General features: G+C 36.4%; 2 protein-coding genes and 1 pseudogene across 2 annotated transcripts in view; 2 read left to right on the top strand and 1 right to left on the bottom strand.

The window, feature by feature from the left end:
* LOC149848711 (rho GTPase-activating protein 4-like) overlaps nt 1-11,706 on the bottom strand; it is a 23,487-nt gene extending 11,781 nt beyond the window's left edge. Inside the window, exon 1 of the mRNA XM_089997046.1 lies at nt 11,183-11,706. Coding sequence (XP_089853172.1) covers nt 11,183-11,580 — 398 coding nt within the window. The 5' untranslated portion in view covers nt 11,581-11,706. The remainder of the gene's footprint in view (nt 1-11,182) is intronic.
* Nucleotides 11,707-34,334: 22,628 nt separating this feature from the next.
* On the top strand, nt 34,335-49,824 carry LOC149848710 (ribonuclease H2 subunit A-like; annotated as a pseudogene).
* A 10,104-nt stretch (nt 49,825-59,928) lies between these two features.
* Nucleotides 59,929-60,312, top strand: LOC149848709 (auxin-induced protein 15A-like). The gene has a single exon (XM_090005045.1). It carries the CDS (start codon nt 59,929-59,931, stop codon nt 60,310-60,312), a length of 384 nt encoding a protein of 127 aa, XP_089861171.1.
* Nucleotides 60,313-72,089: the final 11,777 nt, after the last annotated feature.

The raw sequence follows: 72,089 nt of genomic DNA, 5'->3' as shown, positions 1-72,089 counted from the left end.
CCAACGGTCACATTTGTGACCGTTGGGGGCTCCAACGACTCTAAGGTTGGAGCCCCTTTTAGTCCTCAAAAGAAATAAAAAAGAACTAAAAAAATAAAAAATAAAATTACATTTTATCAAAAAAACGAAAATAGTTGTTTTCTAAAACAACTATGTGAAATTACAAAAATACCCCTATCGGGTATTGATGTAATATATGTATATATATATCAGAGTTACCGGAAGCGCCTAGGCAAAAGGGGAAGCACGCTTCGGAAGCGCGAAACGTCGCGCTTCCGAAGCGTGAGGGGAAGCGTCCCCCTTTTTTGGGAAGCGCGCTTCCCTTTTATGGGAAGCGCTTCCCCCCACGCTTCCCCCACGTTTCCCCCACGCTTCCCCCACGCTTCCCCCTCGCTTCCCCCATTTTTTTCATTTTTTTCGCTTCCCCTCGCTTCCGGTTCGCTTCCTAGGTCGCTTCCGGTTCGCTTCCTAGGTCGTTTCCGAGACGGTTCGGAATTTTCTTCTAAGTGGTCCCACGCTTCCCCGCTTCCTAAATTTTTTAAAGTGCCTCGCTTCCCGCTCCCGCTTCCCGCTCCCGCTTCCCGCTCCCGCTTCCCGCTCCCGCTTCCCGCTTCCCGCTCCCGCTTCCCGCTCCCGCTTCCCGTATCGCTTCCCGCTCCCGCTTCCTCGACTGGTAACTCTGATATATATATATATATATTAGGGGTGGCAATCGGGTCGAGTTGGCGGGTCAGCATACCTCAACACGAACCCGACCCGTTTATTAAACGGGTCGACTGTGGCAAACACGAACCCGACCCATTTATTAAACGGGTAACCCGACACGACCCGCCTAACCCGTTTAATAAACGGGTCGGGTCAACACGACCCGTTTACACGACACGGGGACCCGTTTATTAAACAGGTCGACCCAATAACATAGACACGATAACCGACTCGAGTAACCCGACTGGCTTTCAGATTGATGAGTTAAACTAAAAGTCTAAAACTGCCAATTGATGAAACAGAATGAAAAGAGCTGACAGAGTGAATGCATCAGGGTTCAGCTCTTCAAGCTGCATCTTTCTGAACAATTCAAATGCTCACCATCACCACTTTGTCAAAGACACCATCAGAAAACCCCTGTATAATGTTTCTTCACAAAGTGGTGCTAAAATTCCAACCATACCGAGTACACAAGCAGTACTGCAAGGTAGAATCAGGCAATGTCAAAACAGCCAATACTATTGATCTGTTTCAAATATGGAATATCCTGGCTGGTAAAAAGATGCATTCTCCATATAATCTGAACTATGTACAGGTAAATATGCAAGTATAATACTAAAGACCTGATGTTTGATGTACCAATAAATGGTAACAGCCACAGCAAAGGATCAGCCTGAAACAACATAAATAGTAATTCTTACTCACATTGATGAATGTGAAAAGGGGTGGGATATATAGCTGTGTGCTTCAAATGGTTTTTCCCTTTTATAAAGATGGAAGGCAACAACAAAATATTTAAACCAAAAACATGCCACCAACGATAGGTCTACCACTAAGCCCAAACAGGCTGTAGGTAAAAAACAACTTAATCTGATACATTGAGTAACCAAACTGGATAGGGCAGCAAGCGCAGATTAGCTTGAGAGCATACACTAAAAAACCATAAAAGAAACCCTCAAATTCCAGCCAAAACAACACCAACAAAAGGAAAAATGGAATTTTAGGAGGAAAAACTAAAACCCTACAAAAGCCTCAACCCAATTTGAGAGAAACCACATGGATGTGCATCCTCCACAGTAAAAGATGCAGAGGCACTCGTAGCAGCCTGTTGTTGGTATTCCACTTGCTTGTGGACCTCTAAACGCAACTCAGCAACCCACAACGGAAGGAGGGAGAGCGGTGGATGTTGTCGAGTGAGAAAGGGGTCTCGGGCCTCTCGGCGTCTCGCAGCTCGCTATCGACTGCGGCTAGGTAAGAAGGAGCGAGAACTGGAAAAGTGGAAATGCTAACTTTAGGGTTAGAATCATATATATATAAAGTTATAAACGGGTTGACGGGTTCGGGTAAACGGGTTGACCCGCCCGACTAACCCGTTTATTAAACGGGTCAGCCGGGTTGGCGGGTTGACATACCCCTAACACAAACCCGACCCGTTTAATAAACGGGTTAGGCGGGTCGACCCATTTATTAAACGGGTTCATTTTTTCCAAACCCGAACCCGCCTAAGAGGCGGGTTGGCGGGTCGTGTCAGGTTTTGCCACCCCTAATATATATTAGATACATTTTAACAACCACACCCGCGTCGACGCAATGCGGGTGCGGCACCCAGTGTGGTCAACCCGACCCTGGGTGCGGTCAACGCACCCAAGGTTATATATGTCCAAATTTTGGACTTTAAAAAAAGCAAGAGCCCGGGGAAATGGGCTGAGGAGGATTAGAGCAAAACATTTTTGCCCTCTCCTCTGTCTCCCGACCCCAACGCTGGCGACGCCTACGAGCTGACACCGTCCGGCAACGCCTCCTCTCCATCTCCAAGGTACGCATTCTCTCCTTCAATCTCTCTCTCCACTCGTCTCTCAATCTCTCGGCTACCTCTTTCTATATGTTCTCCTTTTTCATCTGTTACTGCGTGCCTCTCTCTCTCTCAACTCAATCTCTTTCCCCTTACTGTGTACCTCTCTCACTTTCTCAATCTCGACTAAACACCGTTGTTGCCCATTTTTGAAAAAAATATTATACCCATTTTAGGGAAAACTTAGTTCGGCTTGTTAAGAGTTGATTATGAGCTGGCTCGTTTTCTCAAAAATCTATCTTTTAAGAGTTTTTACATGTAATACCTATGTAATATAAACATTATACATAATATATCTGTTGGGACGTTGCAAGTTCGAATCCTAATGGCTTGATTTAATTGTGGTGTTAGCTTTTATGATGTAGAATAGAATTGTAGATTGTTAATTTGATTTATTGTATACATGATGATGAATTGATTTGGTGATATTATTGTTAAAATATGTGTATTATCGACATTTGTAATCTCGTATATATTTATATTCATATATATATATGTATATATATATCTATATATATATATATATATATGAATATAAATATATATACTTTATTTCACCCAAAAGGGTATTTCTGTAAATTCTTGTTTTACGCATATTCCATTTTGGAATAATGCTTGTAATTTTTATTTTTATTTTTATTTTTCTTCTTTATTTTTCTTCTTTTTCCCTTTTTATTTTTTGGCTTTTGCGCCACATAGGGAGGCTCCCCAAAGAGTCGTTGGGGAGCCTCCAACGGTCACATATGTGACCGTTGGGGGCTCCCAACGACTCTTTTGGGAGCCCCCTTTGTGGCTCCTTCTTATGCTTATAAATAGGGGCTCTCCCCTTTGTATTTCGGTATCCTAGAGGGAGCTCATGCTCCATTGTAATGGGGTTTTTACCCCTTCTCCATTATTCTTCAATGATATGCAACTTATGACTTTATGTCATATTTTTCCCTTTTTATGGGTTTTATGTGTTAGCACATTATGTGCTTATGTTGTTTCCCTTTAATGGGTATATTTGCACTTCACGTGCATAAGTATGGGTTCATTATTGAACCCAATGTATTCCAAGTCACTTTCTAACATGGTATTAAAGCGAGGTCACGATGGGGTTGTCCTTTGGTGCAACGGAAAGCGTGTCGCTCAAGAAATGGTGAAGTATTCATTGCTCTTCCTTTTTGCTTTGAAGTTATTCGGTATGTATCCCTTTTCTTAAAATATTATGCATTTGAAAATATGTTTCTTGCATATAGTTTGTTCGTTTAATGGTTATGATAGTTGAATTATGTCTTTTCACATTTCGTGTGCTCGTATATTTTAAAATTATCTCCCTCAAATTTGGTGAACTCGTTTGTTGTTCAAATATATAATTTGTGTTTATCGAACTACTCATCGCATATAATAGCAATTTATGTTTTTTTTTTAAAATTACCTTCAATTATGTGAGATTTATAATTCTTACATAACTATCTCATGATTGACCTATAAGTTAATTTTTTAAGATTATATATATGATTTCTTGCTAAAGTAATGATCTTTGCTTAAAATTTCTTAACTCTCATATGAACCGATATTTGATTTGAGTTCCTCTTTTGATTATAAATTTTAGTGCATTTTTTGAAAAATTTGATATAATCCTTATATGAAAATCTCTCACATCTAAAAATCCTTGTTGAATCCTAAAGTAGTTCTTGTTAATGATAACTTATAAGAACTCCTAAAAGTTTTTCAATGTTTCTTTTTTTGAAAAATTGTTTATGATAAACCATTAGGAAAGATTTTTTAAAAGGAATTTCTCACACTACATAGAGTGCATAGTTCATCTTTTGCATCCTTTTGGTATAAATGATTTCATTTTTCATCTTTATAAACTTGTTGGTTTGTATTTTTCATAAGGTTTCGAAACCTCTTAATAATATCTTTTAAAAATGCCTACATTGACCATAATATGGTTTTCTTTGTCCTCAATTGCAATTGTTAAATTTTGAGAATTTCAAGCATTGCTCTTTTTATAAAGTGCATACTTGCTCACTTTTGTGTATTTTTGTGTTTTGTGCACATTTGTTTCTCAAATATTTGTGCTTGTATGCATTCCCTCTTTTTTATGAAATACATGCCTTAGTGCATGTTTGTTTACACCTTGGTGTGTATTTGTTCAAGTATTGTATGAGTGCCTTCGTGCACATCTTTCATAAAGCCTTTTGTGCTCACATGTGTATTGTCTCTTCGTAGACATTTTTACATTATGGAGCCTTTATGCACATTTATTTTTGTGAAAAATATAATGAATTTAGATATTGAGTCCTTTTTAAATCATTGTAAGTGCTTTTAGCACTTTGAATGTTTCCGCATATCTCATCACAATCAAAGGTTTTTTAAAATTGTTGTATGGGATTTAATCCCAAATTTATAAATTTTCAAGTGTTTTAAATATTCATTCCTTGAGTATTGTGTTAAAGCCTTCTTTGTGAACCATTACGGTTCTTATGATTTCTTTGATTAAAAGCTTGATTGTCTTGATGAATTCTTTATGTTGTTGTGTTTATTGCTTAATAAGTCCTTTTTGGTATAAATGACTTGTTTGAAGATTAAGCATAATTTGTGTTTATGCAAAATTGTTGTTATAAAGCACATTATTGATTATTGGACCTTTTGATTCAATTTTTTAATCGGTCCTCTTTTCTTTATTCCTTAAGTGTTTATTGCCTTTTTGTGGCATTTATATTTGTCCATCACATGTTATTTAATGCATCTTCTATTTGGCCTTATTATTATATTAGAGATGTTTGTTGAGGTGAGTTATGGGCACCTCGTGTTATATCATTTTAGTTTGTCCACCTTCCATATTATAGATGGTTGTTGAGGTGAGTTATGGGCACCTTGGGACTCTAAAATGATTTGTTGTATGATCTCTAATTATGAGTGTGTCACTCATTTTTTCTCTTGTGGCCATTGATATTATGAATGCTTCTATGTAAATGTGATGGACATATGGTGTTTTAAAACCTTAAAAGTTTTAAGGTATATTAAATCAAGGGTTTTGGGATTTTTGCCCAACCTTTTCTTGTTTATGAATCTTATGAGTGCATTTGCACATTTATGATTTTGTGTTATTGTGATTTTGCACAAGTATTCTAAGTGTTCTTGGTGTGTGTATGTTCACACATTTGCTCTCAAGAATTTTATTTTATCGATTATAGTATCTTGTTGAAGATATTTTTTATATGCATGTTATTGTTATGAGAATTCATTTTAAAAGGAGTATTGTTTTATTCGAGGTTTATTTTCATTACAAGTTTATTGCCTCAAAAGTCTTTTCCTTTTATGCCCATTATCTAAGTGTCATCATATGTAGACAAGAATTTTATTACACTTTCGTGTGTTTTTAGCCCTTTGTTGGCGTTTGCTCTCTTGGTCTAGTAGCTGAACACACTTGTCTTGAGTGTTTTTATATGTAGACAAGGCACGTTGATTCACACCATGGTGTGTGATTTTTAGCCTATGTTGGCGTTTGTGTCCTTGTTCTAGTCGCTTAAGATGTATGCCCATGGTTGACTTATTTCACTCATTTCAAGTGCTATCATATGTAGACAAGAGATGTATTATGTTTTAGCCCATGGTTGGCTTATTACTCTTGTTCTAGTAGCTGAACATACTTGGTTTTAAGTGTATTTTTTACGTAGACAAGAGATACTTTTTAGTCCATGATGACATGTATTTTCTTGTTCTTGTCGTAGATGCACTTATTTCAAGTATTATTATATGTAGACAAGAGGTTCTTTTACACACCTTTGTGTGTGTCTTTGGCCTTTAATGGCTTTATATTCTTGATCTAGTAGCTTATACACTTGATTTATGGGTTTTGGAGGACTAATGAGGAAGATGTTTGTAATGGATAAACTATTGAAATTTGCAAAATTTCATTCATGACTTGTGTTTTTCAAGCAAATCATATTTTTGATAAGCATATCAAGTTGATTTCTTAGCATTTAATCTATATATTAAGTGCTTGTGGTTTTTGCCACCCTTATATGTAAAATGTGTATTAAGTATGTCTTTCATAAATGATTTTAAAACCTTGTGAACTCTTGGGTTTATTTTGCCTAAAGTATGCTTGGAGACTTTGTTTCTCTTGCTTGGCACTTCATTACATGTTTGAAGCATGTTCATTAATGAGTTCTTTGAGTATTAATTCATTTCATGATAAGTATATGCATATGCTCTTTATGGCCTTTTTGGGCCCTCATTCAATAATGTTTATGTATATCATGCCTCTTCGTAGGCTTATTGTGGTGTCCCTTAGTGGACCATTTTGTTATTCCCCATTATGGGGTTATATTTGTCCAATATTGGACCTTATGAATGCATTATGCATTTTTGCAATTTATTTCTGCATAATTTGCTTCCGCTCATTTTGTTTTAACATGATGTATGATTTTGAAACTTTGGTGTTATTTCTGCATAATTTGCATAACTTCTAACATGTGTCATCCATAATTATGCTAGTTAGAAATGTTCCATTTGAGTAAAAGTGAAAAGATATGTTTTACTTGTTTCTTTGTTGTTTTTCTACAGGATCGCTAAGATGTGGAACATTAGGTACATCATGGATTCGATCGATGGTGAATTGGATTTGAAGACCTAGCTCAACTGTCATGAAGATGGAGCTTTTTCCTTAAAGATTTTTTTGGACTTTGTTTCAAGACTTCCCTCTGTTTTGAAGAAATGTTTTTCCAAACTTTCGGGTTTTTCCCCGCAAAGTTTGAGGGGGGATGTTAAAATATGTGTATTATCGACATTTGTAATCTCGTATATATTTATATTCATATATATATATGTATATATATATATCTATATATATATATCTATATATATATATGAATATAAATATATATACTTTATTTCACCCAAAAGGGTATTTCTGTAAATTCCTGTTTTACGCATATTCCATTTTGGAATAATGCTTGTAATTTTTATTTTTATTTTTATTTTTCTTCTTTATTTTTCTTCTTTTTCCCTTTTTATTTTTTGGCTTTTGCGCCACATAGGGAGGCTCCCCAAAGAGTCGTTGGGGAGCCTCCAACGGTCACATATGTGACCGTTGGGGGCTCCCAACGACTCTCTTGGGAGCCCCCTTTGTGGCTCCTTCTTATGCTTATAAATAGGGGCTCTCCCCTTTGTATTTCGGTATCCTAGAGGGAGCTCATGCTCCATTGTAATGGGGTTTTTACCCCTTCTCCATTATTCTTCAATGATATGCAACTTATGACTTTATGTCATATTTTTCCCTTTTTATGGGTTTTATGTGTTAGCACATTATGTGCTTATGTTGTTTCCCTTTAATGGGTATATTTGCACTTCACGTGCATAAGTATGGGTTCATTATTGAACCCAATGTATTCCAAGTCACTTTCTAACAATTATGATAATTGTTTTTTATTTCATTAGTGTTAATGTTGTTAACTGTTAAAACTTAAAAATTTTATATATATATACCCTCCCGCACCCCTGCACCGCCGCACCCAAGTTTTTTTAAAGTGCCGCATCGCCGCACCCGCACCCGCACCCGCACCCGCACCCATGTGACATAGACTCTAGATTTAAGGCCTAAATGAAATGCCTAACCACAATGTAGCTACTAGCTATATAACTCAAAGAAATGCTCTAGTCCAACTTAATCACAAACAGTTAATAAAGAAACAAATACATGTTGGAAAGGACTAAAGTCCTAGATGTGACAAGTTCAACTGTTCAAGTAATCAACAAAAATCATTGGGAAAATTTCAAAAATACACCTAATTTATTAATGATAATCAAAAGCACACCTAAGTTTTCAAATTTGTTAAAAACACACCTAAGCTTATGCTCAGTTAGTAAAAATCACAATTCCATCCATTTAACTTGGGTTATAACTAACCCAAGTTGTGTTTGTTGGACAAATTTACTAATTTATCTTCAATCTTTTTTTTCCTTTTGTTGAGATTCTCATCTATCTTCATACATTTGCAACTCTTTCCCAATGACACAACTAAGGACCTCGTTTTAGTTTGTCCCATTCAGAGAGAACTTTATTTTGCTAATACATACCATCGTTTCTCTTGTTGTTTTTGCTTTTGTTCCTTTCTTCTTTTCCTTTCAACTAATATTGCTTGCATGTGTTCTAGTTCTGGTCTTGGATGGTGTCTCTGGCAATGAATGTGAAGAAACATTCATGTTTCTGTTTATGGTGAAACAAAAGTGATGAATATGGAAAAAAGCAGTAGGATTAGTTTGATTGTTGAGGGTTTTATATAGTTTTGAGTGTTGACAAATTAAAGTTATTCTCTAGTTATGGATTATGTGGGGGCATCAGTTTCTTTACCCTTGTTGGGCTGTTGATCAGAAAGATTCGAACCACCAGTTTCTGATTGTTGGATTCAAATCAAGCAATTTGGGCAACAGATAATTATAGAGATTGGAATGGAGATTCAGTTTAGCTATCAGGTTTTAGTTGTGATTGGTAGCAGTCACAATCTCAATCAGAAAGCAAATCAGCTCAAAGGAGATAAGGAATCATCAGGGTGAACCACAAGGATTTGGTAGGGAATCATCACTGTTGAAGTGTTTTTCTAAAACACTTTTTGAGAGCAAATTGGTAATTGTAATGCATATTTAACAGCAACTTTGACGGAAGTAAGCCATGGGTCTTTTTAATTAACCATAAAATAGTTTAGGTGTGTGTTTAAAAATCTTTAAAAGTTAGGTGTGTTTCTTATTACTGCTAATAATTTAGGTGCCTTTTTTAAAATTTCCCAAAATCATTTATGGGAGAAAGTAGCAGCATCACACGAGAAAGTCATGTCAGATTAATTATTTTGGTATCTGAAACTCCAAATCAGAATTATCACCTCTTGATAGGCCAACTAGGGATTGACAGAAATACATGAATATAGTAATGATCACAGAGCAAGCAACACATTTGTTAGCTGTGCCTATCGAAAATACATATATTTCTTACAGATATGGTTCATCCTTAACGCCTATTCTGGTGACAAAAAAATTACCATCGCACTGCAGATTGCTTAAAATATGCTAGAAAAATTATCATAGTGTTGCTTAACATACTAAGTAATTGATCAACAAGTCCAATAAGACATTAATGAAGCTGTAGGTCATCAAAGAAGATTAAAGCTTTAAATAAACAAATCTGCCATAATAAATTTCCTAAACCATGGAGGACTTCACATACACGGGCATGCATATGTATGCATAAAATCATGCTATGATCTAACTGTTTTATGTAAAAATTGATTTTTCCCCTTGTGAAGTTAGGTGCATTATGTGGTATTGATTTTTAGACTTTAAAAAACTGCATACATATCAAAACCTCTTAATCTGATGCATGTTCACCACTGAAAAGTCTATGGAGAACACATATATTGGTCAGATCTGAAAAACATTCACTGAGAACATTAGAAAATCAATGGATCTATCATAAAGTATAGTACTCTCGAGAAAAAAGTTATGCCTTATAAACTTCGGAGTGATGTTCTGTAGATCTGACCATATACATGTGATCTTGATAGTCTTTTGCAGAGACCATGCATCAGATTAAGATGTTTTGATGTGTGTTATAGACAGATAAACACCTAGCAGAATACAATTCCAAACTAAAATAATTTTGGATAAAAAAAGGAAAAGAAACACCAGAAACAGATAGATCCGCAAGGAAATGTCCTACTCCTAACCCATTAAATTAATAAAATAGGTAATAACTCTGAAAATAATAACCACTTAAGTAATTAGGTAAATGCTTGTGAACATAATAATCACTGTATCAAGAATTTCTCCTTAAGAACCTCATCTTTGCTTAATGCATCATCGAATTGTATAGGAAAATCAATTCCAAAGGGTAAAAAGAGAACTCAGAATATTCTATTTTTAGCATTTAAAGACTCCCATGGAAATATCCAACATCATTCACTGCCAGAATTATAGAAATAATGGTCAGACAAATGCCATCATGCCCAATCATTTCTTTCTTAGAAACGAAAAAGGAAACCTAACTTTAAAAAGTGCACATACCAAATCAAAAGCCCTGATCGGACGCTACTTATCAAATCTTACCGACAAGGCATTCACCAACTCGTACAAAATAAAAGCCCGGTTTCATTAATTTCACAAACTATACGACTATAAAAAGTAAAAACTACAAACAAATCCTATGCAGGCTTCAGCAACAGTGTACCCAGCAAATCTTAACCACCAAAAGGACCCAAAAACACCATAAAGAAAACGATACCCATTAATGTCAAGGTTTTATTAGTCACCAAAATGCAAAGCCATTATCACCAACACCTTAAAATTTCATAAGGGAAAACAAAATTCCAATTTCATGGTACAAAACGCCAGCCAATCTCCTCACCAAGAGAGAGAGAGAGAGAGAGACCCAATTAATATCACGGCTATTATTAATCATTAAAATGGAAATATATTATCACCAACAACTCCTTAAAAATTCAAAAGGAATGAGAGAGAGAGGGTTAATGCGACTTTTATTAATCATTAAATAACTCCTTCAGAGAGAGAGAGAGAGAGAGATTTCAAACACCCGAAAGAAAAAGGAAGAAGAAAATCAAGCAACTTAAAGAACCAACCAACCTGGCACTAGGAGCTCTCCTGGGCACCTCGGGCTCAAACTCATCAGGCAACCCCAAGAACCCATTGAACCTATCAAACGTGACATGGGCAACATGCCTCACGTCCGTCGGCCACCCGATCTCCATGGAGCAGAGCTCCTCCCCATCAGTCTTGCAGGCAACCATCGACTTTCTGAAGGCAGCCACCAACAGAGCCAACAAAGAAAGGGTATCCCTCTCCCTCCCACCGACCCCCTCTTCCACCCCCACCCCTCCCTCCAAATCCTCCCTACCCACCAAGAGATTCGACGTAGAGCTCAAGTGGGCATGATGGTTTTGCACCCCACCACCATTCTCTGATGAGTGGAAAGGGGAGCTTGGGGAGGAAGAAAACCGAGGGGCCTGGAGCACCTCTGTCATGGTTGACACCCAAGTAAAGAAAAGAGAACAAAGAATATCAAAAGTTGGAGGATGGGGTCAGATTTGTAGATAGAGAAGGACTATGGTTGAGTTGGGATGAAGGCAGAAATTCTCCTCTCTCTCTCTCTCTCTCTCTCTCTCTCTCTCTCTCTCTCTCTCTCTCTCTCTCTTGTTGAAAAATAATAAGGTGGGACGTGAGAATCATGAAGAGGGGAGTCTTGGGGTTGCTCTGCTGCAAGCTGTGTAGGTGATCTTGAGGAGATGGGGAGTGTGATTGATTTTGAATTTTGAAGCAAAGAGTTTTTTGAGGGAAGCGTAGCAAATGCTTTTTGTTTGTGGGAGAGCGCGGAGGAGGGATGCTTTGCACAGTTACATTCATGAAGGGTGCTATGATGAGGAGGCTCTTTCCTTTAATACCTGCTTCTTTATGGTCTCCCTGCTGGTGGACCATGCCTTTTATTTCATTTTTTTTTCTTTTTTTTGGCATTGGGGCTGGTGTGATAAGTCAAAATTCTCTGGATAATAAGTCTATGGTACGTACGACCAAACGGTATCAACTGGTCAAAACTCATCATAAGTTCGACTTATTTCGGTTCAATCTCACACTGTATATGCTATCGACATGTTTTATTTAGTAGAGTCACTGAATTCTATTGCATAAACAAGTTTTTTAGATAAATTAAAAATTCAAAAGCTGTAATTTTTCAACTGAAAAAAGTAATTTTAAAAAAACAAACAAAAATAATTTAAGGATTGATTTGATTGTTTCAAAATATTTAGGTTCTATCGTTCAAAAGTATAGAGAAATTAAAGGAGATTGTAAATCATAGGATAAAGGTTGAGTGGATAAAATGGAAAAGTGCAACTAGAGTGTTGTGCGATCGTAGAATGACATTGCGGTTGAAGGGAAAGTTTTATAGGACGACTATTAAGCCCGTTTTACTCTATGGTACGGAATGTTTGGCTGCCAAAAGACATCATATTCAAAAAATGAGTGTAGCTGAGATGCGTATGCTTAGATGGATGTGTGAAAATACAATAAAAGATAAGATTCAGAACGAGGAGATACGTAAAAAGGTAGGCGTTGCACCCATTGAAAATAAGATGAGAGATAATCGTTTACAGTGGTTTGAACATATTCGGCGAAGGCCTAATGATGCTCCAGTTAGAAAGATGAAGAAATATAAAAATATATTAGTTAAACGAGGTCGGGTAGGCCTAGGAAGACTTGAATGGAGATGATAGAAAATGATATGAATGCTTTGAACTTCACCGAGGACATGACATTGGATAAAAATGATTGGAGGAGAAGGATTCATGTGGAAGACCCAGAATGATTTCCTTTGTTGGTTCATATCGCCGACCCCAATTGTTTTGGGATGAAGGCGTAGTTGTTGTTGTTGTTGTTGTTATTACTTACTAAATAAAACACGTAGATCACATTTATGGTGCCAAATTGAGTACAAACGAATGCTGTCAGTATTGTCGCCCTGTATCGTTTGGCCAACGCATTCAGGTGAATCGGGGGTGCGCCCAATCGTTTTGAATCAGCCAAAAATAATTAAAAAATATTACATGTTGACACGTGACATGTTAAATCCATTAAAATAATATAAAAATAATTTTAAGTATTTTTGTGCATTTATTAAAAAATAACTGTTTTGGGGGTGAAGCATATCTATTGGCCAACTATATGAACCGTTGTCAGTATGGGTATCAACCCTGAATCGTTTGGCCAACTATTCAGCTGAATCGATCGATACTGATTTTCAAGTGAATCATTCGGAATGGGCTAAAAATTAATTAAAAAATATTTCATGTCAATCAGAATGTGACACGTGTTAAAACCATTCAAATAATATTAAAAAATTAATTGTAATTAAAAATAATCAATTCAGATTAGTATCCTATCGATTTTCTGCTGATAAGTATAGGCAGATACAGACCAATACTGACAACATTGGTACAAACCAATCACTGCTATGAGTTTGGACTCATTGATGTTGTATGAATGTACAAACAAAAGACTTATCCCAACTCACGATATTGGATTTTCTCAGCAAAGAAAAATCTAGCTATTAGGAAAACTTTACTTTTCTCAAGGAAATCATGATAATACATAGTATGTTTAAATATTAAAAATATATATGCAAAAAATAGAACAATATAATAAAATCATTGAAATATCAAATATGAATATTGCATTAATAACGTGATAAAAAGCGTGGTAATTTCAAAATATATGATATTATAAAATTATCATGTTTTTAAAGATTATATCAGTTTTTGAAAATCCCACTTTAAATCGCTACGCAAGATTTGCAGAAAATAGCTGATATCTGCGACTAGGACTGCTGTGTCCTTTCTATACTTTCTGAACCTCGAACTGAACTGAATTGAGCTGACTCGGGGAGATCTTAGTCCTATGTGGGTTTTGGTTGAATCTGGTTTAGTCACCTGTGCCTTTAGGACTGAAGCTAAGGAGAAAGCTACCTAGTGAGCAAGAGTGTGCCCCAAAGGTTTACACTAGAGAATCTTGGGGTCGTTTGTTTCATTCCACCAATTAGAAAAGTCTATGAGAAAGGCATTCATGATGGGAAGGCTATTCCATGTATGAAAAAATACATATGTAAATCCATTGACAGAAGGTGGCGTGTGTATGGATTTACATAGTAAGTGAATGGTTAATGTGAAAAGAAACTCATGATGACTCTAGATTCTACAGGAAAATGAAGTTGGCATGTTTGTTTCACCTGCATAAGAAAATGAAGGGTTTCATATGTAAACTCTAATTTTCATCTGTAAATTGGGTGAAAAAAACAATCCCTTATTAAGGAAAGGGCAAACATGAATTCCTAAGAATGGGGCTCTTAAAGATGAACAGGATATGGACAGTTCTAATTCATCAAAAACCAAAAATATGGATTTGGTCCCAAGCCAGATTGTGTTAGGTTTTCCTAGCCTCTGTCAGACGGCTTGCAAAGTATAGGAAGAAGCAAACATTTGGATTTGGATGTCAACAACTCAATATGAGCCAAACAGATAGATCAAACCCTCGAAAGTACATGTCCTAGTTGATATTTGACTAAGTCCATGTATAGCCTCTATCACACTTCCATGGGATAAAACCAGCTAGAGTTTGAGCCTGTAGTTGTTGGGGTCCATTACCTCAATGGGGTTGGTAGTAGAAGAGCCCCAGTTTCAAAATAATGACAAATAAATGAAAATAAAAGTTAAATTCTTGTGGGGATTCTTAGGGCCTTTTTAAAAAAAAAAAAATCAGACAACCATAAATAACATAAGCCCTAATCAAATAATCCAGAATTGAACTGCAAAAGTCCAAGCATGGTTCTACAATCACAGTAAACACTAAAAACCAGGTCTTCAGCAGTTGAATTCATAATTTCGACATTCGGCAGACTGTACCATGTGCACTCAGAATGCTTAGGTGTGTCCGCAGATCGGGTTTGGTTCCGACCCAGGTGGAACTAGACCCAGACTTGATTTGAGATTCTGGTATGGAGCCCGGATCCAAGTTCAGTAATCCAGAATTGAACTGCAAAAGTCCAAGCATGGTTGTACAATCACAGTAAACACTAAAAATCAGGTCTTCAGCAGTTGAATTCATAATTTCTACATTCGGCAGACTGTGTACCATGTGCACTCAGTTATGGCTAGCATGTTCTTAATGCCTAGGGGTGTCCGCGGATGGGGTTTGGTTCGGACCCAGACTTGATTTGAGAATCTGGTATCGAGCCCGAATCCGAGTCCAATTGGACCCATTATAAGAGAAACCATACCCGAATCCTATAAGGATTACATGAATCAGATTCGGACCATACCCGATAAATTTATATTTTTTTATCCTTTTTACATTGAAAAATTGTAGATCTTAGTTGGAACTTGAGTCGGGCCTGGGTCTGGTATAACCCTGACCCAATAGGGTTTGGTATGGGTTGGGTTCTGGGTCAAACCTGACCCGTTGACAGCCCTACTGATGCCCAACCAATTGGAAAGGATTTTTGTCATTAAACTTCTTTTGGAAAATACACTTAAACAGGAATCTAATATTATCTGATAGGACAAATATATAGAATTCTAAAGCAACCTGTATATGTAGTGCATAGTTTGTACTCAAAGGTGTGTCACCATTACCACCGTGGTGGTATCCCATGTGGTAAGCGGGGTCCTGTGCCAAGCTGAAGGCCCAGGTTCGAATCCCTCTGTCACATGGGGCTTAAGAGATATCTGGTAGGGGTCTGCCTAACCCCAGCTTGCCTTTCAGAAAAAAAAAACAAAAGGTGTGTCACTATTATCAAAAAATCAAACAGCTTATCGTAACGTTGAAGTTTGTGAACTTGGTTACCTTTCAAACGATGCCTTGGCTTGCACTTCAACAGAAAATGGATTAAGGCCCTGTTTGGAATCTAGGCGCTGAGGTAGCAGGAGTGGGAAGTGTGGAATACCCATTGCCAAAGTAGTTTGAGATGGATGGAGTGGTAAGAAATTATGGAACTGGGATGGTATTTGACACCTCCAGTTCCATGTTTCACTTCCCACCTGCCTGAGGTGGTAGTTGCCAAATGCTACACCAGTTCCCATACAGGTGCCTACTCAGACAACCTTCCCAATGCTCTTCCAGTTATATTTTCAACTTTTCAGCTGCATTCCAAACAGCTGCACAAGTGAAAGTGGTAGATCCTTAGTTGAACCGTTCCACTTATGACAAACAACCATGTGGATTTGCTAAAACCACACATTTTGGGGATTCGGTAACTGCATCCTTAGCATGTTCACCACTCTCTGTGTGAGAGTTCACTTCTATATACTAATCTTAGAGAATCAGAGTAATATCTGCTCCCATCGTAGCTAAAGAATTCTTTAGCGATTTTTTTTTTTAGTTTTTTTTTCTTTCTTTTTGTTTTCAATCGTTGGGATGTGATCTACATGTTTGGTTTAGTATAAACGGATCCTTGGATCATGTTTTTCTAATGTGCATGTTGAACTTTCTAGAGGTTTAAAAATCAATGGCATACAATGAACTAAAATTTTCAATCATAAAATTTTGTTTTTTTTTGTTAGATTTTTAATATTTTGATCATAATAAATACATTCACGAAGTAAAATTTGATCAAAACAACCTCCCTCATGAGTTCCAATTAAGGGGTTTCTTTACCACAAGGACAGCAAATATTGTCCATATAGTACAGAGAAATATGTTCTTCAGAGTAGTTGATAATATGCTATAAATTAAATGTTTAAGCATCCCAACCATAACTTAATTATTATCAATAAATGCAACAATCAAAACACTTGAATTTAACGTTAGTCTAAGAAAAAGTATGTTAAAGTTTCAAATTTTGAATAACGTTTCTGCCAAGCTCCTTTTCTTAAAGTTTTGGCGCTCATAAAAGTGAGAAAAAGCAAAAAAGTGTTTGTTCGGACTTGCAAATGTGGAGATCGGTGCTTTAACTAAATGGATGTAACCCCCCATTTGAGACAAGAAATGATCACACCCACTTTGAATCTATGGTGTAGAAGCTAGATGTGGTGCACCTCCAAGGAGGGGATGCCACTGCTTAGGAATTGTTCTAGATGATATTATGCTGATTGACTATTCTAAGGGGGCGTTTGCATGTCATGGAAAATGGGCATTTTTCACAGAAACACGTCGATGGGCATGCATTTTCACAGTGCCCAAAATTTTGAAACAAACGTGGGAGCGTGGATTTACCTTGATGGGTGTGCCAAAATGACCCTCTTTTTTGCTGTTCTCGGGCGGGGGTCTGATTCCATTTCCAAGGTAGTCAAATGACATGCAAACCCCCTTTTAAAAGGACCGATTCAATTGGGTTTTTTTAATATTCTTTTAAGGAGGTCAAAATATATTTATTTTTTTTTAATTTTTAAATTTTCAAATGACGTGTCATTTGAAGTGTGGCAACTCTCTAGGGGTAAGGGGTAAGCCCACCGAGTAAACCCTAAACCCTAAAAGGCGATCATAAGTACATGAGGCAGAGCCAGCACAACTAGAGTCCCTGATCCGAGAGGGTTGTGTATGTTCGCCCCCGATGATTCACTGAATCCCACGTCTGTGTTCGGGGCTTTGAATGAGCACCACGTATACAAGCACATGGGGCTCGTATTCCCGTGTATGTTGACATAACTTTGCATCGGACTCTGGTGTTGTTGCAAAGACTTAAGTACCCTTTATTGCTATTCTTCTCATAAAGTGATGGTTTGAGAAAATGACAAAAATGTCTTTCATTCAAAAAAGAAAAAACAAATAGTTCAAAAAAAGGACAAACATGTCCTCCATCCAGAAAGTCGAGGATGATGTTGACTCTTCAAAGTCTTCTTCTTTTTCTGTTCAAAAAAAGGACAAACATGTTTTCTTCTTCTTTCTCTGTAAAACACTGTAAAACCCTTTCTCTCTCTAGAGAAGAAACATGTTCATCTCGTTCCGGTGACGGGTGTTCTACGAAATGTAAATCCCCCCTTCTGTAAGGGCAAAAGGCCATGAACACGTTGGGAGGAGCCCTCAGACCCCCCTTCTGTAAGGGTAAAAGCTCTGAATCAAACTCCATAACTCTTCAAGTTGAATGATGCTACCCACACTGGGAGGAGCTCTCAGACCCCCCCTTTCTGTAAGGGTAAAAACTCTAAATCAGACTCCACAACTCTTCAACTCCAGGGAACGAGATGAACACCCGTCACCGGAACGACGGCTCCGCTGAGACCTCCTCGCTAGGGAGAAGAAGACGACGTGGTGGAGCTTCTGCTGGCCATCCTCAGCGCGACTGCACCGACTGGGTTGCTGTCGAGGAGGAGGGCGAGAACGGTGACTCTTAGCTTGGGCAATCTTTCTTTTGATGATTGTGGTTGTAATGTATCGTTGAAGTTAAAATGGGAAATGAAATGACAATAGAAATTGCTGAAAATTTACAGAAATAAACTAGACTCAATAACGAAGACACCACTTTTTACGGATTTGGAATATGACCTCCGGTTAGGGAGATATGACTCTGACAAGTTGGTCCTAATTTGCGGAAGACACTACAAATCACTATAAAACGGAATATGACCTCCGTTTTTATTTATGAATATTACCGGCATCTCCTTTTCAATGCATGCATTTGCGTCAACTTGGTCTGTAAATAAGAGTTATGTTTAGATAGTTAATTATTGTATTTATGGGCATAGTGACAAAAGTTTAAAAACGTCAAAACATCGGCTGCTAAAAACTTGGAGAGAATTTGATTTTTTTTTAAATCTCATTTTTTTTGTCGAAAATTGACAATAAAAAAAATTAATAAAAAATATTTTTTTACAAGAACAATATAAATAAAAATATTCATAAATAAAAACCACACAATTTTTCATGAGAAATAGCTGATAAAAACATAAATATCACGTTTTGATGAAAAAAATCCCGAGAAATTACCATTTTTAACTTTCGGATAAGTTCTCACGATATTTTTGCGAGAATTGTCACTATGGTTGTGGGGAGGGGGATATACCGACAGCGTGAAGGTTTGTCTATAAATAGGTGGTTATTGCATCCTGCAGAATGTAACATCTGTCTCTTGGTCCTGAGTGCAAGTCGGATATGGGTCATGATATTATATCTGAACTTGCAAAGTTACGAGTTCAAACCTGACATACCTAGATCTCAACTGAGTCCCTACTGTGCTGGATCCGCTGAATATGGGTAAAAATAAAAATTAATTTATTTTTTATGATTTCATTTAAAAGATGCAATAGCACCATGTGGGTAGGATTGTAACAAGTCAAGTATCCAACCCGTTTGACCCGAACTCGACCATATATCATATAGTGGGCTTTGGATTATGTCAGGTCGAGAAAATGAGATCCCCAAACCCACTACTAATTATAATATAAAGAAACACTTTAAAATAGGTAATTCAATTGAGTGCACTTGGGCCAGGTTGGATATCCGACAAAAATCCCAGTTCAAACCAACCTGAAGAATGTTTGGGTCGTCGCAATCTGACCTTGATATAGTTAGAACTACATTTATACCATTATCCTAGAATTTGGATATGGGCTGATCTGGTATCTGATGCATTGGTAGTTCCACACGCAGGTCATTTTTGGATCAGATCAAGACCAACCTTGGTTGGATCTAGACAAGATCCAAATGGATCGTCCCTTTTTACAGCCATGCATAAGACGACTACCGTTCCACGGTTCAAGATATCTCTGTTGCCACTGTATCTCTGAGTTGGTATATTCCCAACCTTTTTTTTTTGGGATAATTTAAAGGAAAAGAACCCCATCACCGACTGCACATTAGTTGGACTTTGGTTGGTAAAATCCTTAAGGTCTCCTTTTGGGAAAAATCGTGTGGGCTTACATATATATGCAATTACACGTTATAGGTTGTTTATAGATCAGGCCCAGTTTACGTGATTTGATCAGGTTGGGCCATATGATGTCTCCTATGGTATGGTCTTATTATGTGAAAAAACCTCTTACACTACAAGAAAAATGTGTAATGGCGACGGATGCTATCTGTCGCTAATCCGTCATTGTACATGTTTACGATGAATTTTGCGATGGACTAGCAACGAATATCATCCGTCGCATAACCCTAGTCACTAAATTACGACAGAATTTATCTGCCGCCAATCCGTCGCTATGTTGCGACGACTTAGCGACAAATTATGTACGTCGCAAATTCATCGTTAAACAATGATTGATTTGGTTAAGCGACATAATTTAAGCTATCATTATTTCCATCGCTATCATTCATCGACGGATGAATAACCGTCGCTAATTAGCAATGGAGTAGCGATGACTTAAATTCTGTCGCAAACCGACGACTACCTCAAATTGGCGACGACGCAACGATAGATATTATCCGTCGCTACTCCATCGCTAATTTGTTATAAAAAAATAATTTTTTTAAAAAAATATTTTGAAAAACGAGAAAAAATTCCCGTACAATTCATATATCCTGCTTATATAAAAACAGTACAAATAAAAAATGCATACAAATTAAACAAAAATGCTAAGTTAAGCAAACTTTAACTACCAAGTACAGTCCTTGCAAAGTTATAATTAGTTACAAGTTTGTCAAACAAATTAAACAAAAAATCTAATCATCACCAAGATTTTGGGCATCATCCTCCATGCCTCCATTAGTTCCTCTACGCTGATTATCTCCATCATCCTACAAAAGAGAACCAAAATGTTAATATTTATAAACAAAATATAATGAAATAAATTATATGCAATCCATCTAATCTAATGCAACAAAGTAAATGGTTGAATGACAAATAGACTAGTAATAAACTGAAGAACATTAACAAAATTATAAGAACAAATTTATAGCAACTCAATCATGAATACCTGACGGGTACCTGAGCTCATGTTGAATGCAGATGAAGTTCTATTGTCCCGAAAAAAGTTGCACAACTCATTACAGACAAGGTTGGGAATGACTTTATTTAAAAAGTGTTGCATTTTTTTCTCAAGACGCTGATAAACACCATCCCAAGACACAACATGGTCAATAGGACGTTGGGAGTTGATGCTGGCGGGAGAACTCTGTGAGCCCGAGCTGCAGGAGGCAATGACTGGTGTGGTGTTTATATTACTCCCAAACCTGAATACACGACCCTTTTTTAGTTCACCTGTAGCAGTCACCCATGCTGTAGGATCAAAAGACGGATGCTGAGTGGAGTCATCGTCATATCATTGTACCATTTGTTGCCCGTATGACTCCTATAAAGTAATAATTAGAATATGAATTAATAATTAAGAATTATAATGTTTATGATAACATAATTCAAAGTAATTTATATATTACAATGTTTATTAATACAATAAATATGTACCATTGTCTCTCTCACCTTCTCTGATACAAAATCTCTTGTACTCTTACGTTTATGTGTTTCAACAAACACATCCTTATAAGGCACAATGTTTCTTTTTTCTGCTTCCTGCAATGTGACATGATATAAAAAATTGATTAATAAGTATGCGGAAATACTCACAAATTTGACCATATATATATATATATATATATATATATTGATGACTTACCATTTTCTTCTGGTGGCTCCCAAAAGTTCTAGATCTATCTGTGTGTAGATGCGCATCAGGCATCGCTGCTCGGTTTTGTGCAGCCTTTGCTGAGCGGTTTCGAGAATCATTGCTCGCTCACCTGTCGCACATGCCCTCCCAATAATCTCTCTTGACAGTAGCCGACCCATGGCCCTTCCACTGCAGTGGATCATCTATCCCACCAGCTATTTTTTTTGCTGCAGTCTTCATATTATACAGCATGTCGACAAATCGATTGGCAGCCACCTTCTGCCACACTAGCCTCACGTCATTCTCCTCGTTTGCACTTGTGAAGCGATGGAAGTCCTATAAATACTTTCAGAACGTTAGCACATATTTCAATAAAACACTATTTGTTATAATAAATGATTGCATACCATGAATGAGAAAATTAAGTTGTCCAACACCTCTCTCGGGTACTCTTTCCATTGCGCTACTGGTCCTGGAAGATGATGCAGTAATAACTTCATAATTCCTCGTATTACTTCTTGCTGCTCAAACCTTGCACTGCACATGAAAAGATACACATTAACAATCGACCGTCAATATATATTTTTTATAAATTAAATATTGAACAAGTGACAATGAAATACTTACGATCGACCATCGATATACACTATTTGAATTACTTGTCGTGGGTCACACGGAGAAGACCTTGCATCCGGTGTATGTGGGTCATGTGTAGGCGAAATAGCACTTACAGAACAATGAGTTAGAAATTCATATAATGTAAATTTTAACTAATCAAATATATAATTATTTAAATGATATACCTATCGAAGGAGCCCGTGAAGATGAAGGCTCAAACTGGCTACCACTGGGTGCTCGACGACTGTGTCCTCCACGAACCATATTCTAACAAATTATAATGTACTGACAATACATTCAAACATTGTATTACATTTCAATATATTCAAATCATTCAGATCAAATTGAAAAAACCTTCATGCAAGACATTCAAACATTGCAACACATTTCAACATATTCAAATCAATACAATATATTTCAACACATTCAAATCATTCATATCAAATTGAAAAAAACTTCATGCAAGACATTTAAATCATTCATACACATTTCAATATATTCAAATGAATATAATACATTTCAATACATTCAAATCATTCTAATCATTTAGATCAAATTAAAAAAACCTTCATGCAAGACATTCAAACATTGCAATACATTTTAATATATTCAAATCATTCTAATCATTCATATCAAATTGAAAAAAACTTCATGCAAGACATTCAAACATTGCAATACATTTCAATATATTCAAATCATTCAGATCATTCATATCAAATTATGATATAAGACAATCGTTAAACATCAAAAATTGTTTTGAAATAAGTTAGACAATTCTAAGCGAGTTACAGAAAGGAAACACAAAAGAAGATTACATCCATTTTCTTTTTAGGACCTGGATCGAGGCCCATAGTACATGAGATTCCCTTGAAAAAGCTGACCTCTCATACATAAAAAAGTTTAAAATGATACATATATCCAACTATAAGTGTCAATTAAATTAAGAAGTTATATGATCAAGGTATAATTCAACAAGTTTCAATATAGATTCAAAAGATTTTAGTCTAACTGAAATCTCAAAATTCCTAGGATCACAAAAATGTGGTCATAGTTCACCGGCCTCACCACTACGTTGCGCCATCTCACCATCCGTTAATCATCATCTGGATCTCCATAAGACGGAGTTAGTCTCTTTCGAGCAGGTAAGGTAAAACTATAAACATAAAGATCTCACAAGCTAGAACAATCATCTCATTCATGATGTTGTACTTTAACAAAGAGCATTAATATCATAGTTCAACAAATTCATATACAATCATGATTCATCAAAGAACACAACAGTAACATGATTTACATATGATGAATATCAATGCTTAAGAATAATTTCAAAGTTGTGACAATGAATTTTTAGTTTTTCTTTAGTTAAAAGGTGTCCCCAGGTACTTGGGGTATCACCAAATTAGCGAAGATCACTCTAACTTGAATTATTCCAAGTATTTTAATCAACCAAAGTGTCCACCAAACTGGTGAGTTCCAAACGGGTGGTTCATGTAAAACACGAGATTTTTTCTTGATAATTAAAATGAATAAATGATAAATTATTGGTGTATTCATGACTATAATCATGAATTCTTAATTTTCTTGATTTTGATTAATTATGAACCTTTGTCTCAAGTTATAAACATTATTTCAAGAATAATTGAAAAAAACTAAAATATGTGGACTAAACAAGAAAGTAAATGATTTCAGACTATGGATTTTGGATTTGGATCTAATCACATTGGATTGGACCAATAGTATCAGATGCCATTATTGTTTTGACAAGAATTTTGGCCAATCAGTGGCTCATCTATTAAATCATAGTTGACTTTGATGTTCCTCATTTTGATGGCATCAAAAATGACTATTTACATGCTCAAATTGGTATTAATTTGAAAGTTTTATCAGTGACCAAAGTTTATGCCTAATTATAGGTCAAAAATTAATATTTTTCGATATCAACTAAATTTTATTGCCAATCCATATGCGTATAATTAAATCTAAGACTACCACGATGACCTACATTTTGAGGGCTATCAAATCAACTATTTAAACATTCAATTTTGATGAGTCTTTGGGTATGTAAGCCTCTCAAAATGTTACCATGTTACTAAAGTCCAAGCCAAGGTAACAAGTTTCTACTTTTCTTTTACAACTTAAGTATTTTCAAAATTTAATTAATTAGGTCTCATAATTTATTTTTTATTTTATTAATAAAATAAATTAATAAATATTAACTTCTTATATTAGAGATGAGACTCTTGTCTAAGTCCATCTATAAATAAAGGCCCTTATGAGGAGGATTAACAAGGTTAGTTCCCTTTTTCACTCCTCTTTTTTCCGCATCCTTTAGAGCCTTTCTTTCTCTTTCTTGGATTCAAGAAAGACCTTCACGTGATTCTAAGAAGTGTATAAGATCCTTCTCAGGCTAGTAGAAGGTGTGGATTGTCTGGATTGTGCAAAAAGACATGCCAAAATCTTCGAAAAATATTTTTCAAACAAGAGGTAGGTGATTTATGCTTTTTATGCCAGAATGAAATTCTTGGCATGGATTCCAATGGTTTTCATGAGTTTAGGCCATGATCAAACCTTCATAACCGTGGGTTTGACCCAGATCTAAAGATCCATGGAAAAAGAATGTTTTTCTCAAAAGAAAACCCTCTTGGAAATCAGGTTTTTTCATAAAAAAAAATGGTTTATCAGAAAAGAAATTTATAAATTTTATAAATACTTGTATTATGCTATAATTTTCTTGAAAGTAATGATTTATATTGGTAAAATAAGTTATTGTAGACATTCAATAATTTTTTTTATAAATTTTTATGGTAGAAAATTGGAGATATTGCGATTTTAGCAATATCAGTTTTTTTAGAAAATAAATTGGTAAATATTGAAAAGATGGGATATCGTAGCTAAATTTATAAAACATTCAATGATCGTTGATAGATTATATTAAAGTAAATATTCTATTATTTTTTTAGATTTTTTTGAATTTTTATTTCATACATATTCCATGATTTTGTTAATTTATTATGTATTTTATTGAATTAAGTTATGAGAAAATAAAGCATGTGCGAGATGGGCATATTTTTCTGGCTAAACGGTTGAGAGAAGGTATAATTTGTCTTTATCAAGATATATCAGACCTAACTATATATTTTATTCTTTTTTATTTAATTTATGCAAGAAAAATCACGGGCGTACGGATTCGGGTGACCCGGTTTGGTCCAACCCGAATGCATAGACCCAAAATTATAACTTTTTTGGTCAAACATCCGACCAGTAAAATGTTTCAATCTCCTTCATCCAAAGGAGTTTTGATGAACAATTTATTGCGTTGGAAAGCTAACAAAATTTTATATATACTATAAAATTTTGAACTCTGTTCATGGACTGAGCACGTCCCTGTGACAGTCGAAACAAAATATGTTGTGTCTATAGTAAAATGTTCATAACTCTCTCATGTTGAGGAATTTCATGAATGGTTTATGGCTACAAAAATGTGACAAAATTTTCTACATGCTATAGAGATATCAGCTTTATTCATTTAGCTCTATAATAGTCAAACAGAGTTGATTATTTTGCTTATTGAGACTGATCTTTCGACCAAGGGTCAAATTTTGCATAGTTTGCACATATGTTGTATAAATTTCTTCATATCGAATAGCATACATCATACAAATGAGTATGCAAGTCTGATTTTTTGCAGAAGTTTATATGTCTAGCTTAAAACATGAATTGCCTTAAGAAAGCCTACACATAAAGATAAATGATCAAAGGGTTCAATGAATGCAAGTTCATGGTTTAATTTCAAATATTGTATTGGTTGCATGTATGCCTATGTTGTAATGATGATGATGATAATATTGATGTTGCAACGATATGAATGCTCTAATTCATGTTCTTTATTGTATTGGCCATGTATATGCATATGTGCTAACTAAAGCATGAATGTGAATAAAATTTTTATTTTCGCATATACTCAAGTTTATGTTAAAAGCATGATTGAATAAATATTTCAATGCTTTATAAGAATGCATCCATTGCCCGTAAAGTAGCCAAAGGTTTTGATGTTGCATGAAAAAATATAAATATAATCATGTAAACATGTGACATTAAAATCAATATACTTGCTAGGAGAGTGACAGGTGGTACAAAACTTTGTGGGGCAAGTATGTTTCGGGCATGGAAGGTTGCTCCTCTCCTCCTATGATTTTATGGAAAAATATTTGCATTAGACTGCAGCGTAGAGGTCAAGGCACTCATGAGAAAATCTGATGCATCAAGTTGAAAGGTGTTGGGACTCTCTCTCATATTATCGTCCCTCATCCCATCCTGGTAAAAGGGCTCAGCCAAGCCAAAGTCACCCCTATATGTAAAACACTGCCTAAGCCATGGTCCTGACTTGCGAATCAAGCTTGTGTGGTATCAACAGGGCTAAGAAGTGATAACTTAAGATGTATATGCATTAGTTGGGCATTGCATGCATCATTTAAGAAATAAAATATAATTAATTAAAGACAAGAATATATGCACACATCGAAGGGTTTCTGCATATGGTAAGTCATGCATATTAACTGCTCATGCATTTTACTTCTTGAATGTATGAATTTATGCTCTCTTATTTAATTTGGTAGATTGAATATGCATGACTAGTTATATAATTATTTCAGTAAATTTTAAATACTAAACTCTGAAACTGTTGTTGAAACTCTTGCTTTGTATTTCTGTCTTATGAGTTTAATATATCTCATTTTACTGGGACATGTGTTGTCTGACCCTATACAGATTAATATTTTTCAGGTGATGAGAAGTAGCTTACATGTGAAGGCGGGAGGTTGCGACAGGGACTGAGCCTACCTTTCATTTGCATATACAAGATTTTTGGACTCTAATTTATTATTTGATTATTATGTCAATGGGCTAAAGTAGTTAATTTTTCTGAATAATTATGGACATTGATATAATTTATGCAAGTTGAAATCTATTTCTTTTGAAGCCCCACAATCGTATGGTTATGCATGGATAAGAGAAGTAGTAATCCAACTTTTAGACCCGATGAATTTTTCATTGTATTTTCTAAAGTATTTTTAAAAGGATTTAAAAAAAAGCCACCATTTTTCAGGTTATAAAAAAATTGGGGTATTATAGTTCATGACTGAAAGAATCCCGAGTGGTGACCAAACAACGATGATGACATCCAAGACAATTGCAATAGATGGGGTATATCACCTAGGACTCATGTATAACCCCCGTCCCTCCTAACTTCGAGTGACTAGAGACTAAAAAGAGATGCTTAGCTCATATAACAATAAAATATAATTAAAATAGCAAAAAAAAAAAGAGGAGAAGAAAGTTTTCTTTTAAAAGGCTCCATTTTGAGCTCTCCTCAAAAGAGAACCCACATGGGTCATACGACTACCCCTCTTGGGCTCTTAAATCATAAGAGGAGATGGGGTGAAGTGGATCCCACTCCATCTTCTAAAAATTTGAATTTCCCCTTGGCCTTTGGATTTTGAACCGGGTTTGTCCCACTTTGGTTGGGTCCAAATCAAAACCGATGTGGATCCAAACCCACAAGAATATTCATTTTTTTATATGTTTATCAATGATAACTTAGGTCAAATTTCAAAAATAATTATATTTATAAATCAAAAGTTAGCAATTCACTTAATACCTTAAGCATGATTTACATCATATGCTTGTTAATTAGTAATTGATCACTAATTAATTATAATTAGTGAATAAATTCTCACACCAATATTGTCATTTAGACATCAATTTAATTTTTCTATCAAGAATAATTAATTTTTTTATTTCATACTTAGCTAAAATTTTCTACTGACTATGGTTTTATTAACTAGCATAGTTAGTTATGATTTATCAGGGTAATTAGCCACCAAATTAATTAATTCAATCAAATAAATTAATAGCTTAATTTAGTTGTTAATTAATCAACTTTCTTAATTTATTTATTAGTTAGCTCCCTAATTGTCACTATATCAAAGTTAAGCCGAAAACATAGTAGTTTACCGCAATCAATAACATAGGAAATAGAAATTTTTTTCACACTATTTACAAACATTCCCATTAAAATTATTGAAATTTTTTTGGTTTTATAGTTATACTCTGTAAAATAATATTTGTCATCATTTTTACATTGAAAATTTATGGGTCTTAATCGAAACTTAGGCTGGGCTCGTGTCTAGTATAAAAATCACAAACTATACCCGGATCCATGTATTAATCGGACCTTTGGGTCTGCACCCAGTTTTTAATTGGATCTTCTTATTTATCACCATACCCAGACCCTATAGGGTTTAGTATGGGTCAGGTATGAGTAAGACGGACTCATTGACACCCCTAGTTGTAATTATGTAATATACATTCTAAATGAACTCGATATATAGGATAAATGTTTGTCGTTGTCTACAATATGTATAATCTAGTTGGAAAATTATAACTACAAATAGTACTCATTCAGTCTAACCCCATAGATGTATTCAACATGTTTTGTTTACTAGGCATCATACTTTGGATCATGTCTTTTCGATGCAAAAATATGATTTTTTGATTGATGAAATTTTGGCACATGGTGGGTGTTCACAAAAAAAAATGCAAAAATGAAAATGTTTACCTCAACATTGCAAAATCTTTGTTTTAAAATCAATTTAGAATATACCAAACCCTATTTCAAGATTCAATTGTCCTCAAGAGAAGGTGAAGCAACAACAAGTTCGACCTTCATAGTTTGAGACCCACAATTTGGAATAACTGGATCAGCAAGCTACCATTCTCAGAATGTAATATTTCATGCAAATCAAGTAAAAAATGTATAAGTAAACAAGCAATAATAATGAAAACCAAAGAGAAACCAATTTTAAAACAAGAATTATAAAGTGGATATAGAGTAAAGTAAATATCGATTGTAGATTTTTCAGACTTAGAGTTTGTTTAGTCATTGGTGCTAAAAAATGTAGGCATTCTTCGATAGGACCCTCTCCTGGGACATGTAGGGTGATTTAGGAGTTCACTCCTACAAAATCTGGTAGTGTTTCTACATAGATAAGATGACTTGAAAAACAAATTTGGCAACACCTCTGCATAATGGATCTGAATTAAAGTAGAGAAGAAATAGAGTGAGGGTAAGATTATGTTACTTTCTATAGTGCTAGCACTTAGGTAAGGATCTCTTAGATAGTTAGGTTCTAGGGGTCACACCCTATTTATACAATTTTGAAATGAGTTATGTATTTTAGATGTTTTGGATTTGGATTTGCAAAAAATAGATCTAAGTTTATCCATTTAAGGTTATCTGGAAGCTTCCTAAACATGAATTCGCTTTCAAAATGCACGAGAGAGGTTAGGATAAGGGATAGAGATCAAGCCTTGGGGCTATCCTGACATTCGGGATGGCAGAAGGAAACAGTCTCTGTCATCTAGTAGCCGACAATAAAAACTTTTGTTGTCCAAACCAAAAAGGGGCAAGATGAATGACAAAAGTTTTTGTTGTTCATGGCAAACGACAAAAATATTTTGCCATCAAGGGTTGGATGGTAAAAAAAAGTATCGTTTGAGGAGCAAGACAACAAAACTTTTGACGTCCAAGGAAAAAACAACAAAAAGTTTTTGCCATATGTGAAGAAAATTGAAAAAAAAACAAGGAATTTCTATTATTTTGAGTGTTTTTGAAAATTTTGATGGGCTTCTCTTAAAATTATATGGGTTATGCCTAAACTTTAGGATTTTTCTATGCTAGGGTAAGAAATGAGCTAAGCATTTTTGGGACTTTTGCCAAAGAACCTAAGAAAACACTTTTTAAAACATTAGCACTTGGGCATCGTCAAGAATTGGGTGTCTACAAATGTCTTTCTTTGTTATTAATCGAATATTAATTGATTTATGACAAAAATATATACACGCACAAATGAAGGATTGATATGAATGACTGAGTCTCAAGATTGTGCAAAATCTTGTCAAGCGAGGTTGGATTAGTTTTGAAAAGAGAAAACTAGATTTTGGAGACCATTTGGGTCTCATCGAATGATGTCGAGCCAGTTTTGAAAAGCAAAAACTTGGTTGTGGAGGTTATTTAGGTCTCACTAAACAATGTCCAACCAATTTTAAAAAGGGAAAATTAGGTTGTAGAGGTTGTTTGGGTCTCACCGAACAAGGTTTGACTAATTTTGAAAAGAAAAAAACTATGTTATAGATAATGTTTAGATCTCGTCAAATGAAGTCGGGTCAATTTTGAAAAGGTAAAACTGGGTTTTGAAGACCGTTTGGGTCTCGCCAAATGATATCAAGCCAATTTTAAAAAAGAAAAATTGGGTTGTGTAGACCGTTTGGATTTTGCCAAATGAGGTATAGTGATAATGTCAACAACTTCTATTTTTTTTAATATGTCAATTTTAGATCAGATTTGGGCAACATCAAACTCAAATCAGATCTGATCCGATTAGGCGATTAAACAAAGAGAAATAGGCGAGACTATTTGAAATAATGATCCATAAATGAGAATAAAGAAGTAAAAGAAAAGAGGAAAAATAAAGAATGTGTAAAATAGTTTGGTATATAAAGGAGACCATTTAGATTTAGAGAGAAGAAAGACTAAGAACAAAGTTGAGGAATGAAATTAGGGCAGATTTAGAAAAAGAGAAAGAACATATTTGAGAAAGATTGAAGAAAGTTTTGAAAGAAGAATTAGTAATTAGGATTTCAAGGGACTTACCTCATGTCCTGCTCTGATACCATGTGAATGTGAGCCCCGAGATTCATATGCGTAGTTGTAGAAGACAAAGAAAGGAGAAAGAGTTTGTTGGCAAAGGACGTCCAACAGTGAGACTTAGGGTTGGAGTCTTCTATTTTATAATAAAGAATTAGTAGAATTACAAATATAACATTATACAAGAGGGATATAACTTGAAAGATTAAATGCCCTCACTAGGTAATAAAAGTATATTTAAATACAATACATAACAGTACTCTATTCATCAACAAACTCATCAATGTCGATGGGTTGATCTATCATATTTGATCAATTTATCACATTTGAAAAAAATATTATTCTTGGTCGGGCTTTTTAAAAAAAAATATCAAAATTGTTTTTTCTCAAAAGTATCCATGCAAGCGAGAGTTTACTGCCCATGAAACCCAACTCTTAAGGAGAAAATAAGGTAAGGATACAGTGAGGCCAAAGTATTTTAATCTAATAATTCTAACACACAGGTCTATAAAGATGAATTATAGAGGCATAAGATTATCATCAACGTATAAATGTAGATCTCTTAGAAACTCACCTAGGTAACCAACTCTCCAAGAAAAGAGTTAGGTATTAAATACTTTTAATGGGAATATGATTCTTAAGTAGGATACCAAGAGCTTTTTTCATCTTAATATGAAAAATATAGAAAATTGTGTGTGAAAAAAAAAATAAGAAGAAACACAAAATGCACAAAGCACCAAAAGAAGGAAAGGCATGAAATAGGCACTTAGGCCAATGCTCAGCCCTAGTAAGTTCTGATTATATGGCTATGGTAATGGTAAAGGTTAAAGTAGAATAGTGTGTATTAGGAGAAAGACATGTATTGAATAAAATTGAGAATATATTAAATTTGTATATATTTTTATTATTAAAATAATACAATGTATTGGATAAAATTGAGAATTTTAAAATTTAATGTAACTACATTATTTCTTTCATCTATATCAATCTATGTTGCATTTAAATACTTTATTTATGATATTAATATTTTATTAAAAGTAAGCTAACTAGTTATAGTTAATGTAATTATATATTTTATAAAAAATATTAATTCTTATTATTTATCAAAATATTAGTAAAAAAAGTAAAAGATGATGTAAACTTATCATATTTTTCATGCATATTTTTAACACTTACAGTTTTACTCTACACACATATTTATCATGTTTCCAGTTTCACATGAACTTTAAGGGGGGCATTTGAATGCATAGGATGTGTCGCATAGGGCCCATTCACCCATGCAAATGCAGTGTATAAGAGAGTTTCACCCTCCTCTCTGGAATATGGGAGGACAAGACATCCTGGTCACCTTGAAAAAAGTGTTTATGGGTGTCCTTGTTCTGGGCTTTCCACAGATATGGCAAGACAGAACATGGTGTCCTTGCCCATGACGGATTGCAAATCAAACACCCCTTAAAAGGTCATGTTTCCTGTTTCTATTTTCCAACACGTTTCTCATTTTTGTTTCCCTTTAGGGCAACCTTGGTGCAAACCTTACACCAAAATTCCAGGTACTCAAACACCTTATATAAGATCTCAAGGTTTTTAGGATCTCAACTCAAGTACGTAGCTATAAGGAGGAAACGAGGTTATTAGTAGGGTTGTCAATAGGTCAGACTCTTGCTAAAATAGATAGGCACAAACTCAGATCTGATTAAGATGTACTGACATCGAATCACAATTCGGATCTCGAACTTTCAAAAACAAAATCATACCCAAATCTGATAAGTATTACATAAATCAGAGCACGTCCATACTTAATAAAATAATATATTTTAGGTTTTTACATTGAACAATTATAAATTTTGATCCAAATTCGGGTAGGATCTAAGTTCGATATGAAATTTCATAAATCATACTCGGCCCATTTAATAATCAGACCTCTGACGGTAATAGTTAATCGGACTCCTTCCTTTGTTACCAAAGCCTAACCCTACCGTGTCCTATACAAGTCAAGATGGGGTCATACCCGCCCCGTTGACACCCCTACTCTCAGGCTTGACCTAAGGTGGTCGGTCCAGAGATCGGATCTCAAAACTGAAGATCTCGAAGCACGTTGCTCGGTTTTGATAGTTAGAGGTGTCAAACAAACCCTTAACAACACCACAATTTGTTTTTAAGACAAAACATTTAGAGCACAAGACATTAACAATGTTAAAAAAAAAATTCTAATATGAACCCTCTTTTTATCTTTTTATTTATTTATTTATTTACAAAGAGAGGTCACCCCCCAAGATCAGAGACATAGTCACGCTGGCTTGCCTGACCTACTTACGACCATTGTCCTGGCAACGTAAAACTCAGTGAGCTTACCCCTTGCCTCAAGAGAGTCACCACGGTTCGGCTTGCGCAAGAAATGACACTCATGAGATTTGAACTTAGACCGCCTGCCTAGTGGCCTGGGCTCCATCCTACTATGCCCAACCCCTTTGGTGCAAACCCTTTTCATCTTATCTCGTTATTTTGCCAATTGGAACTCTTATATCTTATTCACCAAAAAGAAAAGAAACTCTTCTATATATAATAATGTCATTTTTTGAGCATTACAATCTGCAGCTTAAATAATCCCTTATTTACTCGTTCACTTATTAATGATTTTTTTGCAGTTTTGCATATTGGTAACTGCAATTGTATATGGATTTGCTTAACCCGAATTCGTCTATCTCAAAAAAAAAAACCCATGATTGCGTGTACCGTTTTTTTGATATATTTTGACATTGTGGAAGAGCAAACAGTTTAACTTTAAACCAATTTAAATACGTTCGTTGAATTCAGAACCAGATACAAATATATCATACTATGCACACACCGTTTTTATACGAGTATGTTTGAATCGCAGTCACAGCTTTCCCCGCACCCATGTGAAAGAGAAAAAGGTGCAGCTTTTCCAACTGTTTTTAATAAGAAAATATTCTTCATGTGAAAATCTTTTTAAAAGTCTATTTTTTTTCATATGAAAAGCTTGTCGATTTTTTTAAGGGAAATTTTTATATATGATAATCTCTCTCTCTGTCTCTCTCTCTTCCAATTTGGCTTTTACATCAGACAAATAAAAAAAAATCATATGTAAAACTTCACATGAGAACTTATCATGTGTAAGAAAAATTCTTTTCACATGAGATATTTTTTCACTTCCAAACGTAGAATGAATAAAGAAAAGCCCACAAACGCATAAGCCTCTCTCTCTCTCTCTCTCTCTCAACGAAGCACCAAATTTGGCGGGAGAGACCTTAACTTGCTCCTCTTTTCACCACCCGCCTCAATATCCTTTTTTCTCCTTCATCTGATCGTCGGACCGACTCGGACGCGTGATCCCTCTGCGAAAACGTCGATGGGGTCGGCGACTCTTCCAGATTGTGCCTCCAAACCCTGCATCATGGGCATCGACGAAGCTGGCAGGGGGGGCGTTCTTTGTATAATCAACCCTACCCTACCCTGCCCTCTCTCTCTCTCTCTCCATATTTCGTCTATAGTCATATGACACATTCTTCAATGAAGGTCCCATGGTGTATGGATGCCTCTACTGCCCTCTCTCTTATCAGGACACCCTTGCCTCCTTAAATTTTGCAGGTAACCTTGATTCTTTACCTTGGATTTTGTCTCATATTGCTTTCTGTAGGAACCATATGGAATGGGTACTTGGTGAATCATGATGGGGCCACTTGCATACAGTGCAGTTCTGCTTTTGGTGATTGTGGGGGTTTTGCTTGCTTGAATTTGGCATTGTTTATAATGATAGAATCCACGGATATTGGGTTTCATGGTTGAAGTTTGCAATGGGTTTTTCATGCTAGTCATGCTTTTTTTCAATGGTGTTTGTGTTGGATCATTTTTTGGATCACACAGTGTAAATAGCATGATTAACCGACGACCGAAACAGTAACAGGGAGCAAGCATGGCATTTTCCGTATCAGACCAAAATCCAGACGTCTGCATATAAACAAACATATGCAAAGAACATAAAGAAAACAACAGGAAAATGTTTAGTTTATGTAATAGGCTAAGGCGTACGAAAGTACTCCCCTTAGAGAAGATTCGCCCCCACATACTGTGCAGATCAGGGTCCGGCGTCCTTTCCCCAGGATACAATAGTCACGACGAACCGAACGGTGCAATCCGACGGATCGTCCTTCGAAAACAGCCTCTTCGAACCAAAGTTGCAGAACAACCCCTTTCGGGATAACTCAGGAAAAAGAGAGAGAGAGCAACAGAGGAGATGAGAAATCGCAGAGCCAGAAATTCGTCTGTCTCAGTCTGTGCGTAACCCCAGCCCTCACCACGCTTTATAACCCACGAACGGTTATGAAACGTGGAAGGACCCGTTACGGATTCTGAGGAGACGTGATCCGTTAACGGTCTTCGAAAGATCGAGACCCGTTACGGAATCCGAAGCGTCATAACGGACACAGAATCCGAGGAATCGTGACCCGTTATCCATTCCCATAACCCGTTACCGAATCCAAATAACCGAAGAAACTTTGGGTAAAAAAATACTTTGTCTTGATTGGATATGGCCCTAAAGGGCCAATTACCCGAACCCGAGCCCGGCCCGGCACGGCACGGCACGGCGCAGCGGGCGGGCGCACGCGCGCGCGTGTGTGTGTGGTGGTCATCCCACTCCCTTGTTCTCAGGAACAAGTGTATGAGTTCACTAGTTGCTTATAAAGCCCTCAGAAAACTCAAGCAAAAGCAATATGGGACTATTCCACCTCATCAAGACCACTATCTCTAAACAACCCATTTTCTTCTTTGAATTTTCTCTCCCTTCCTTCTTACACCTAACATTCCCCCACAAATTCAAAGAATGAAAAGGGAGGAAACCAAGGTGCAAAATGAGACAACCTGCAACAGGACATATCATGCTTTCAGCAATGGTACCTTTCGGTTTGAACCACTACCTTAGTTGACTAACTTTACCCCCACAGGAACGAAGTGAACTGAAGTCTTGAACTTGAACCTTTGGTGTAGGAGTGTCCATCAGCAACAACATGATAAAGGTTCTGGTTGTAATCTTTAGGGGCGGCGCGTTAACGGCCATGCGCCCGAATCCTGTTTCATGAGTGACTTCAGGAATAACCCAATTCCTTAAACTGCGGCCACACAGTCACACTCACATAGGTGGGCTTCTCCAAAGATGCACTGCTAACATCTTACCTTGAAGGTTTTGAACCCATTCAGAGTTTTAACTCTTCCTTAACTTGCAGCTACAGCACCTTTCCAGAGTAAACAGGGGAACAAACACAGATACATAGTATCATATAAATAAGGTGCTATCCAGTTCACCCTACAGCTTGTTATTACCACATTGAACCTACTTTGTGGGATCTCCACTCAGATAGGTTGGGTTGCTACTGTAGATGAACTACTGATGGGTTTCAGTCCCATCTCCTGTCTGGATTTTAGGACTAAAGACTTATCTAGTCCTTTCGTTAATGGATCAGCTGTGTTCTCTTTAGATCCAACATAGTCCACAACAACCACTAACTGAGACACCAGTTCCCTTACAGATTTTATTCTGACTTGGATGTGTCTCCTTTGCTTTTGGTTATATTTTGTGCTTTTAATCTTTGCAATTGTGGTCATATTGTCACAATACATAGATATCGCAGGAATTGGCTTGCACATTAAAGGAAGTTCCTCAAGAAGTCCCTTTAACCATTCAGCTTCCAATCCTGTGACATCTAAAGCACAGAGTTCAGCCTCAAAAGTAGACCGAGACAAGATGGTCTGCTTTACTGATCTCCAGGCGACTGCGCCGCCACCCAAGGTAAATACATACCCTGTCACGCCATAACTGCCAGAGTTCATGGCTATCCAGCTCGCATCACTATATCCTTCAAGAACTGCAGGGAATCTCTTGTAATGCAAACTCAAGGAAATGGTTCCTTTCAGGTACCTAAGTACCCTGTCCAATGCCTTCCAATGAGTGCGATTTGGACAACTTGTGTATCTACTTAATTTTGTCACGGAGAACGAAATATCCGGTCTCGTGCAATTTGCAAGATACATCAAACTTCCAATAATCTGAGAATACCTCAATTGAGACACAGGGACACCAGTCGTATACTTATGAAGAGGGATAGAAGGGTCATATGGAGTTGCTACAGATCTCCCTTGGTTATAGCCAAATTTCACAAGTACTTTCTCAACAAAGTGAGATTGAGAAATGGTTAACCCTTCAGCTGAACGAGTCAGCTTTAAGCCTAAGATCACGTTTGCAACACCCATATCCTTCATATCAAAATTACTACTAAGAAACGACTTTGTCTCATTTACAATTCCCATATTGGAACCAAACAATAGAATGTCATCTACATACAGGCATAAAATAATACAACCATCACTTTTAACTTTACAATAAACACACTTATCAGATTCATTGACAACAAAGCCAAAAGATAAAATAATATTATCAAACTTTTCATGCCATTGTTTAGGGGCTTGTTTTAGTCCATATAATGACTTAACAAGTCTACAAACTTTATGTTCATTACCAGGAGCCGCATAACCCTCAGGTTGATCCATATAGATCTCTTCTTCAAGATCGCCATGCAAGAAAGCTGTCTTCACGTCCATTTGATGGACCGAGAGATCATAAATGGAAGCCGGTGCAATAAGCACTCTAATAGTGGTCATCCGGGTAACTGGAGAATAGGTATCAAAGTAATCTATTCCCTCATTTTGTTTGAACCCCTTGGCAACCAGTCTCGCCTTATACTTGTCAATGGATCCATCTGGTTTCAACTTCTTCTTAAAGATCCATTTGCACCCAATTATGGAACTACCACGAGGGAGGTCAACCAGTTCCCAAGTACCATTAGAGATAATGGAGTCCATTTCACTCTTGATGGCATCTTTCCAATGCTTTGCTTCAGGTGAAGCCATTGCATCTCGGAAAGTGGGAGGATCATCTTCGATAAGGTAAATGATAAAGTCACTTCCCAAATCCTTGGTAATCCTTGGTCTCTTGCTCCTTCTAGGTTCAACCACTTCCTCAGACTCATCGGGTCTAGGATGGGAACAAGATGGTTCTACCCCCACATCTGTCATCCTTTCCACATGTTTGGGAATGGAACCAGAAGTTGAAGGTATATCTAAAGAAGACAGATTCTGAGGTACACTAACTTTCATGGGAAATACATCCTCAAAGAATGTAGCTTCTCGAAGCTCTACAATAGAGTTAACATATATGCCAGATATCTCAGACTTAATTACCAAGAACTTGTAGGCATAGTTGTTCTCTACATAACCCAAAAAGACAACATCTACTATTTTAGGACCCAGCTTCTTCCTATTGTGCTCTGGGACTAGTACCTTAGCAAGACACCCCCACACTTTAAGGTATTTTAAGCTAGCTTTCCTATTTCTCCAGAGTTCGAAAGGGCTACTATCCTTATGCTTCTAAGGTACTTTATTCAGAATATGGCAAGCCGTATTTAGAGCATCCCCCCACATATAGGTAGGTAATCCAGAACTCCCAAGTAGAGTATTTATCATGTCAGTTAGGGTTCTATTCTTTCTTTCTGTAATCCCATTGGATTGAGGAGAATATGGAGCAGTAAACTCATGAACTATTCCAACAGACTTGCAATATTCATCGAGTTTATTAGAGGTATATTCTCCTCCTCTATCAGACCTCAATCTTTTAAGTTTTCTACCAGTTTGTGTTTCTGCTTCATTCTTAAAATTAAGAAACTTATCAAAAGCTTCATCTTTTGATTTTAGCAGATACACATAACAGTATTTAGTGCCATCATCTATAAAAGTGATAAAATACTTTTTATGATTTCTGGTTAATACTCCATTAAACTCACAGATATCTGTATGCACCAGATCCAATATTTCAGAATCTCTAACAATTGTATGGAATGGTTTCCTACATTGTTTTGCTTGCACACAAAATTCACATTTTTTAGTTTTATCAATGGAATGCTCATGAATCATTTTCAAGTTCATCATGCGTTTCACAGAGTTGAAATTCACATGACCTAATCTATTATGCCATAAGTCAGATGATTCTATGTTATATGCAACATTAGACAATGAATCAAAAGAAACATCATTTTCTAATTTATCACTGCAAACATGTTCAACACGAAGTTTAAATAAACCATCATCTAAATACCCCTTGCCAATAAAGGTTCCAGAATGTAAAATAACAACTTTATTACATTTAAAGTTAAATTCATAACCCTCTCTAACAAGACATGAACCATTTAGAATGTTCCTTCTAACTACAGACATATGGTGCACTCTGTGTAAAGATAGAACTCGTCCTGAAGGAAACTTCAGATCCACGCGTCCAATCCCTAACACCTTTGCAGCCGTTGAATTGCCCATAGTCACGGATCTGCCTGCAGCAGCCTGTTATGAGATAAAGACAGACTTATCAGCACAAACGTGCACATTAGCCCCAGTGTCAACCAGCCACTCTGTTGGCTCATAGACGTGATAGATTTGCGGGTTAACAGAAACATACCCAGTACTGGTCCCAACGACCTCAGTCACCATGTTGACTTGAGGCTTTCCGTCTGTGGTTCCATGAGCTTTGGCCTTCTTGGAAGGACATTCCTTAGCCCAGTGCCCAACCTGCCCACAGTTCCAGCAAGGTTTGTTCTTTGCCTTTTTCTGGATTTTGGCCTTAGGTTTAAACTGGTTTTTCATTGCAGATTTCGATTTTTGTCCTTTGCCCTTAAAAGCTCCGGTCATCATGTTCACCTTAGGCGGTTCAGTTGGCATCACGATCTGTTTCTAGCTCCTATGCTCCTCTTCAATGGCAATGGCTACCATAAGATCATCTAGGAAAATTTTCCCTCTACGGTATTTGAGAGACATACCGAAGTCTACCCAAGACTTAGGAAATTTCTCTACGATGGTCATAACTTGAAACTTCTCAGGAAGTTTCATTTCAGCCTCAGCCAGACTATGGAGCAGTAGCAGAAACTCGTGTGCCTGCTCAGTGACCGACTTGCCTTCTACCATCTGATATTTCAGAAACTTGGCAACGGAATACTTTTCAAGACCTTGGTCTTCGGTATTGTACTTCTTGTCAAGTTGATCCCATAAACCCTTAGCAGTGGTAGACGAAGAACAATATACATCGAATAATGTGTTGGACAGAGCCAACAGTATGCAACCACGGCATATACTGTCCTTTTCTTTCCACTCTACAGCCGCAGTGACTGCCGAAGGGTCAGGATTAGTATCAGACACCGAAGGACAGTCGATTTCCAGAACATTCAACAGCCCTATCGTAGTGAACCAGATCTTCATGCGTTGCTGCCAACGCTTGAAGTTCTGACCGGCAAACTTTTCCGGCATACCGGACATGTCCACTTTTGATACAAACGCAGAAGAAGACGACATGCTTAGAATCTTCTCTAAGACTGTTGGATCATTTTTTGGATCACACAGTTTCACAATCGTCATCATGATATAAAACACGAAATAAATCAAGAAATACAACAGTGTAAATAGCATGATTAACCGACGACCGAAACAGTAACAGGGAGCAAGCATGGCATTTTCCGCATCAGACCAAAATCCAGACGTCAGCATATAAACAAACATATGCACAAAACATAAAGAAAACAACAGGAAAATGTTTAGTTTATGTAATAGGCTAAGGCGTACGAAAGTACTCCCCTTAGAGAAGATTCGCCCCCACATACTGTGCAGATCAGGGTCCGGCGTCCTTCCCCCAGGATACAATAGCCACGACGAACCGAACGGTGCACTCCGGCGGATCGTCCTTCGAAAACAGCCTCTTCGAACCAAAGTTGCAGAACAACCCCTTTCGGGATAACTCAGGAAAGAGAGAGAGAGAGAGAGCAACAAAGGAGATGGGAAATTGCAGAGCCACAAATTCGTCTGTCTCAGTCTGTGCGTAACCCCAGCCCTCACCACGCTTTATAACACACGAACGGTTATGAAACGTGGAAGGACCCGTTACGGATTCTGAGGAGACGTGATCCGTTAACGGTCTTCGAAAGATCGAGACCCGTTACGGAATCCGAAGCGTCATAACGGGCACGAAATCCGAGGAATCGTGACCCGTTATCCATTCTCATAACCCGTTACCGAATCCAAATAACCGAAGAAACTTTGGGTAAAAATATACTTTGTCTTGATTGGATATGGCTCTAAAGGGCCAATTACCCGAACCCGAACCCGAACCCGAACCCGAACCCGAGCCCGGCTCGGCTCGGCACGGCACGGCACGGCGCGGCGGGCGTGCGCGCGTGCGCGTGTGGTGGTCATCCCACTCCCTTGTTCTCAGGAACAAGTGTATGAGTTCAGTAGTTGCTTATAAAGCCCTCAGAAAACTCAAGCAAAAGCAATATGGGACTATTCCACCTCATCAAGACCACTATCTCTAAACAACCCATTTTCTTCTTTGAATTTTCTCTCCCTTCCTTCTTACACCTAACAGTTTGTTGTTCATAATGGACGAGTTCATAATATAGCCGGTTTTGGGAATTTTAGATATATTGAGATAGTCATGCTTTCATTTTCTTGTATATTTCTATAGTCGACTCTCTGCTCCACAAGTAAATGAAATGTTGAGGAAATTTTGCACCTTTGGTAATGTTTTTGGGTTCACCCATCTATCCAGAAAAGTGGAATAAGGTGGGCATGTTGCATTATGGAAGACGATGCGACTATGTCACTAGGAGTCTCCAACTTATCCCCTTGTCGCGTCTGCTCTATAGTATTTTTAATGGGAAATTACACAAGAATGACATATCCCATGTCCTTTTTGTCATGTCCTTGTGACATAGCGATGCGATATCCCAGCCGATCCAGCTTTTCTGGTTAAGGGAGTGTATTTTGATTCACCCTTGTGGAACTCCATGTCTTTGATTGCTGAGGTGAAATTTTTCATTGTGAAACTGCGTACATTCCATTGCGTGGGAACCTATGTCACATGGGTGCGGGTGCGGGTGCGGGTGCGACACGGGTGCGGCGCAATTCCAAAAAATTTGGACACAGGGACTCGGCTATATATATATATATTAAAAAATATATATTATAAATATATATATTTTAAATATTATAATTATATATATATATATAACAATAAATTAACACATAAAGATTGTAAATTTTAAAGCAAAAAAAAAAGAGGGGCTCGGCCGAGCCCCTCCCCTGCGAGCAGAGGGTGCAGGGAGGGGGGCCGAGCCCCTCTTCTGCGTGCAGAGGGTGCAGGGAGGGGGGCCGAGCCCCTCTTCTGCGAGCCGAGGGTGCAGGGAGGGGGGCCGAGCCCCTCCCCTGCGAGTAGAGGGTGCAGGGAGGGGGGCCGAGCCCCTCTTCTGCGTGCAGAGGGTGCAGGGAGGGTCGACATACCTGACGGAGGGGGAGACAGTGGCTGCCTGTCGCCGGAGTTCGGATCGCCGGTGTGGGTGCAGGGGCTGAGGGGGAGAGGCAAAATCGAGAGGGTAAGCCCCTCTCCCTGTCGATAAACCCCTTTTAGGGTTCGGCTGCCAAAAAAAATTGGATCTGGGTCGGGTTTGGACCCGACCCGACCCGGATCCAAAACATAATTTAAAACTTGAAATGGACAATTTTGGACTCGGTCAATGTTGACTGAGTCCAAAATGTGGACGGACTCAGCCCGGACTCGTTGACCGAGTCTGACTCGGCGTTGACCGAGTCCGGGCCGAGTCCTAAGCCGCACCCGAGTCCGTGCGTGTCGATGCGGGTGCGGCAACCCTTTAGCCGAGTCCGTGTGACATAGGTGGGAACTGAATTTGGGCAAATAAATGCTTGCTGTTCTTCTATCTTTCCGTAGGAAATCCTGCTGTTACTCTAGAGGCTGGGCAGGAATATATTACATATGACAGCATTTCTTATCCTCTTGGTTGATGAACATGACACCGGGACAAAGAGTGCAGAATAAAAAAAGTTAATTCTCCATTCATGACTTTGTATATAAACACCTATTCCCACTTAATGCCCAACCAGCACTGTATAACGTAACGTATATATAATCTCAATCAGAAAATAGTGATGTTGAAGTTTAAATAAGATATAAGATTTTAATGGTAACAAATGAACATTGAGATGCCAAATATTAAAATTGCTATAAAGGAACATTTCAACTGTGATTGTGCACAATGAGATATATAGTAAAATGAATATAATGAGTACCCTACATATTTCATTTCACGTTAAAGCCATTCAATATGGATGGCATGAGTATCACATTGATATGATATATGGATACAGGATATGGCCAGGAATAGCATATACACCATGGAAGTTCTTGTGTACATGTAGCATGGGAAAAGCTGAGGAATTTACCTAGGTTTAGTGGAGATGGTAACAACTAATAAACTCAAGGGATGGTCAGTCATTTTATTCATGCACACGTGTATGTTTACATGTGTGTGTGTGTGCATGTGTGTGTGTTACAGTCACCAATATGAGTCACAATAACATTTGCAAGGGTTTTTCTTGGGTGTGTTTGTTTGTGTGTGTCATGGTTAGTCTTGCAACAATATACTACCTTTCCATGGTGGTGCTGTTTCAGGGGATCATGTAATATGCCTAAACCATCATAATTGATGTCCCTTGATCTTCTATCTTACAATATGCCTAAACTGTCACTGATCTTCTCCTTTATTGCCACTACACCTAAGCTTCTTCTACCATATCAATTTTTTAGCCTGGCCTTGTTAATTTAGATATTTGCTTTAATATACATATTTTTATTACAAGATATCTGTATCTTTTGCTTTATTGATGCCAATAAGTAACATATGGGAGTGAAGATCTCATTGGAATGTTAGAAAAACACTCCTTTGATCGGAGAGAGGATGAAAGCTTCCTACCTCCAGTCCTGTCTTTGGAAAGAATGGAATGTGACATCCTAGTTTATTTCAAACAGAACCAGATTGATAAATTCACATCTTATTATTCATAATTATGCTTGGTAATGCAATTTCCTACTTATCATGCCTCAAGCATATTTACATATCTTCCTGCTGCTTAATGATATGATCATAAGCACATCTGAGCCATGGTTAAATCATTGTCTAAACCATAACCATGCTGAAATCTGTAAACTGAGCTTGTTTTGATATATCAGTGTGAAATTAAGATGTGGAGAATTGTTTAATGCAGTACATGGCTTTTGTATTCTCCATGTGAAGATCATCTCATAGTAAAGCAATCTTTCAAACCTTTCCTATAACAGTTTCAATAAATAATAGTGTTGCTATGTCTTCTCATGTTCCATCTTCTGTAATTTATCTAATAAATTAGCATCAAAAGAAAAACTTTAGAATGTGTGCTGATTCTTAGGTCCATCTATTCCCAGTTAGATTCATAAGCCCATAAATAGTGGGTGTATGAATTTTATTGGACAAACACTCATAAACAAATTCATACCTGGATATTTGGAAGAATCAACAACAACAAAACAACTACGCCTTCATCCCAAAACAATTGGGGTCGGCGATATGAACCAAAAAAAAAAATCATTCTGGGTCTTCCACATGAATCCTTCTCCTCCAATCATTTCTATCCAATGTCATGTCCTCGGTAAGGTTCAAATCCTTCATATCCTTTCCTATCATCTCCATCCAAGTCTTCTTAGGCCTACCCCGACCTCTTTTAACTAATATATTTTCCCATTTCTCCATCCTTCTAACTTGTGCATCATTAGGCCTTCGTCGAATATGTCCAAACCACCGTAAACGATTCTCTCTCATCTTATTTTCAATGGATGCAACGCTTACCTTCTTACGTATCTCGTTTTGAATCTTATCTTTTATTGTATTTCCACACATCCATCTAAGCATACGCATCTCAGCTACACTCATTTTTTGAATATGATGTCTCTTGGCAGCCCAACATTCCGTACCATATAGTAAAGCGAGTCTAATTGTCATCCTATAAAACTTTCTCTTCAACCGTAATGGCATTCTACGATCGCACAACACTCCAGTTGCACTTTTCCATTTCATCCACCCAACCTTTATCCTATGATTTACATCTCCATCAATTTCTCCATACTTTTGAATGATAGATCCCAAATATTTGAAACAGTCATCCACTGGTATTTCTTGCTCACTAAGCTTCACTACACTCCCATCACTACTTTGTTGCTTACTAAACCGACATTCCATATATTTTGTCTTACTCTTACTCAACTTAAAACCTCTTGCTTCCAATGTCTGTCTCCATACTTCTAACTTAGCATTAACCCCAACTCTAGACTCATTAATCAAAACAATATCATCAGCAAACGACATACACCATGACACATTTTCTTGAATTGATCTCGTAAGCGCATCCATCACTATAGCAAATAGGAAAGGGCTTAATGCAGATCCTTGATGTAACCCAACCATTATAGGAAAATTGGTTGTCACCCCTCCACAAGTGCGAACATTGGTTACTACTCCTTCGTACATATCTTTAATTATACTAATGTACTTGAGAGAAACACCTTTCTTCATCATTGTCCACCAACAAACATCCCTAGGTACTCTATCGTATGCCTTCTCCAAATCAATAAAAACCATATGCAAATCTTTGTTTCTCTCTCTATATCTCTCAATAAGTTATCTAAGAAGATGTATAGCTTCCATAGCTGATCTTTCAGGCATAAAACCAAATTGATTCCCTGATATCATGACAACCTTCCTCAACCTATACTCAATCACCCTCTCCCAAAGTTTCATAGTATGACTCATGAGTTTTATACCACAATAGTTTGTGCAATCTTGTATATCACCCTTATTCTTATATAGAGGCACCAAAGTACTCTTCCTCCACTCATTAGGCATCTTATTTGTCCGTCAAATCTTGTTAAAAAGATCTGTCAACCATTCTAAACCTTTCTCATCCAAGCATTTCCAAGCCTCAATAGGTATACCATCTGGGCCAACTGCCCTTCTTGATTTCATTTTCTTCAAAGCCTCTGCAATTTCTTTCTTTTGAATCTTGCGCATGAAGTTATGATTCATCTCATGAAAAGGAATGGAGAAGTCTCCAAGTTCCTGAGCATGACTTCCATTAAATAGCTTATCAAAATAATCTTTCCATCTCTCCTTAATCTCCTCATCTTTGACTAAAACCCTTTGTGTTTCATCTTTGATACATCTAACCATACCCAGATCCCTCGATTTCCTATCTCTCATCTTTGCAAGCCTATAAATATCCTTCTTGCCCTCTTTGGTATCCAACTTGTCATAAACCTCCTTATCCCTCGCGTTTTGAACTACTTTTTTAGCTTTCTTCTTTGCTATCATATACTTCTCCAAATTCTCATTATCACGACTCTTACTTAGATTTCTATAACACTCTCTTTTAACCTTAATAGCTAATTTGACATCCTCGTTCTACCATGATGTATCCTTACCTAGCGGTGCACCGCCTTTAGACTCACCCAATACCTCCTTAGCCACCTTTCTCATGCCACCCGCTATCTTATTCCACATTGATTTTGAATCCTCCTCGAGACACCAATCAGCTTTCTTAACTACCTGCTCTACAAGCATTCCTTGTTTAGCTCCTTTCAGTGCCCACCACTTAATTCTAGGATCTATCCTATGTCTATCCCTTTTGCAGCATTTTCTAATTCTAAGATTTAAAGTTAAGACTCTATGTTGTTTAGCTAAACTTTCTCCCGATATAACCTTACAATCGATGCAACAACCCCTATCTCTCTTTCTAAGTAGGAAAAAATCTATCTGACTTGTATTAACCCCACTTTTAAATGTTACTCGGTAAGACTCCCTCTTCCTAAACCAAGTGTTTGCTAAGATCATATCATAGGACAAACCAAAATCTAAAATCCTTTCTCCACTTTCGTTTCTTTCTCCTATACCATAGCCTCCATGGATACTCTCAAATCCATCTCTACTAATGCCTACATCTCCATTAAGGTCACCGTCGATGAAAAGCTTTTCTCCATAAGATATCCCCTGTACTACTCCATCTAAATCTTCCCAAAATTGATGCTTAATGGAATCATCTAAACCTACTTGAGGTGCATAAACACTAATAATATCAATAATATCCATACCTAAAACTAATTTAATAAGTAAAATCCTATCACCCTTCCTACGGACCTCAACTACATTATCTATAAACTCACGACTAATAGCAATCCCTACTCCATTCCTATTCCTATTTATTCTTGTATACCAAATCTTATATCCCAAGGTTCTATCACTTTTGCTTTTTCACCTACCCATTTGGTCTCTTGTAGACATAAAATATCCATCTTTCTCCTACACATAACATCTACTAACTCTACCAACTTACCAGTTAAAGACCCTATGTTTCAAGTGGCTAACCTAATTTTATGGTCTTGAATTATCTTCTTTACCCCCACCCGTCCAACAAAGTGAGGGAACCCTTGCCTATTTGACACCACACCCGGGCGTCGGGTTGACGCGTCGCTTCTTGGCGGCGACCTAGCAACCCTTGCCCATTTATCACTGCCTTCGGGCCTATAGAGTACAACGCGTCGCTCAGTCGGGAACGCCCCAACGAAATTCTCATATTGGTTCATATTCATAGGGTGTGACTAAGTTTTTATGTTGGCTGTCATTGGCCTACCGCAACCCTCCTCCTTTATCCGGGCTTGGGACCGGCAATGTATAACTAAACAGTTATACACAGGCAGAGTTAAATTTCAACTTAGATACTTAAAAAGCAACTTTTTCCCAAATGTGATAAAGTTGTGTGTGACACAATAAGCAGCTGCAACAGTCCTATTTTCTCAAGTTATATCTGAAAACTGTTAATAGCTTTTGCATCTTGCAGGATCTGGTGTCTTCACCCAGAGAAAAAGCACCAAAGGAAGGACCTCCATATCCCACACCTGCAAAACAATGTGTGGGCTAATTTTGGCAATCATGGAGGACCTGTAAGCTTCCAGGCCTCATTGCTAGAAAAACATGCCATCAGACAACTTTATATACAAGTAAATGTTGACCAATGCTTGTGAGATCCTTAATGCACACAGAAACAATGGGGAAAATAAGCAATGAGACAGCAAAGATGGAGAAAATAAGCCATGAGACACAAACAACATCACCATTGCAAATGTATACAGTTTGCCTATATGTAACCACATAGACACAAAAAGACAAGCATAGCACATGCATATGGAGATGAATGACTTTAAATAATATTTATAATTTTATATATAGCAGAATGTCCTAAAATGTCCTTCATGACCAAGTACGCCAAATGGGTGAAGTATCCCAACTAACAGGTAATTACTAATAACATATTTAGAAATTGAGGCAGGTTCCATACATATACATGTAATCACATATTGAAGACATACAAACACAAACACATGCATATGATTAGACATGGAGTCATTCTTTCTAATCCTATAGAATCACTGAAGAGACTGGAGTTGGGCTGGAAAAAATATTCATGTGTATAGAAGTTTTTCTTATGTCTTTAGATTCATGCAGATTCAAAGACCCTGAAAGCAGAAAAAAGAGAAGAGCTATTTGAGAATCTGAAAGCTGATGATTCAATTGGATGGGCTGTGGATGTCATAGACCCAAGGATTCTGTCAGCAAAGATGCTTAAGAAGTGAGTATGAAACATTTGTTTGTTCTTCTGCAATGTATTTGATGATCAATGTAAGCATGCAACGTCTTCATGAAGCAATTTTTTTTTGGATACAGAACAAAGATCACTTTGAATGAAATATCACATGAGTCTGCTATGGGCCTTGTCTCCCGGGTGCTTGGCTTGGGAGTTCTACTAACAGAAGTATATATATGCATGCACACACACACACATGATTCCTTGTGCTATGCACATTAGGTAATGCTCCCGTTATATCTATCAGTAATTTTTTTTTCTTTAGCCCTTTCATATTTTACTTGCTATATGTTGCTTGTGCAAGCGGCACAGGTCTATGTCGACACTGTTGGAGATGCTGAGAAGTACAAAATCAAATTATCTGAGAAGTTTCCAGGTATCAGATTTGTTGTGGAGAAAAAAGCTGATAGTCTTTTTCCAGTTGTTAGTGGTGCAACGTGCAAGCATTGTTGCAAAGGTTAGAGATCTTCCTTGTCAATGTTGTCATTCATATTCTTATTTCCAAGGTAACAACTCTCTCTCTTTCAGGTAACCAGAGACAGAGTTGTTACAAAACTGCGGAAAACATGAATAAGGACTTTGGTCCTGGATACCCTGGAGGTTATTGTGGATTCGTGGTTATGTACCTGTATGCTGTATTTTGTTAATTGATTCCTGACCACATCGGCATTGTCATGCAGACCCTGAAACTAAAGCTTGGCTGAACCATCACAAGCACTTAGTTTTTGGTTTCCCTATTCTAGTGCGCTTCAGTTGGGGTACATGTAATCCATACCTCAAGGATTTTGTTGAAGTGACATGGTGAGGATGATTCAGTATCAGAAGTATGAACTTTGTAGAATCCATATCTAATATTTGAAGCAGTATTGTAGTTGGAGGTTGTTTTTAGAAAAAAAATCTGTTATATCTTCTTCCTGTAATTATCAGGGACCTCTCTCTCTTGCTGATGTTTGCTTATTTGCCTCCTCTTTGGGATGGTTGGTTGGTGGGCATACTGCTGTATTTCAGCTATGCAGTTTGTTTACTATGATTAATTGGTAACATGTTGCACATGCAGGGAGTCTGATGCACAATAAGAAGATGAGTGCACTAATGGGAATAGAAAGCGCCTATTGAAATTGACTGGCATTGGCTTTACTGGTTCGAAGCAAAAATCTGAAGAAATTGAATCAAGTGCTAATGGGCACTGCAAGTTCTTCCAAGCTCGCAAGCTTCAGCGAGTTTCTCATTTCTAGTGAAAGCATTTGACTTTGATTCAAGGCCTGTTGTTATCTATTCCTGTATCAATGTCTAGACAAGTTGTGTCTGATGATAATATTGCTCGGAAATTTTTAATCCAGTTGAAAGGAATCAAATGCTTTACTAAAAACTGGTTTCACCCACTTATGGCTACGATTGTGGATGTGTTGATAATTGTCCTAGTAAACCATAGAGCCTGTGATGACATCTGAAGGTTTCTAATCGATTGGTCCTTTTGAGAATTCTTCAATCATGATTCCCCTTCCCCATCATCCCCACTCAATAGGTGCAACTGAAGGAACAGGTTTTCCAATCAAGATACGTTTGCAACATATAAATGCCTCTTTAGATGCTTAACCATGGATTCCTCTGGTAGGTAGTTCTCAGTTGATCATGTATTGGCATTCTTGATGTTCATATGGCAATGGGACATTTCCAGGAATTCTGGATCTTCCCTTACATTTCAAGATGTTCACAACCAGGGCATATTTGTGTTTAGCAGCCTGCAACAACTTGAAGTGCAGAATGGATAACGTAGTTATGTCCATCTGGAAAGCTGACTACCACTGAGACTGTCTCAAGGCATCCGGGGAGGTGATCTGGGATTGCCATGAGCCAAGCAATGCATTCAACAGCACGAGACACCAGAGGCCATTTGCATAGAGTAAATCAGAGGACCTGACAAAAGTTGGTATTTTCAGCATTCAGAGTAGTTTTCTGAGGCCGTTTTGCTCTTAATGTTCATCAGTCCATTTGAGCCAATGCAACCTTGACCATTTAATGTAGAACTGGTAGCTTTGGCATCATCCCTTCGCTTTTTCAATATGGTGTGTTTTTTCAATGCTGCCTGACATTCTCATGCACTTCTTAGTTGAAAAATCCTGGAACTAGTTAGCTGTTAGCATCTGTAATGAGGGTTGTCCTGTTCAGTGTGTATGTTGTAGATCTAGGAATTTTCTGTACACTGTACAGGAACCACTGACAAAAACTTTTGAGGTTCTAAAGTTCTATCAGAAACTAAATCAAATTTGAAGTTTTCTAGCCTAACAGGATGCCTGCGGCCACTAAATCTGCGTGTCCACATGCATATAGAACTTGGTGAATGGTTCACTTCTTCGTGTCAGCAACATTCTATAAATTCACAAAACATGGGCATGGTTAGTTAGACACGCAAATGCATTGTTTACAAATCCATAATGCTCTACCAGAACTGTAAAACCTGTGGTGAAGAGTATTTTAAAGACATCCGAATGCAGCATGGCAGCCTTAAACAGTTAGTGTGGCTTTGAGTTTCAGATATTTTCACTATCAATGCACATTTTCATCAGTTGCATAAGTACAGTTGGTTATCTTGGTGAATGAATTGAAAAGAGCAAGTGCTTAATATGAAGGTTTGATCTCGTTTCCAAAATAGGTGAAAATTGAAAATGCCCCAGTTACATAGCTTCTGTTCTTTTGAAGTTGCCCAGAACATATGGTATAAAGCAAATTCATCGCAACGCACACATGCAATTTTTCAGTTTGCAATTACTTCTTAATCTCAACCCTTAATTTTCCAGTTTTCAGTTTGCAGTTATTATGATCAGGATTTTATATTATTAAAAGCAGGACTGGTAATGCTGGACTCCGCTTATGCAAGAAGAGAACCTTGTTTAGATGAGAAATGATCAGCACTTGGATGTATGAATGATGTACTCATAGTGCCAAATAAAAAAATGGTAAGTAAACGGTCATTAGTTTCTCGAGAGAAATTATCATCTTTCATGCTTATCATGTTCTTATCAGCAAAATATTGGTCAAATAAATACATTTGAAAAAGTAAAAAAATGTGTAAACAAAGATAAAAATTAAAATATGCAATAAATATGAATGCCTTTTTATCTTGAGATATTGCTGATAAAAATATATCATGATAAAATCACAACGTTTAAAATAATGAAAATATCATGATATGTAAAAAATAGCGCAATACTTTGGCCGTTTGAAATGGCTGACAAAATATTGCAATATTTTCAAAAATATCATTATGTGTCACAGTGATGATACTCTGAGGAGAGCAAGTAGAAACAAACTAATAAGAAACAAAGGAAATGTAAATGCAGATGGATTAGTGTTCATGTGGAGCTTGTGAGGAAAAAAAGGTAAAGGTGGAAACACGAATCTAGTTCTTAATTATATGGTCCATCATAACTTCTAAAAGGGAAAAGAAAATATGAGAAATTTCAAAAATATCATGATATTTGTCATAGTGATGATGTTTGGGGAGCGTAATGGAAAGAAACTCATCAGAAACAAATAGGTTACAGTTCATGTGGGGATTGTGAGGAAGAAGAGGTAAAGGTGGAAAGATGAATCTACGTATTAATTATGTGTAACTTCTAAGGTACCGTTTGGATGACACCCAAAACCAACTTGAAAACCTGGTTTTGGAGAGTAATGGAAAGAAATTGATCAGAAACAAATAGGTTACAGTTCATGTGGGGGCTAGTGAGGAAGAAAAGGTAAAAGGTGCAAAGATGAATCTGGGTATTAATTATGTGGGCCTCTCATCATAACTTCTAAAGTACCGTTTGGATGACACCCAAAACCAAGCTGAAATATGGGATGCGCGACCACCAAAAGGATTTCTTGAAAGGGAATGTAGCTAAATTGAAGTTATGTTGTGCAAGAAGATTACGCGTGGGAAAACACGTGTTGTGAGGCTGATTAGGCTGCAAGGCCTAGTGCCGCACGAATGTTCCTTGGTTTGAAAGGCCAAAAAATTGGCCTTGTAATTTAGCCCCACACGTTTTTTTCAACTTCCACCCTTACATGAGTCCGGCCATTTTGGGCTGATCACTTCCTGTCGCTGACCGGCCAGAAAATGGGTGAAAACTGTTTTTTTTTTCTCAACATAAAATGAATGGCTGGTCATTTTCAGAACAGCCACCAGCCGAAAAATGGCCAGAGACTATGATTTTTTTTTCAAAAACTGGCTGGCGGGCCATTTTTCGACCAGACACCTGTCGATAAATGGCTGGCCAAGCTTTCTTATTTTTTAACTTTTTTTGTTTTTGATATGGCTGGCCATTTTCCTGCCAGCCACAAGCCGGAAAATGGCCGTCCTCTTTTTTGTTTCTTTTTAAATTTTTTGAGACCAAAAAACAATTTTTGGACATCCAAACACTTCCTAACCCAGGTTTGCCAAAAACCTGGTTTTTTTTGCCTCATGTCATCCAAACAGGGCCTAAAGGCAAAGAAAATAGGAGGAAAAACGTCTGTCTTGGCCTACAATTCGCTCACCATTTTCAGTTTTAACAAATAGAGAAAGCTAGGGACTCATTGGTCACTTAAATCCCATGTCTAGGGGCATGCCATTTTGGCCCCGTGTCCCTGGTGACACAACTGGTATGGATATTATTTTGAAATTTGTAATATTAAAAATGCCAAAATAATAGTTTTATTTATTAGAAATTAAAAAAAACTATCCTTGTCTCCTATTTTTCTATAAAACTTCAAACTTGCATGTCAAACCCATGTCTTTATGAAATAACTTAAATCCTTGAGAGTTAGTGCCCTATTAAGTCAGCCTAGAGCTGACATCCTAAAATAGGACTTCCGTTATAGTTTCTCCAACAAGGGCTCAAGCTTGTCTGAGTCAACACTCGGCAACCAACCTGACCAGAGGTTTGATCTGGGCTGCATTGACTCGGTAATCTTGCAAGGGTCATGGTATGAGTGACAAATGCTCAATCAATTCTCACAAGGCAGCATACTACATGAACCTGTTTAAATGCTTGGGAGGGCTTTTGCAAGCCAAACTGTTAAGAGTTTGCATGCCTTATGTTTTCATAGGGCAAGCACCCACTGGATCAAGTTGGACAAGAAAAAATTATCGACCAACTAGCGCCGCTGAACCATCTGGGTTGTAGCCCTTCAGCGAGTCTATTGTCGGTCCGATTCACCAAGTTCACGAAATGAACAAAATTTGACTGTTATAGCAGGCTTCAAGTTGGGACAGACTCTTCAAAGCGTGTTCAAATCTACTGGATCAGTATGACTCCCCAGGTCCAATGGACCTCAAGCGGGTCCTGCTGGAATCCAATTTCATTCCGGAGTTGAGTTCAAAGCTAATTTCTTTTTTGTGATATTTTCAAAATATCGCCAATACTTGTCAGATAGGGTGGTGGTGGTTGACTCACAAACACTTGATGAATGATCTCAAAATGTGGATCTAGCTAATGGTTAATGCATGGCTACATTTGTAGTATAGGGAGGCTCTTACATCAGCACAATGAGTACAATAAATGGAAGGAATTCCTATAAAATGGTGATTATGAAATGATTAGTATGTAGTTTGATACTAATCTCTATGTGATTATGGAAGGGTTAGTGTGCAGTTTGATACTAATCTTTACTTGAGCACTTGGTCATCTGTGATGAACTCGCTCCAACTCTGTAGAGAAATAGAACCTCACCATTCATATGAAGTTACGCAGTTCCTTAGTCTCTAAATCCTGATTTTCCCCTTTCGTGCAATGCATGTAAGTAGGGATGTCAATGAATTGGATTTTATCCATAACCGACCAAGTTTGATTCCATTTGGTTGCATTTGATAAGTCAAAATCATATCCGTTTATAATCAGATGTAGATATGGTTTTGATGTTTTGCTATAGAATCCGAAAAATATCCGAATTTGACAGATATTTGAATTTGTTTACATGCAAAAAATGGATCTGGATTGATTTTTTTATCATCTGAATCCGAATTTGAATCCATTTAGCCAATATCCGATTAGTCGGATATGATATTTGATCACATCTGATCCAAATCGGAACCGTTTACATCCCTATAGAAAACTGAATTATGCATTGGTTGTTGGGAAAACGATAGACACACAACCGACGAATCGATAAACAAATAAATGGGAAGAAGCAAAAGAATAGATCAAACCGCACAATGAACAAAGATTTACGTGGTTCAGCAAAAAATTGACAATGTCCACAGCCACACTGAAACCTTGTTATTCGATTCTGAGATGCCTTATAAAGGGCGAATGACCCTCTTTAAATAGGAAAAGCCAAAGAGTGTTACAAAAAACTCTTCAAGTGTAGTTCAAATATTACAAGGAGTTTGTGTGACTTTTGTAGTATGGTCCTATAAAAAATTTAGGGTAAAATTACAAAACTATTCACCGAAAAAAATCGTTCTTTGGATTGGTAGAAGTATAGGATTCATATTCAGGTAGGGAACATGATTCACACTCTTCCAACAATCTTCAACTTGAAGACTGATTTCCTTCCAACAAACTCATTTTGTAACTTCTTCCTCAAGCAGTTCAAAGTCTCAGTGTGATGCCTCCAACTCCTATTCGTGAAGGCCTAGAGAAGTTGAGCATACCTTCAACTTCTCAACTGTAACTTCCTTGGTTAGCATACCTGCAAAATTTTTGCTGTATGGATTTTCTCAAAGATAAACTGCCTATTTTTAAGAAGATAGCAGATAAAATGATACCTTATGTCTATATGTTTCGTTCTATAATCGAACGTTGAATTCTTTACAAGATAAATTGCACTTTAACTATCATTGTGCAATTTAATTTTTCCTTGATGCTTGCTCCAATTCAGACAAAAGGTTCATAAGCCATATCATCTTCTTACATGCTTCCACTGCTGCAACATATGCGACTTCTATAGTGAATAGTGCAACAATCTTCTGAAGCTTTGAAGCCCAAATGACTACTGCATTACCCAAGGTGAATACATAACATGTAGTGTTTTTTCTGATATCAAGATCATCAACAAAATCTGAATCCACGAATCCCTGAAGTCTAATCTCTAACCCTCCATATCAGAGTCCCACATCTATAGTACCTCTAAAATATTTGGCAATTCATTTTACAGTTTTCCAATGTGTCTTGCCTAGATTGTTCATAAATTGGGTGACAACTCCCACTGCATGTGTAATATTCGGCCTTTTATACACCATAGCATACATAGACTTCCAACAACTGAAGCATATAGAACTTTCTTCATATAAGCCTTCTCATCTGAAATCTTTGCACACTGGTTTTTGCTAAGCCTGAAGTGAGCAACCAATGGATTGTTGAAAGGCTTTGCCTTTTCCATGTTGAACCTCTGGGCATGTGACAACTTCAACTTCCTAATTACTATGTCCATGCTGATTCTCATACTAAGGATTTGTTTAGCTAGACCCAAATCCTTCATTGCAAACTCCTTTGACAACTCTCTTTTGAGGTTCTTTATTTCTTCCATGCTTGATCATGCAATAAGCATATCGTCTACATACATTAGCAATATGATGGAAGAGTTGTCAAGTTTCTTAAAATAGCAACAGTGGTCAGCATTGCATCTACTATAATGATGCACAGAGATAATTTTGTCAAATTTAATATATCACTGCCTGGGAGTTTGCTTCAAACCATATAGATTCTTCTTAAGTCTACACACTAATTTCTTATATTCTGGAACTGTAAAACAACGTGGATGATGCATATATTTTTTCCTCTAAATCATCATAGAGAAATGCAGTTTTTACATCTAGCTGCTCAAGATGCAAATCTTTTATAGCCACCATACTCAAGATAGATCTTATAGTAGTTAGCTTTACAACAAGAGAAAATATCGCAGTGTAGCTTGTACCTACTTTCTATTAAAACCCTTTTTACTACCAATCTAGCCTTATACCTCTTGGTATCATCATGTTCTTCTTTCAGCTCGTAGACCCACTTGTTGTGAAGAGATTTCTTTCCTTCAGGCAATTAGACCAAATCTCAGGTCTGATTTGATAACAAGGAGTTTATCCCCTCATCCATAGATTTCTGCCAATTTGCACTGCTATCTACTTGTAAAGCTTTTTGTAACACTCTAGTTCACCATTATCAGTCAATAGTAAATAATGTAGAGATGGTGAATAATGACTAGAAGCTTTAATTGTTCTAGCAGATCTCCTAGTAGCAGTAGGGGTCACCGGTTCTGTAGGTACCACCCCACTAGAGTTCTTTGGTTTTACAGGTGTCACCATGTTCTCTTTAACTTTTAATACATTTATCTTATTTATCTCTTCTAATTCTACATATTTTTTCCTTTTCTGTCGTTTTTTAGATCTGTCTTTATACATAATGTTTTTATTGAATATGACATCCTTGCTTCTAATGACTTTTCGATTTTCTTTATCCCAAAATCGATACCCAAAGTCATTTTGTCCATACCCAATGAAAATACACTTCCTAGACTTGGCATCCAATTTGTTTTTGCTTTTATAATCATTATGAACATACGACGTGCAGTCAAAAGTCTTTAGGTGTGATGGTTTTACCTCATTCTCAGTTCATACTTCCTCTGGCAGTGCTCAATTTAGTGAAACTGAAGGCCTCCTGTTTATCAAATATGCAATCATGTTCATTGCTTCTGCCCAAAATTGTTTAGGCAACCAACCATGCAGCCTCATGCTCCTAGCATGTTCCATAATAGTGTGGTTCATGCACTCAGATACACCATTCTGTTGTCATATCCTTGGAATAGTCTTATGTCGTTTGATTCCATCAGTAGTGCAATATTCTTCAAACTCTTTGCTGCACTACTCTCTTCCATTGTCTGATCTCAGACACTTTACTGTTAAATCAGATCCATTCTCAACCAAAGCTTTTCACTTTTTGAAGACATCAAGTACATCAGATTTGTTTTTTAAACAATAAACCCACAACTTTCTTGTAGCATGATCTATGAAGGTTACAAAGTAAGATAAACCATCAAGGGAGCATACCTAGGTTGGTCCAAAGACATCAATATGGACTAACTCTAACCTCTGTGGACGTCGTGGTTGTCTTGCCTTTGAGAAGCTTACTCTCTTCTACTTTCCAAATATGCAGTCTTCACAAAACTCCAAATTCATGGATTTGAGCCCTAAGAGCTTTCTCTTGGAATGCATGATTTTTATTCTCTTCTTGCCCATATGTCCAAGTCTATTTTGCCATAAAACTGAATCAATGGCTAACTCTACAACTAATATGGAATTTGTGGTTCCTTCTATCACATAAAGTGTGCTTTCTTTCTTACTATAGACTAGTACCATAGCCCATCTAGTGACCTTCCATGATTCACTAGCAAATGCAATAACATAGCCTGAGATATGAGACTTCTTTTGAGATTGGGCACATGTCTTACATCTGTTAACTTCAGAATAGAACCATTGAACATGTTTATTTGAACTTTACCTTTACCAACAATATTGTAAGGCTCTTCATCTCTAAGATAAATACGCCTAAAGTTTCCTTGTACATAATTTATGAGGATATCTTTCTATGCAGTGGCATGAAAAGAAGCACCGAAGTCTACAACCCAAGATTCAGACAGTCCATCTAGAGACAGAATTAAGTTCTTTTAATAGATGAAAAAAATTTACAATATGAAGGAAGTTCAATTTTATAGACGAGTAAAAGATCTCCCTTTTCACAAAACAAAATTTTCATAAAGTTTCAAAGGGGACGTTTGTTACAACCTCACCCAAGGGGACATTTGTTTTATGCCCTTTTCTATGAGAGAGACTCTATTTTATAGGAAATAGAGTCTCTTTCATAGAAAGGGTGAAACAAACATGTCTATGAGAAATATGTAGTGAGACCCCACATGATAAATGAAAAAAACAACTTTCCTCTCAAAATGGGTTCATACCAGAGTTGCCAGTTGAGGAAGCGGGAGCGGAAAGCGATACAGGAAGCGGAAGCGGGAAGCGAGGCACTTTCAAAAATGTAGGAAGCGGGAAAGCGTGGGACCACTTAGAAGAAAATTACAAACCATCTCAGAAGCGAACAAGAAGCAACCTAGGAAGCGAACCGGAAGCGAAGGGGAAGCGAAAAAAATGAAAAAAATGGGGAAGCAAGAGGGAAGCGTGGGGGAAGCACGCTTCCCATAAAAGGGAAGTGTGCTTCTCAAAAAAGGGGGACGCTTCCCCACACATTTCGGAAGCGTGATGTTTTGTGCTTTCAAAGCGCGCTTCCCCATTACCCTAGGCGCTTCCGTAACTCTGGTTCATACCTCCCTCTATGGGAAAGCACTTTGCCTCCAAAGTAGCCTTTCAAAGGAAAGAGGCTTTCTTTGGGTGGAAGTGTGACAAACGCCCTTAAGGGAAGACACTTTGCTTTGAAAATGTGACTCAGAAAGGAAAGTGTTGTCTCTTTGGGAAAGTGTGTATCCATTTTGACAAGATAGATGCTTTTCAACATTTATCATGTGAGTCTCACCATGCGTGTATTTTTCATGGAGAAGTTTGTTTTACCACTCCTAAAAAAATATTCTTTCATATGAAAGAGGGCTTCTTTTATAGGAAAGGGCACGAGAGAAACGCCCCTTGTGCTTTTGAAGTGCGTTTCTTGGATAGCAAAGTTCTGAGGTTTTAAAAAGCTTCCAGTAACTGTTGGGCAGACACACCATGGTTGCTTGTTCACTATGATTGTGATAGCAGGTGGTGGCGGTGGTTGATGTTGATGATGATTCATCCACGTCTACTTAATTTCCGTGATAATAGTGCAGAATCAAGATCTAGAAGAAAAACTTTGGTATAGCTATTAGCAGAAGGTAGCAACAGACAGACCCATCTCCATCATTGAACTGGACCTATGCTTTTTAATGATCCAGCTGATAGATCTAGAGGTACCAATAGTTGCATGTGAACAAGTTTTGGTTGATACACATAACCCATGTGAATCATCTCTAGGTACCTAGAGATTGAGATTAAATCAACATAAAAATCAAGGGTATAGAATAGCTAGATGTGAGCCCAGATTGAATCAAATTCCAAAGTTAAGCATGCTTCGACAAGTGTAATATCACAGAAAAATGGCACCATGCTGTGCCATACATTTCACCTAAAAAAATGTGTAGGATATAGGGGCTAGAATGAATAGTGTGCAACTGTAATCAAGTCCATCATGCCAGCAAGAAGGAAAAAGATTGATCATGACATCTCTTAACTCACACCCTAAGTCTCTAAAGTTTGAGCAAAACTCTCCTAGCATAGCTCAGACCAGAACTCCCTCTTCATATATGCCTTCCCTCTTTGATCCATGCAATTACATTCTAAACCCACATTGCCTGTGGAGATGAAGAACCTTGTGAGTGTGCTAGCCAGGAAGTTTAAGGACCTCTTTGCTTCTCTAAAATCTGAATACGCCCATCTAGATACTGGCACCATAAGTTCGCCTGACCAGACTCCTGCCGGGTTCTTGGCACTTTACATCGGAGAAGAACGGCAGAGGTTCATCGTGCCGACGGGGTTCTTGTCCCACCCTCTGTTCAGGATGTTGCTGGAGAAGGCACACCAGGAGTATGGGTTTGATCAAAAGCATGGGCTGGTTGTGCCGTGCAGGGTTGGTGTCTTCCAAGAGGTTGTTAGTGTTGTTGAGTGTTATCATGGGCAATTTGACATTGAGAAACTGATCAATGAAGAGCTCATTGTGGTACCAAAACATGGTGCCCTTCCTTAGTGTTGCTTTAGCCTGAACATACTGGTCGGCGTCATAGAACTATTGTAATCTAAGAAATGCTTATGTAAAATTTCTGGGATTAATATCACCAACTTTTTAATTATTGCATTAGCTGAACTAATTATGTCACAGGGACACGACATTTTTTGGCTGTCCAGACCTCACGAGGACATGGCACGTGTAAGCCCATGACATGCACGAATGATATTTATTAATGATAAAAACATGTTTTGTATATTAGAATATCAGAAAACAAAATTGGAACAATTAAATAATGAAAAAACAAAAACGTGTCATTGTGTTATTTCTCAAAAAATTGGAAGACAACTTTAATTGTTCGAAATTTTTTGTATATTAGGAAAACAGGCCAACTTTAAAGTTTTGCTACCAAAGGGAGCTCCCCTTGTCTGGTAGGTGCAGCTAGTGGACGTCACCTTGTGTTGGGACGTTGCAGGTTCAAAACCCAATGGTATAGTTAACTGGTATGGGTCTGCCTAACCCCAACTTGCCTTAACAAAAAAAAAGGAATTTAAAGTTTTGCTGGTTGATATTTTTGTACAGATATATGGATGATAGGTCAGAAGGCCCGTTTGACCTGCACCATTTCTTTCTCGGATTTATAAACCGAAGAAACCGCACCGGGCACAAAGACCTGGTCATACTGGCTCAGTCTGAAGCTCTTCAAATAAGTAACAGACTTGGCCATGTTTTTCTTTTTGCTTGAGCACATAAAAAGTGAACTCAGGTAGCGGTCAGCTCCATTGCTGCTGATGACCATCCATCTTCACATTTCTCGAGATGAACACCACATATACATCTTCAAGATGGTTGGTACATGCCTACCATGCAGCTACGCTGCATATAATGTGAATACAAAAGAAATACCAACTATATCTACAATGAAGGCCACAAGGTACGGATCCTCAAAACAGGAGAGACCCATTATAGGTTTGTGATTTTGCGTTCCTATGACTGTGCTCATATGGTAAGATCTTGGTTTATCAAATCATCAAACTTCTAAAGATACAAATTGTTTATAAACGGATAATGGAAGGTTTGTTATTCAACAATGTCAACTAGACTAATTAATATATCCAGCTTTTTATTTCTATATCCTTTTAATTGTAAAGATCCATCTGGGCACAAAAGAAGTGGGATAGGATACATATTATATTAGCATATGGTAGATAATTGAATGTAATTGAACTAAACAAAATTTGGTATTTACCATACGATAGTACGTTGCTTGCTATGTCACACAGACACAACAAGAAGGACATGGACACGCCATTTCTTGATTGATTTCCCATTAAAAGTGTCATATAAGAGGACATGACACGAGGGTAAATTGGAGTACTATCTCTATGACGTAGTTGCTCATGAGCCATCTGATGCTATCAACAATATTATGTTATCTACTAGAAAGTTGTAGGGGAAGCTTTATCTGCTCAATCTGATCCAATAGATGCATTTAGCATGGTTTATTTATTAGAAGATGCAATTTGAATAGTGTTATTATAAAGTAAAAATTAAAAATTTATGTTAACATTTTGATGCATTGTGGACAATTTGCTTTTAAAGTTTTCGAAAAACTTGCTTACACATCACAATCGCATGATCTAAACTGCATCTTTTATTAAGTAAACTTTGTAGATTTTATCCCTCGGTGATTTTACACCACTTTTTACTATTACCATGTAGTTTTTTTTGTTCGTTACTGCATTCATTTACTATACATTTCCTTTTTGCGTCTCATATACTTCGTAAATCACTTCCAAAATGTGTGTTTTTTTTTTTCGACAGAGAAAGCTGGGGTTAGGCAGACCCCTACTGGTTTATTAACTGAAAATCAAACAAACTACATATTTACAAGGGAGACGACCTTGCGCATATTGTGGCCAAAATGCGTTCTTGTTTCACTCTACTTTTACTACAAAGCGCCAGTAAAAACCTGCCGTGAGTCAGTAAAGATTTTTACTGGCTTGCGCAAAGCGCCAGTGCCAGTATAACTTTTACTGGCGCTAATGCATAGCGGCAGTAATTTTTTTTTTACTGTCGCTATGTTGTGCGTCAGTAAATATTTTTACTGGCATGCACAAAGCGTCAGTAATTTTGTCAGTATAGATTGTGCCGGTAAAACTTTTACTGCCGCTAACGCATAGCGCCGGTAAATGTTATTTTTACTGGCGTTATTGTTTTTTTTAAAGGCAAGTTAGGGTTAGATAGACCCTTGCCAGTTATTATTCAATAGTACCACTGGAGTTTTGAACCTCCAACATCCCACCATAGGGAGACATGCACTGACAGCTCCTACAAGCCACGCAGGGCCTCCGTGGGTGTTACTGGCGCTATTTAGCAACAGTAAACATTCTTTTGCTGGCACACTATTAGCATGAGTAAAAAACATATTTATTGTGGCACTATTAGCGCCAATAAAAATCACATTTATTGGCACACTTTTAGCGCCAGTAAAAGTTACATTTACTAGCACACTTTTAGCACAAGTAAGGACTTTTAATATATTTTTAATAATTATTATATTATTAAAAATAAATTTTCTTGTATAAGCATACATTATTCCTTGTATAAGAATAATATTCATCTTTGTATAAGCATTCATGCATCTATGTATAAACATACATTCATATACATTATTTAACCCTACATAAGCATAACATTTGCATACATTCATATATACTAATCATTGCCTACATTCAACGATACATAAACGCAACATTCACATAATACAATCCTCTAACATTCACATATTCAACCCTACAAAAAATATAATATTTACACATGCATTCACATACATTTATCTTCCTTCAACCCTTCAAAATTTCAACCCTCCATAACTTCAACATTCACATATTCGACTATGCAAAAAATACAACATTTATACATACATTTATCTTCCTTCAACCTTCTATAACTCCAACACTCTATAACTCTACCATTTACATATTTGACCTTGCAAAAAATACAACATTTACACATGCATTAATCTTCCTTCAATCCTCCATAACTCCAACATTAACATTTGCAACCCTAAAAAAATACAACAATTTCACATACATTTATCTTTCTTTAATGCTTAATAACTCCAACATTCACATATTCGATCCTCCAAAAAATATAATATTTACATATACATTTATCTTCCTTCAACCTTTTATAACTCCAACATTCACATATTTGACCCTGCAAAAAATATAACATTTATCCAGGATTTTATCTTCCTTAAACCTTTCTTAACTCCAACATTTACATTTTTAACTTTGTATTTACATACATTCAATTCTGAATGTTGACAAAATTCAAATACAATCACAACATAAGCACAACAATTATATTGATTAACGTAGGAGTAGAGATTTAAACTTAAAAACTTATAAGATTAAAGAAAAATCATGTATATAAACATTACTAAGTAAAAAATAAGTATTTTTTCAAATATATACAAATACTTATGTAGTTTATGAATTACAAAAATGATGACATCTCATAACCGGGAGGTGCACCACACTTTTATACAAGGTTTGTGAATAAAATAAATAAAAGAATTACACACACATTCATACAAATATATATATGAGAGTGAATATATTATGCCATGTTTGAAGTGTTTTATGATAGATTTGAACCATTGGATTTGTTTAGCATGATCGATTTAATGGGAATCGACTCTTGTATCATTTTTTTATGAAAAAATGTATTTTTATGAGCCAAAAAATTGTGTTGCCTTCATAGCCATTAATTTTGAATCACCAAAAAAACCTTTATAAAGGTCAGATTCTAGTGATTCAAAAGTTGTTTTCCACTAAACAAAACCTATAGATCACATCTATGGTGTTAGATATGAGAAAAATACCAAAAATTATGAGTTGTGAAGGGGCTTAACAGGGTATAATGAGAAAATAGGGCATAACCAGTGCATTACTCTCTCTATCTCTCTCTTTCTATATATATAACCAAATACAAAATCATAAATAGGATAGAATCTTTAGTTATAACAACTTACCTAAGGAACATGTAAGGAACCTAATTGATTGTTACCCACCATCCCTAACTATAGCTACTTTATCATACTGACCCCAGTTTTTTGACCAGAGGCTCGCTCTTGCAGTACATCTATCTTTTCGTGCTACGCAATATTTTCATATAAGAGTTTCACTCGACTTAGACTTAGATCGAATACTTCCTTGCTGGATATCCCCATGCCAAACATCTTCACACATTCATATTTGTCTAGTCTCATAACCTTATAGAGGACATCCCTGTGCGATGGGTGATCCACAGATTCATCTGACATCTGACATAGCTTGTCTTTGATCTTCGTCTGCAGGACAACACATTAATTTATTAACTGGTATACTTTATTTTCATATATAATTCTTATATGAATAACAATGAACTCTAATAAAGCAAATAGGTCTTAGAATCATTTGATTTGTTTCTACATTGACAATCATGGGTTTTTTACTAGTACAGGTCATGCAAAACATCTCTTCTCGAGAAGGCTCTACCCCATTATCACCAACCTATGAATAAATAAAATATGGTTAAAAAGTGTAAAGTCCTATACATGAATTCATGCAAAAATATATATGTATATTATTTTCTCGATATTGTGTGAAACTCTTTGTGCTTAGAGTGTGCGAAAATTTTTGTAAGGCATGATTGATTGTGTTCTTTGCACTTAGCTCCTATAAAGTCGTGCAAGTAAGATGTATATACAATATTACAATTTAGTATAGTGAATGCATACAACATTAACATAAAAATGAAAAATGAAAACCTTCGATTGACATGAATCAAAATGACACATCAGGCTTTATCACTGATAAGAAGATATGTAAGATGGACATGTTGTCAAGTGCTCATCGAGAGTACTATGCTCCCTGAAGATCGTCTTAAGCTTGCACCTGAAGTTCTTTTAGGCTCTTGCGTATTCTTTCAACATCCATTATTTCATCACCTTAGGAATGTCATATTTTTTCTACAATAACAATATATGTATTTTACATAGTTGAAGGAACAAATGCTAAATTTTAAAAAAAAGTATACTATATATATATATAATATACATACCAAAATAGAAGTCCAAGCATCCTTTTTATAAGAATGTAACAATCCATGTCAAGTAAAAAAGTGTAAAAGTGTTTATTCAGGTATTAATGATAACCTTATGCTTTTGTCTCGGGCAAAAGCCAACAATAACTAAAGATTTAGTATTATCTTTCAATTATAACTTACATAAATTCAAACTCAGATCTTTCTAAATGGTTAGCCCTTTGTTTATGATTCAATATGGTTTGTTAACCCTGATAATATGCAGTATATATCAGAAAATATTAAAACCACAATATTCAAACGTGTTTACTAATTAATCGCAAGCATAAGTCATTAAGGAAATTCATATCCCTGATGACCTATTTTTATAAAATCTGACAGAAATAACAGATCACATAAAAATCATAATAGTTTTAGCGTGACAACATGTATCTGTCAAAAACAAGCACAACAAACCGATCTAAAAAATAATGAGTATAAAAATATTTAAATATCTTTTACGGAACCCTATTCTTACAGAGTTTCGATCCAGAATCTGTAAACTATAAGATTTTCATCAGATTAATATATTTCTTGAAATTTATATAAAATATTTTTGACCAAACCCTTTTACACGATTTGTTATTATATGTTAATCTTCACCCAAAATTTTTAAAAAATATTTGGAGTCATTTTTCTTGAGCATTTACAACTTTTATCAGAGGTCAAAACATTCTTATATTTAGAGCAAAAAACTAGAGCTCTATTAGAATGGATGTTTCTCCATTAATACAAATCCAAATTAGGTAAAAAAATATTCTAAATTCAAGAGAAATATATGTAGATCAATTTAATATTTTTAATTAATTTTTTTGGACTGATATTCAAGAAGATGTCGATTTATTTCTGAAACTAGTCAGGAATAACATATCATCACAGACTTAGGTCTTTCAGAAAACATTTTTGTTAAAAATCTTCTTGAATCCATAAAACCTCTAAAAACTCAATATTTTAAATTCAATCACATAAAATATGCATTTACTTATGAATATCACCAACAATAATCAAGCTATGACTGAGTCTAACATGAAATCAACAAAGAAATTTATTTAACCATATTTTTTTTAAAATCATTTTTATAAACAACTCATGATTCTTCTTCTTTGAATCCAAATAATGCTTTCTTCATAAAAGAAAATATGTATAACAGATACATATATGTGAATATATTGTTAAAAATAAAAATAACTCGGATATGCATGCTTATTATACGTAAAAAGTATCTGCTATATAAATCTTACTTGAAAATTGATAGATCCTTAAGAAAAAGAAAAAATCGGGTAGTCTGATCTCTATACCACCAAAGTTTGTGCAGGTTTAATGGCTACACACCCTACTCTAGACCTCCTAGATGGTTTTAGGAGAAAAGAAAAAGAGAAAAGCAAAAAAAAGAAGAGAGAGAGAGAGATGAAACAAAAAGATTTTCTGAAAAAGTGAGAGGGACGTGTGAGAGGGAGTATATATAGCCCTCTCCAGGTAACCCTAACCTCTTGATATGGGACTCTCTTCTCTAAAATCGTGTGGAGGGGAGAAGACCTTTCTAAAAAAAATATCTTCTAGACTCCACCTTCTTTAATTATTTGATTTTTTTATCAATTTTATTTAATTAAAATTATGAGGTTTGACTATTCAACAACCAACTTTAACAATTCTAACTAATATGGGCTCTTCTAGAGGTGTGGGATGTCCCACCCTCTTAAATATCTTAATTATTATTTTAAATAAATTTTATAATTAAAAAACTTAATTATCATATTTATATCTTTATTTAATTTATTGGTCTAAATTCAAAACTAGATAATATTTTAATTTCATAGGGACTCTTGGATCCAAATGGTGGTTCACATAGGACGTGCCCTATGAGGTCCAATCCATAACCATTGGATCCAACTAATATTTTAAATTAAATCCAATCCAAATAACACCTCAAATCTATATTTGATCCAAATTATGATTTTAGATCCAGAACTAAAGTCTAAGATCCAAAACCACACAAACTAATTTAGTCTTCATAATTTAGCATTTTCAATTATTCTTGAAATAATCTTTATAACTTGAGACAAAGGTTCATAATTAATTGAAATAAAAAAAATAAGAATATCAAGAATTCACCATAATAGTCATAAATTCATCAATAATTCCTTATTGATTTATTTTAATTATCAAGAAAAAATCTTAGGTTTTACACAAACCCTTAAAATTTAAAGCATACTTGAAAAAATAACAGATTTAGCATATATTCACTCAATAAATTATAACAATATATATTAAAATACAAAACCCCTAAAATCTAAAACATACATGAGAAAAAAAAATAGATTTAGCATGCATTCACTAAGAAAATTGCAAAAATATTGATTATAAACCAAACCCATAAAATGTAAAGCATACTTAAACTCAAAAAATCAAATTTAACATAAATTCACTCAATAAATTACAGATATATGGATTAAAGTACAAAACCCTTAAAATCTAAAGCATACATGCGAAAAAAAATCAAATTTCGCATGAATTCACTAAAGAAATTACAAAAATATAGATTATAAACCAAACAGCTAAAACTTAAAGTATACTAAAAAAATATCAGATTTAGTATGCATTCACTTAATAAATTATAAAAAATAGATTATAATACAAAACTTTTAAAATTTGAAGCATACTTGAAACAAAAAATCAGATTTAGCGTGCATTCACTAAATGAATTATAAAATTATGAATTATAATCTAAAACCCCTAAAATTTAAAGCATACATAAAAAAATAGATTTAGCATCACTCAATAAATTATAAAAAAAATTAAAAATATATAAAACCCTTAAAATCTAAATTACACACGAGAAAAAAATAAATTTATCATGCATTCACTAAGAAAATTTCAAAAACATTAATTATAATCTAAACCTTAAAATCTAAAGCATACATGAAAAAAAAATCAGATTTAGCATGTTTTCACTCAATATATTACAAAAATATAAATTAAAATGCAAAACCACTAAAATCTAAAGCATATTTGAAACAAAAAAGTCTAATTTAGCTTAACTTTACTCAATAAATTATAAAATTATGGATTATAATCCAAAACTGATAAAATTTAAAGCATACTAAAAAGATCAGATTTAGCATGTATTCACTCAATAAATTATAAAATTATCGATTAAAATATGAAACCCTTAAAATCTAAGAAAAAAACAGATTTAACATTCATTCACTCAATAAATTATAAAAATAGTATGAATAATGAAAAACCCTTAAAATCTAATGTGTACTGGGAAAAAACAGATTTAGCATACATTCACTCAATAGTTTACAAAAAAATAGATTATAATTCAAAATTCTTAAAATCTATAACATACATGAAAAAATTTGGATTTAGTATATCTTGGGTGAGAATGTCGAAGATGATGTTGTCGGGATCAAAGGACGTCAGAGAGGATGTTGTTGGGATCAAAGGACGCTAGAGATTTTAGTGTGGTGGTGGCAGGCGATCAAACGCACCCAGAGAGAATGTGAGAGAGAGAGAGGGGTTTCATCATGGTCAGATGGGGTGAATAGAGCGAGAGAGAGAGAGAGAGAGAGAGAGAGAGAGAGAGAGGATGCCGGAGGGGTGAGAACGCCATAGGGAGTGCTCTGTGGTGGTCGGAGAGGACCCCAGAAAGAGATTAGGGATTTAGCATGAGAGAGAGAGCCCATGAAAGAGTTAAAAGGGCATTTTTTTTAAATAGTCTTTTTACCGGTGAAAAAACCCTTTTTACTAGCGCACTTCTTTGTTGCACCAAAAATAATTCATTATGTTGGGGCACTTCTTTGTTGCGGCAAAAAAAATCATTATATTGACACAATACATCTAGCGCTAGTATAACTCGCTTTTTTTACTAGCGCCGGTGAAAATGCTCTTTTTGTGTCGCACCATTAGGAATGCACCATTAAAAGAGCTTTTTCTTGTAGTGTTTTTAACACTTGCTTCCTCACTTCTTTTTCACGCACTATTAACACTCGCTTCCTCACTCTTGTTTTACGCATTGTTGCTTGTATTTATTTCATATTCTAGTAACCATGATTCGAACCAGTTGTTTCTCTCTCTCTACACATATATATGTATATAGTTATTCCAGCTTGCCGAGATTTTCTTGCTTTTACTAAAAAAAACTCATTTCTTAAAAAACTCTCAAGACATTCTTTTGCCGAGAATGAGATTTGTGACTATGTACCTGATGGGCAGGGAGGCCTAGAGGATTTCACCAACTTGAGATATGCCAATATGCGGTCAATGATGGAGAGTTTTTCCTTGGCATAGCCACACACAAAAAAATGGTCATTGCTAAAGATTGTGTTTTACTTTTAAATTGCTAGCAAATATTTAAGAGTTGCTAGGATAAAAAGATTTGGTTTGTTTGGTTACGTACAAGAGAGAGAGAGAGACGAAAGAAGGTCAGCATTATCACTCATGAAGATCAACAAAATGTTGAACCCATGAACCGAACAAGAAAGAAAATAGAAATAAAAAATAGAAAAATAAGAAGCTAAAGAAAAAGAAACTACAGACAGATAGCAACAGACAACAAAGCTTAGCTCAACTAGGATCCATTAGACTAGAAGGCACCACCAATGAGTGAACGTTGATCAGATGGAAGGAGAGGTCTCTAAGATGCATACATAGAATCACATATACATCAACCAGGATTTTATGGATAAGATTATTAAAGATGACCAGAATTTGTCAGAAAATAACATCATTGCGCATCATCTAAACAAACCACCAAGTATTAAGCAACCACGTCTTCCAGATCAGCTTCCACCGCTTGCATCATCAAATCTGAATAGGGCCCAGGAGCATATCAAGCGCGAAAAACTCCTTTTTGACAATCACGTCTGGAGATCTCCACATTTTATTAAAGAGGATCACGAAGATTGGGCAGGACCAGAATAAATGAAAGGTAGTTTCTTCAGAAGCTTGACAAAACACACACCAGCTAGGTAACTGAAAACCCAACCTCTTTAAATAATTGTGAGTTTGAACCTTGTCATGCAAAATTAACCAAGCCAAGACCTGAGATCTTGGGGAAGGGCCCTTAGCCCATAACACGCACTCAGAAAACCAATCTGCCCCCGGGAGGAGCAACGGTCTATACGCTTTGTGGGGAGAGAGAGAAGGCAACTTTCCAAGTAAAATAAATTTTTTTATTGTATATGTTTAAGATTTTTTATACCATATTAAAAAGTTCTTGTTTTCAAGGCTTCTTTTTGGCAAGAAAAGGTCTCGCGAAAACTTTGTTCTTAGATAAACATTGAGTTAACCTTGTTGCATTGACACTTTTTTATTATCAAAAATAGAAAAAAGGGAACATGAAAATAAAATATAAAGGGAAAATTACTAATGAAACTTTTATAGCGATTTTCACGTTCTGGCAATTTCTTTTTACATAAAATTGCACTAAATTCAAAATTGCTATGGTTTCTGGTATTAAATTTTCTATTACAGGATTCTCATATTATCTTGATCCAACCATTCAAAAATGGATACAGGGGTGACGGGAACGGAAACGGGAAACTAGTAGCGAGAGGTATATCACAATTTTGCCGAAGCAAATTCTACAAAATTTTAATGTGCATTTGAAATTAATAAAAAATGTGAAATTCACAGAAAAAATGTTTTATTACGTTAGGTCATAAAGGACAAGGGTGCCAAACCTTACAATTTTTTTTTTCCGAATGAAAGGAAAACTTCATTGAAATTTCTAAACCCCACACTCTTTAAGTAAAATTTTAGCCCTCGTTCATCCAGTCTCTCTCTCTCTCTCTCTGCAAAACCCTTGCAGCAGTCACGCCTATTTCCCTCTCTGAAATCGAGCACCTCTCTCTCTCTCTCTTTCTCATATTACATTCTTTCTTCTTCATTGCTGCTATTACTTACCAAGAATTGATGATGTTGGTGCCCTTCAATTTAGTGTTCAGTGTCTTCTTCTTCTTTTTTAAATGCAAGCTGGGGTTAGGCAGACCCCTACCAGTTATACAACTATACCATTGGGTTTTGAACCTGAAACGTCCCAACACAAGGTGACATGCACTAACTGCTTTTATGGTGTGTTTAGTGTCTTCTTGTTGTGTCCCCTTGTGACCATTCTTCACAGACCTCTGGTTTGACATCTAAAATTGGTTGCATCCGAAGTTTTGGGTTTTTCTTATGGGTTATTTTCTTATGGCTCCACAGATAGAGTTGCTTAAGTTGGTGGGGAGCCTTGACCTATCATTTTTCAACCAAATGACTACCTGTTTCCCTTTGTTACGCCTTTTTTTCCCACCGATTTTCTTGTGTGAGCATGATCATAACCATTTAATTGAACGTTAGCACCTCAAAAATTGGCTTTCTTTGTTCTCCTTTTCATTCTTTTTTGGAGCCTCTCAATTCACTAGGTACACGGCATTAAAATTTTAGTAGTCACAGATGACAATCGTTTCTCTTGTTTGGCTCTGTAGATGCTTAGTGTAGAATGAGTATTACTAGCAATTTGGCAGTATTGTTAAAATGAAAGTGATGAAGCTATTGTGTTTTAGAGGTTTAGCTTTTTGAACTGTCAATATCCCCATCTAGTGTTTTTTGGTTTTTTGAAAAGCATGAACTGAATCACTTACATTTGAACTTGGGTTTGTGATTGGGATGAGAAAAAG

This window comes from Nuphar pumila, chromosome 1, assembly GCF_984573655.1.
Source record: "Nuphar pumila chromosome 1, dmNupPumi1.hap1.1, whole genome shotgun sequence".
Taxonomy (NCBI): Eukaryota; Viridiplantae; Streptophyta; class Magnoliopsida; order Nymphaeales; family Nymphaeaceae; genus Nuphar; species Nuphar pumila.
Note: the sequence above shows the minus strand (reverse complement) of the source record. Positions and strands in the feature narration are given on the sequence as shown.

Excerpts from the sequence above, each read along its gene's own strand:
- LOC149848709 (XM_090005045.1), top strand. The coding sequence starts at position 59,929 with ATGAAGAACCTTGTGAGTGTGCTAGCCAGGAAGTTTAAGGACCTCTTT.